Source organism: Dromiciops gliroides, chromosome 1 (assembly GCF_019393635.1).
Source record: "Dromiciops gliroides isolate mDroGli1 chromosome 1, mDroGli1.pri, whole genome shotgun sequence".
Taxonomy (NCBI): domain Eukaryota; kingdom Metazoa; phylum Chordata; class Mammalia; order Microbiotheria; family Microbiotheriidae; genus Dromiciops; species Dromiciops gliroides.
The window spans coordinates 222,590,117-222,662,205 of record NC_057861.1 but is presented as its reverse complement, the minus strand read 5'-3'; positions in this window follow the sequence as shown (position 1 = coordinate 222,662,205).

Genomic DNA, 72,089 nt, shown 5'->3' with positions numbered 1-72,089 from the left:
CAGAGATGGCCAACTACTGGGCCTTTATGTACATCTGCCATTCTATGACAAAGTCTGTGCTCTAATCAGTAGCCTCAGTGGGTATACCCTCAACACACCCTGGTCCCTGGTATACTAAGCCTCCTGCATCATAGACCAAGAGGAGGGAGGCAATTCCTGAGATAACATAAAGGACAGGGGTCTGAAATACAAGATTCTAAACCTGTTAAATCTAAAATATGAGAGTCACAGAATTAAAAGAGCCCCAAGAAGTCATCTATCCATATCTACCATAGTTGTTGAGTCTTTGCTTAAAAATCTCTAGTTTTTGGAGAACTCACTTCCTATAGAAGCAGTTCATTCCCATTTGGGGAAGCTCCAATTATTGGGAATGGTTTCCTTATATCTGAAGAATTCTGCCCTTTTGTAATAACAGACTCCTTGTTCTACCCTGCACTCAAGAAAAAAAAATAATATGCCTTCCACTTAGCCTTTCTGGATTCTTGAAGGTAACTAGCCTTCATTTAGTGCATTAACTTTAAGACTTTATGCTGACTGTCAGTCTTCTGTTTATCTTATGTTTCTGGTCCTTCCAGGAGTCCAGCTGCAGGGCTGGGCTGAGTTAAGTCTATACTACACACAATACTCCCTACTGGGACAAGACCTCATGCCACAAAACTGTTGGGGAGGGCAGTGCAAGGGATGTAGAAGACTGAATATTTTCCAAAGATCTTTTATTTGAATATCCTTATTCTTTCCTTAGCTTCCCCCCCCCAATCATGAGGCTACCATGAAGAGTAGACCAAAAATGGAATAGCAATTGCAGAAGGAGGGCTCATGGATTTGTGGTCCTTTGATTCATCAGTGAGAAAAGTCAAGTGTATTTTCAGTGAGTGCCTTTAACTCAGTTGGTTCAAGGTGCTTAACAGAAGCTTTCATAACTACTATTAAAGATAAAATGTTGGCTCTGACTCACTGAAATATGGTGGACTTGAATAGTATGAAGGCCACTAGAGTGTGCTATAGTGGAAAAAGTCCTGGATTTGGATTCAGAATATCAGATCTTCTACATGTAAGGGCTGTGGAAGAATAGGACTGGCCTGTGGGGACCCATTCAGTCCTCAGAGCATGCTCAGGGGCTTTGCCTGCTGTGAATCTAGATGGCATTTGGATGGATCTACATAGATTTGAATGATGTGGCTGCTCAACCAGAACTGAGAACGCATACAAAAGTCCCCAATTACCTCCAGGAAAGAAAGAGGTGTAACTTCTCTTTGCAACCTTTGTGTACACTTTCATCTCTGGTTTAGCAGCCAATTAAAAGCCACCCAGTAAGCAGATAGGAAAGTCATGGAACAGCTGTGCATGCTCTGAATGAGATTAGATCTCCCTGTATTTGACATCCTCCTGTATTTCTAGAAGTAGGTTCACCAGCTCCCTATCTCCTGCACATGGTTTGAGGACTGGTAATCCCCTGGTCAGTGCCCCCAATTATATATGTGCTATTCCCATGACCTTGGACAGATTACTTCCCCTCTTTGGACCCAAATTAAATGAGGATGTTAAACTAAATGCTTTTTTTTTTTTGGTGGGGTAATGAGGGTTAAGTGAGTTGCTGAGGATCACACAGCTAGTGTCAAGTGTCTGAGGTAAAATTTGAACTCAGGTCCTCCAGAATCCAGGGCTGGTGCTTTATCCACTGTGTCACCTAGCTGCCCCCTAAACTAAATGATTTAAAAATCCCTTTCCAGCTTTAAATTCCATGTTAAGGTTTTGAGGTAGATGAGGAAAAGTACATGGTCATTCTGGTTCTTAAACTGAGGTGCTGGGACAGCTAGGTGGATAGAGTGGATTGTAGTGGGTAGAGTGACAGGCCTAGAGTCAGACTCATCTTCAAGAGTTCAGTTATGGTCTCAGACACTTACTAGTTGTGTGACCCTGGGCAAGTCACTTAGCTCTGTTTGCCTCAGTTTCCTCACTGTAAAAATGAGCTGGAGAAGGAAATGGCAAAGTGCTCCAGTATGTTCAGCAAGAAAACCCCAAATGGGGTCATGACTGAAAATGACTAAACAACAACAACAAGACTGAGTTACCAAGCAATGAACCACATGGTATGCATTGAATTCTCCATTGAATCCCTATGTACAGATAGGGAAGATGAAAAGGTGGGGCATGGGTCAGGACTTAAAGAGAGGGCACTAAAGCTGGGCACAGCCATTCCAGAAGAAGCCTCTCCCTTTATTCAGGTGAGAATTGTTTAAAATTAAAATCAAAAGCAACCTTGAAGAGGAAGAAAAGAGAGATCTGTCACAATTGTACAACCTGTAGCTTGAGTACAGAAGAAGGAAGATGTTGTTTTCTCCAGGCAGCCAACTTTTCCTCTCCTTCCTCCCCCCATGCTAATTCTATGTGTGGCATTTAAAATTATATGGGATTGCCCTATTTCTGTCCCAAGTTTTAGGGAAACTTAGCTGGGGGTTTCTGATATATAGCTACTTAGAAATTAGAGGCTACTGTACCAGTTTGGGGCATTAAGCATTTTTAAAACATATTAAATATTAGTAAAGAGATAGAGGGGCAGCTAGATGGCGCAGTGGATAGAGCACCAGCCCTGGAGTCAGGAGTACCTGAGTTCAAATCCGGCCTCAGACACTTAACACTTACTAGCTGTGTGACCCTGGGCAAGTCACTTAACCCCAATTGCCCCGCAAAAAAAAAAAAAAAAAAAAAAAGAGATAGAGCACATGGCTCAGAAAGATCAGAAACCCTATGTACCTAAGATAGAGGGGAGAGAGAGAAAATGGGCCGCTGGCTGCTCCTTCTGTGTCCCAGGACCAAGAGCCAGATCAGTGAGCACAAGCTCCCTGAAGTCAGGCAGAGAGGTTGACCTCCCACACTGCTCAAAGCTAATTGGCTAGCATCATTCAAATCCATTGGTCTACTGATTTGAAGGTGGCTCAGCACAGTACATGCTAATGTCAGTATGGAAGGGGAAAAGCCTTCAGGTAGGTGTGGTTTTAAATGAGGCAACTTCTATTGTCTGTATTCACAGTTCAAGTCCAACTTGACTGACTCTGGGCAGGTCTTAAAAGTTCAGGGAAGGGGGCAGCTAGATGGCACAGTGGATAGAATAGAGCACCAGCCCTGGATTCAGGAGTACCTGAGTTCAAATCTGGCCTCAGACACTTAACACTTACTAGCTGTGTGACCCTGGGCAAGTCACTTAACACTAATTGCCTTACTAAAAAAAAAAAAAAATTCAGGGAAGGCTCTCTGGGTTCAACCCTCAAGCAGGGGCCTCTGGGAGTCCCAAAACCCCATTATTTTCTCAGATATTCTATGAGGGGATCAGATCTTTAAAGCAAGCACACATTTCTCCCATGTCTGTTGTCTCCAGTTTCAGTTGCCTGATCCCCATTCCTCCCAAAACAAAACAAAGCAATTTTCTGATTTTGCAAAGTTGTAAGGATTTATCCAATCTAAAATAGCTCTAATGTCAACTTTACCTATCCCTTGGAAATAAGTTAATATTTCACTTGGCTTTCAAGGTGTCCTAGATATTTTGTGTATTTATTCATTTAAAGTAGAATATAAGCTCCTCGAGGAGAGGTACTCTTCTGTTTGATCTTTGTTTCCATAGTGCCTTGCATACAGCAGGGACTTAATATATGTTTATGGATTGTATTGGACTGGAAAAATTCTATCATTCACAAGTTTCTAAGGGTATTTATGTACACACATATGTATAGGAATATGCACACATTTGTGTGAGGTGTGTGTGTGTGTGTGTGTGTACTGATAAATATTTAACAACTGACCCTCCCCACAAAAAGTATGCTAGACACACTTTTAAGTTTAATCTGCAGCATTGCCATTTCCCCCATCATTTTCTTAAGTTTAGGCAGTCAATAAATCAAGCTCTGATTTGTAGAATTTGCTGGTTTCTGAGATGTAAATATTCAGACTGAAAATTTAACACTCATCCAATTCAGCTGATTCTAGTACACTTTGTATGTATACGTGTATTTGCATGTATATATAGTGTGTATACATATATAAATATACATGTATGTATATGTGCATGTGTGCATATACATTATTACTGTTATTAGCCAGCTTAAGACATAAACTGTGATGAACCAGTAATAACAGATTGAGTACTTTAGGGAATGAAAGGTCCTAAATTTTATTCTAGAATCCGAGACAAATTCCAGAAAATTGACCCTCACATTCCAAGAAAGCCCTAGCATGTTTGAGCTGGACAATGGGATCCGGCTATTCTCTTCAGTGTGAGTCAGTTGACTGCCTGGTGTGGAATGGCTTTCATCTGAAAAACTGGAAATCTCAGAGGGGTAAAGTGCTAGTTGATTTACGCACTCAGGATGTCTACAGTGTTGGTCTAACCTGGCTTTCCTGAATACAGCAGTGCTAGTGAGCTGGCTTCTTCCATTGGACTATCCCCAATCTCTCTGTCACCTAGGAGGGTTTGACAACTGGAATCTAAATAAGGACCATTGATCATAATGTCAGTCAGGAGATTCACAGATCTTGTTCTAATTCATACAGCAAGCCTTGGTCTATAGGATGGATTGACCCTGAGGAACTCTTCAATTCCTTCTGTACTCCCAAATATCACTTTGCAAATACCACCCTCCATGTGGAAAACATCTTTAGACAGTGTTTAGAGATGCTGTAAAAGATTTATTTATTTTTTTAAAGGGTTCTTAGCTCGCCGTGTAATCCCAGGATTTTGAAAAGCCTCACTTTAGGCCTCCACTGCTGCTTATTTGCCTTAATTTAAAGCCCCCGGAAAAACTGGAGATTATACTATTAAAAAGGCCATGCTGTAGGCCATCAATCATAAGGGTTACCATTCTCCTTCTCTGTGTCCCAGAGCTCTGCTTCAAGTCCTAAAAGCATGAGAATAGACCCAGATGTGGTCAGACTCAGCCTGGCTTCATACCCACCTCATGGTCTGGGACAGGGGTGGGGGTGGGAGGTCAGGGGTGGGGGCTGCCAGAAAGCAGTGCTGACCTTGAACTTCTCCTTGTTTGAATTCCTTTTACTGTTGGCAAACGTCAGCTTCCTGGCTCGTGGGAGAAAAACAGCTTGTAAAGAGGTACAGAGAAGGCTCCGTGGGCTTCTGATATTTCTCTTCTAATAATACACTACTGACTGACTTAAGACACATGTGGATCAGGGACACATGGATAAAGTGTTCCTTGAAAAGTAGACCTGTGAGTTAAAACAAAGTGGGGAAAGGTGTCTGACTCTATGCATGCTATGCTCTCCTAAGCTAGGGGTGAATTACAAGTAAATGGTTTTAAGGCATGTTTCTGAGTCCCCCCCCCCATTTGTTGCCAGCTTTGCCTGATTAGTCTGAGAAAGGCAAGAGCCAACAGTGTTGCCCTTGTCATAGGAGAATGCACATCTTGCTTCATTTAAATACAGAGCTTCTCAGCCTACTCAGAATCACCATGCTGGAGTCTTCTCCAGTGCAATTTTTATGGAAATTCTCTCAGAGAGTTAGGGGACAGATAAAAATCAGCTGTATAATTCTAGAAACCATTTCCTTATTGTTAGAGCCATTAGGATTTTCCCATTAAGATTCGGGAATTTTTGAGTTGGTAAGCAGATCTGATGGGCTTTCTTGTCAGTTCACATTGGCATTATATTATTTTTGGAGGCTGGCTGATGGAGGGGGAGGGTGAAGAGGAAGAGGGCACCTGCCTCTGGGGACCATCTTACTTCCCCATTATTCCTATTATCCCTAACTGGTCCTGCCAGGGTTCTAAATTCAAAGTCCGGGTTGAAACACAGTCTCAAATAGTACAGGGTTAATAGAAGTCATTTATTCTGGTTTTCAAAGCAATAAGCATACACACATATACAATATATGTATACACATATGTATACATACATATATGTGTATACACATCTATGTGTGTGTACATGAACATACATATATGCACATGCACACATATAAATATATATAAAATTTGATCCTCACAATAATCTTGAGAAGTAGGCACTATAGATCTTATTGTCTTCATTTTATATTTGAGGAAACTGAGGCTTGGTGAGATTAAGTTATTTGCCCATGATCACATAGCAAGTTTTAGAGGTAGTGTTTGAACTGAAGGGCTTTTTGGGACAAATTCCAGATTCTTACTTCTATCTCACTATATCACACAGACGCAGACTATAGGTTAACAACCCCAATGTTCCCAACATGCACTGAATCATACCCCACTGCTGTATTGACTTAGATCTCTACTATTTGTACATACCCATCATTAATTAATTGCTTCCTTTGCCTATAGATACTCAAACTCTACTCACCACAACTCTAGAACAAACACACACGAATCAGTTTTCACAAGATCTAGTCTACCAATGACCAACGTCAAGAGAATGTCCTGACAATCTCTTATAGCTAATAAAGTGATGACAATCAATAACTACTATGTGCAGTTATGAGCACTCTTTACCATAGCAGCTTCCACTGTTTGACAGAAAGTCTCCATTAAAATTAATATGTGACCTGGAAGAAATGCAGTAAGCCATTATTAGTCATTTTAAATGAATTGGTCAGATTAGCTAGCATTCACCTATTAGAGCTTCAAGGGAAGAAGATAAAGGGTATGTAAGTTTGTTTTAATGAAGGGATGAAAGCCAGAACAGGTCTGGAGCCCAGGTGAAACTTGGGGAAAGGCAGGCTGAATGGGAATCCTTAACCAAGCAACAACATAAAGACTCCAGATATCTGTGAGCTTGACAACTACTCAAGGAGGGTAGGGGAGAACTCATTAAGAAGAATACAAAGGGGGCAGGTAGGTGGTGCAGTGGATAAAGCACCAGCCCTGGATTCAGGAGGACCTGAGTTCAAATCTAGCCTCGGACACTTGATACTAGCTGTGTTACCCTGGGCAAGTCACTTAACCCTCATTGCCCCACAAAAAATTAAAAAAAAAGACAAAGTAACCCAGTGGGAACACTTGGTCAAGAATACAAAGTCCAGAGAATTGACTTCATTTCTAAGACCAGATATATGGAGAGGACCCTGGGCCTGGTTAGAATTTGCTATCCTGTTCATCAACCTTCCTTTCTTTTTCTTAGATCTCAGGAAGCTTTAGGGGGCACTAAGAAAAAAAATGAGTACAAAGTCCTTTAATTTTTTCTCTCCTCTTTCTCTTTCTTTATGTAGCAGCTGGCTTCATTAATCAGATAAACCACTTTGACAGGGCTTCATCTAATGGTAGGCCATATGGTAGTCATCAAGGCATCCCAACCCCTTGATTGGGTTCCTTATCAAAAGCATAAGCCCATTAGAATGTAAGCTCTTTGAGAGATACATTGGTCTATGTATCTCTTGTTTAGCATGGTGCTTGGGACATAGTGTTTAATAAATGCTTGTTGACTAACTGGATAATCATCCATATGAATGGCAAAGCAGAAACAATCTTCACAACCAAAGAGCTTGCTGTAGATGGCACCCTGTGAATCCAGTAGAATTTATCACCACATCCCCCTTGCTTCCCAAGCCCCAACCCCCGCCCCCTCCCCTGCATTCCCCATCTTTCCTTAAAGCTGGCCTTGACACTGAGCCCTTTATAACAATTCCTGAGACATGTCCCATTTCGGGAGGTAATCTATTTGGTTACTGGAGTGGAATGATAGACAGAGCACACCTGTGATCAAAGGAGGGAGGAGGTAGAAAAGTCATCTCTGCAGTTCATGGGCAGGGGTCCGTCCCGCTGACTCAGCTACTCAAGAGTTTCGGCGCTTTGGGGTCAGTTATTAACTTCTCTGCCGTGCTTTGGAGAACAAAGAGGTTACTGAGACCAGTTGGCAGGGTGCCTGGCTCTATTCCCCTTCCCCCTCCACTAACCTTTTCTTTTTTAATTTAAAAAGCCTCAGAGGCTCATCCCAGGGTTGCTGGAGTGAGGAAGAAAAATTAAAAACCTCTTTTAAGACCCTAAGTAGCTAAAGAAGAAGAACATGTCTGTCCATGTGGCCAAAGGGCCTTTCCTACCAGTGTTTACCTTATCCTACTATCCTCAGCTTCCCCCTCAAACCAATTCAGGAATCTCTTGAACACCTGGTTCCAGTTTAATCACCTTTGAAAATGTCTTATCCCTAAAGGTTTCATTTTTATGATTGCAGGGGATCTTGGGATGATAACTGGCTCTTTATGCTTCTTGGTTAAACTTTCACCATCATTTCTAATTTTTTTAAAAAAGTAAATACTCTTGTCAGGGGCATAGAAATGTAGGTGTCAAATAGCCGTCCACTGTGCACAGCTGTGTCCTTCAGATGAAACCACTGTTGATTGAGAGGCCTATTCTTCCTTATGAAAAAATGTTCAGAATAAAAGCTACATGTCTTTCAACAAGGAGTTTGTTTTTGTAATAATAGTCATAACGCTTCTATTAACTAATAATGCCTTCAATTTATGTCATGCCCTTTGTGCTGAGAAACTATAGGAAACCCTGGATTTCTCTGGCTTTAGCACCTCGTACTCTTCATCTCTCTCCTACTATATTTATTGACAACTGCTCAGAGGGTAGGGGGGAGCTCATTAAGAAGAATACAAAGGGGCAGCTAGATGATGCAGTGGATAGAGCACTGGCCCTGGAGTCAGGAGTACCTGAGTTCAAATCTGGCCTCAGACACTTAACACTTACTAGCTGTGTGACCCTGGGCAAGTCACTTAACCCCAATTGCCTCACTAAAAAAAAAAAAAGAAAAGAAAAGAAGAATACAAAGAGGGGCAGCTAGGTGGCACAGTGGATAGAGCACTGGCCCTGGAGTCAGGAGGACCTGAGTTGAAATCTGGCCTTAGACACTTGACACTTACTAGCTGTGTGACCATGGGCAAGTCACTTAACCCCAATTGCCTCACCAGAAGAAGAAGAAGAATACAAAGTACAGAGAATTGACTTCACCTCTAAGTCCAGATATATGGAGAGGACAAAGTACTGAGCCCTACAACCATCAAACCATACCTCTTCTCAAAGAGCATACCTTCTCCTGTGGAATAAAAACAGGAGTGCATTAAAAAAGGGACGGGGTTTGAATCTTTCTCAATTTTGATATGTATTTTTAAATCTCATGGCATGCTACAGGGGACAGATCCCTAGGCTCAGAGTCAAGAGAACAGGGTTCAAATCCCAAGTGAGCATTGAAAGGTTAATTAACTTTCAGCCTCAATTTCTCATCTGACTTACAAAGTACAGTAAAAAAAGCATGTCGAACTTGCAGTCATAGGACCCTATTTTAAATCTAGACTCTGCCACTTACTCAATTCTTAGTTTCCATATCTGTAAAATGAGGAAATTGGACTAAATTGCCCCTATGAAGCTGTGAAGCCAAAATGAAGGTGTTATATTAGATGACTTTGAAGGTTTCCTTCAGCTCCAATGCTTATGAAGATTTTGGGAGGGCAAACGAGAAGCAACTGGGTTAAATTCCAGTTTAGAATTTTCTACTGATTTTCATTTAGTGGACTAGAAAATAAAGTGAGTCAGCAATGTGATAGGGTAGCCAAAATACTAATGTGATATTCAACTGCATTAAGAGAGGAATATCTTCAAGGAATGAGGACATGACAGTCCTTGTGTACTCTGCCATAGTAAGGACACATCAGGTGTGGTAAAAAGTTTTAACAGTCAGTTAGATAATGGAGAGATGCCAGTTTTTCTTAGGACCACCCTTTTGGGGAGGAGACCAACAGCATGAGCTACGCTCACCAGTCCGCCTGCGACGCACGCCAGATTGCCTGCTAAGCACTCGACTTCTGGGGTGCGAGCTTAAAAGGCAAGGAGAGAATGGAAGTGGGGCCTTTTTCCTGCTCCGCTGGTCTCCTGGCTGCGCTACACAGACAGACAAGGACTGGAGTTTGACTCGGCCCGGCTCTCGGTTAACAGCACACGCTTGACTCGGTCTCTCTCCCCAAAGGTGGCCTTGGGTTTTGGTGAGTTTTATACAGAACATAGACTAAGCCTAGACTTAAGACGATTTGTATTGTATTTCTACTTTCCTATCCTTCTAATCAACATCACCTTGTGACTACCATACAATAAAAGGTCTATCTAGAAAACCAGAAGCTTCTTCCATTTACTAGTCTGGGAGATAAATTAAGGGAAAGGTTAAGCAGGGTAGATTTATGATCTAATATCCAATTTTAATCTCACACAGGAGTGGTGCTTTCACTGTTGGGCAAGCATTTTGGTAAGGGATATTAATTAACTGGAGAGCATTCTGAGGAGAGCAGGGTCTTGAGTCCATGTCATGTGCACATTGGCTGTTAAAACTGTGAATGTTGACCTGAAAAAGAGAAAACTTGGGGAGAACACGATCACAGCCATCCAAGTATATGAAGGGCCTTCATGTGAGAGAGGGATTAGGCTTGGTTATAGAAGACAGAACCAGGAGCAGGGAGGAGATGCAGAGAAATACATCGAAAGGAGCAGCTAGGTGGCACAGTGGATAAAGCATTGGCCGTGGATTTAGTAGGACGTGAGTTCAAATCCAGCCTCAGACACTTGACACTTACTAGCTGTGTGACCCTGGGCAAGTCACTTAACCCTCATTGCCCAGCCCCCCCCCCCAAAAAAAGAAAAGAAATACATTTAACCTTGGTACCAGGAAAAGCTTCCTAAGAATTAGAGCTGAACAAACATAAGATCATGCTGCCTTAAGGGGTTATGGGTCCCCCCACCTCGTTAGAGGGCTTCGGAGAGAGACTAGATGATCCATTTAGTGAAGCTTTCTTTGGGGTGTGGGTTAGCTCCCCATTCTCATATTCTATGGTTCTATGGCAGAATAAAATGGGAGTGGGGGGAAGCGGAAAAATAATTAAAGATCAAGTGAGGCAATTTGTTGAACTCTGGAAGCTAAGCAGGATACAAGGGAGCCAGAAGGTCAAGGGGATTAGATGGGTCTTCAAACTCAGGGAAGCTTAGAAATTCATAATTAAAGAAGCCTTGGTCCAAGGGTCAGGGGCCCTGGATCAGTCTTAAGGAAGAACTTAAGTATTAGCAAGCTGGCTTGGGAAGCAAGGCCTATGAACAGAGTGGATTTTACCAAATAGGCAATGCCCAGGAAACTGGATTCTGGGACAATACAGAAATGAGAGAAGAGAGAAGAAGCGGAGGGACAGAATATATTCTTGTTGGGTCAATGGAGTAGGATGGGAGGGAAAATAACAAATTCCTCAAAATGAAATTTTAATAAGAATAAGCATTCGGGGCAGCTAGATAGCACAGTGCATAAAGTACCAGCCCTGGATTCAGGAGTACCTGAGTTCAAATCTGGCCTCAGACACTTGACACTAACTGTGTGACCCCGGGCAAGTCACTTAACCCCCATTGCCCCACCAAAAAAAACAAACAAAAAAAAAAACAAACCAACAAACAAATAAGAATAAGCATTCACTAAGAAAAGGGATAAATATATTGTAAGCTCCCATTGATCATAAGCCAGTATTTTTTCCTTGCTACTTATATTGTGTTCAGAACAGCCATGAAGATAATCAGTGTGGATTATCAGGTCAGAAGAATAAAAATGGAAAGGAGTTGTAGTACAATGAAGGTTAATTAGTTTTGAAACTGAAGATAAACCATGGATTTGGGAAAGGACAATGACTTCAGAAATCAGAATTTTAGAGCTGGAGGAGAACAACTTAGACACAATGTTGTAGATGTTCAATGCCACATGTCTTTGAGTATTGCTGAGTAAAATTGAGAGGGCTTCAGGGGTCTATGAATTCAAAAGAGCTTTGGTTGAAGTCCTCACTATTGGGGAGATACATCAATCAACACATATTTGCTAAATATTGAGTGTTTTCCAGTCACTATGCAAGGCATTGGTGGCTTTGCAAAGATGAATCGTGATATAGAAATAATAACTGATGATATAGTACTAGGCAGCTCCAAACTGCTTTATATAGGATGTCTCATTTCATTCTCATAACCATTCAGTGAAGTAGATAGTGCAAATTACATTATTCCCATTTTGCAGCTGTGAAAATCAAGATTTGTAAGTGGCTTGCTCAGAGTTTCACAGCAAGAAAATGCCAAAGACAAGACTCAAGTACAATGCTATTTCTACTATATTATACTGTTTCTGCATAAGACAGGACCCCTTCATACACCTTATTGTCTAGAGCAGGAATTCTCAAACTTGGGTCATCCAGCCTCTGATTGAAGACCCTCCTCCCCATCCTCTACCCCCTCAAGACGGTGAATCCATCACCTCTTGAGGCAATCCAACACACTTTGTGGAACTTTATTGTTAGAAGTTGTTCCTTCCACATCCCATATCAAATCCATGGACTTAAGGGGGTTGGTGAACTTTTTAAAAAACATTTTGATAACTATATTTTAATATAATTTCTTTCCTTTGCAAACCTATGTATTTTATTTTGTGCCTCTAAAAAACATCATTCTTAGGAATCCATAAGCTTCACCAGACTACCAAAGGGTCTGCAACACTATACACACACACACACACACACACACACACACACACAACACACACAACACACACACACACACATACACACACACACCCTTGGTATAGAGTGAGTTGGTATACAGTGGAATAATCATTTTACACCAAGGAGAAGAGTCTGATGCAAATGAACTTAAGCCTTCAGTTACTATAGCAAGTGATTAGTGCTAAATAGATTAATGCTAAATTAATGTTTACTAAATGAATGAACAGTATTAGGTGCTGAGGCAAGTACAGAGGAATCTCTGTTAGGAGATAAAGTAAGGAATCTCTGAATTTATAGGACTTGTAGTTTGCCAGGAGTGGGAAAGTGGGGAGAGGGTAAACACATAAAGATAATACATAATTATTCACAATAAGAGCACTAGGGAAATACAAAACAAAGTATTACATCTAGCTGGCCCCAGAGCAGACAGATCATGCTTCAAATCTCATCTAGCTCTCCACTCTGATCATTTTGCCATCAGCCATCCTGTTTTGGACACTTTCTGTAAATCTTTGTCCTATGTTGGGCACAGAGGTACAGGAATACTTATTTATTATCCCTTGTGGTTTCTGAGAGTGAGGACGAAACTCCAACTTCACATGGAAAACAAGGAGTACCTGATAATAGAGAGCAGAAAAGAGACTTTCATGGAATTTTCCACTCTTAAAAATATTAGAATATTTAAAAGAACAACCAATTCATTAAAAGAATTGTTTCTAAATGAGATGTTTTTCCAAGTGTTCTCTCAAATGGTAATCTGGAGTCTGAATTTGAAGTTTGAACCCATTGAAGTGGTGTTTGAAGCAAGGGAGTGATTGAGTCTTTTGGGGGGTGGAGGGTGGGCAGGGAGAAAGCTGGTAAGAATTAATGCCACTTTTATTTTTAAGAGATGGAAACATCTGCCTGAAAGGATGGAAGGAAATGAGAGGTGGGAGTGGGGGTTTGGGGGGTGTGTTGTGTTGCTTATTTGCTAGGCAGCCGACTTGCATGTCAGGAGATGGGAACACTGAAATTCTGGAAAGCATGTTCTCTCCATGTGTAGTAGGATGACCTCTTTCTCCCATAGCCCCACCATGTGACTTCTCCTTCTGTTCCCCCAGCCCTGAATTGCCCAGATCAACCAGATTCCCCTGAGGGTGGACTATGCTATTATTCCTTTCTCTAGATTCTACCAGTTCCGTGGAAGAAGAATGTCAGAGCTGTTCTCTCCTGGTAATTCAAAGCACATTCCAGCATACATCAAACAGATAATTAGGAGAGCTGAACTGGAAATCAGGAGATCAGGGTTTTTCCCCTGGCCCTGCTACTAACTGGCATCTTGAGCATTTAATGTCTTCCTTTGTAAAAAGAGAGGATCGCGAAGATCCCTTCTAGCTTGAAACTTGTTTGACTTTCTGAATTCATACATAAGAAAAAATGCATGCAAAAGAGGGGTTTCTTCATAGACAAGAAGTGAAATGGTCGATTGATTGATGTCAGTATGAATTAGTTCCTATGAGAAAATCAGAATCAAAGATTTTGAGAGTTGGAAAGTATCTCAGCATCCACCACTTTGGCCAACCCATCCCCAAATGGGATCTCCAATTACATACTTGACAAATAGTTATCCAGACTCTATTTGAAGACCTCCTAGGAGGGGTAACCTACCACCTCTTGAAACAGTCTATTCTAATTTTGTGCAGCTCTTATTATTGTGAAACTTTTCCTGACATTGAGTTTCAATTTGTTTCTTCCTTTCCTGAAACATAAAACTTTGATTCTCAGAGTACCAATATTATAGTTTTTTGGGCAAGAGCCATCCTGACTGGAAACTTTAAGGAGAAGGAAAAGATGATGGAGATTGCACATAAAAACCCAATGGACAGTGGATAGAGCACCGGCCCTGGATTCAGGCGTACCTGAGTTCAAATCTGACCTCAGTCACTTAACACTTACTAGCTGTGTGACCCTGGGCAAGTCACTTAACCCCAATTGCCTCACCAAAAACAAACAAACAAACAAACAAACAAACAAAAACCCAATGGAAAGTTGGTCAGACAGACAGAAGCCCAAGAACTGGGGTCAACTCTGATCCAAACTGTGAAGTCAGTGAAGTTTGTTTTCAATATCCCATCCTCTCCTTTCTAAATCATACACACACACATACACATGCACATATACATATATGTATGTATTTGTTATATATGTATGAATACATAAATACATATTGTATACATATACACATATAATTTATATATTATATAATCGTATATATATATATATACGATTATATAATATATAATATATATATATATATATATGTAATTTCTATATCCTACAGGCAGAACCTCCCTCCTCATTCAAATACCTAGCACCTTCCCAACCTCTCCTCTGACTCCCTCCATCAGAGCCTGATTCTAAAAAGTAATTTAAGGGGCAGCTAGGTGGCACAGTGGATAGAACATCAGCTGTGGAGTCAGGAGTACCTGAGTTCAAATCCAGCCTTAGACACTTAACACTTACTAGCTGTGTGACCCTGGGCAAGTCACTTAACCCCAGTTACCTCACTTTAAAAAAAGTAATTTAAAAACAATAGCTGGCATTTATATATCTATATCTATCTATCTATCTATCTATCTATCTATCTATCTATCTATCTATCACAATATCTACCTACCTACCTATCTATCTAGTCTGTTGTTGTTGTTGTTGTTTGTCCTTCATTTTCCAAGACCCATGACACCATGGAATGAAGTCTTAACTTGCACATGAATTGGATTTAAGTGAGGCAGAGCAATCTGTCTACTTTCACAAAGTTGTCAGCCTTACTCTCTCTTCCTGAGTCATTGAAGTCTAGTGGCAAGACTAAAGTCGACAACTGTCGATGGCCTGGGGTACAGTGTTTGACTTTGGCATTTTCCAAGCTTAGACTAAGCTTAGACCAAGCTTTAAGTGCTTCACAGCACCTGCTTCAGATATGTTCTTGGCTGTTAGAAAAAATTAAGCAGGGGCAGCTAGGTGGAGCAGTGGATAAAGCACTGGCCCTGGATTCAGGAGTACCTGAGTTCAAATCTGGCCTCAGACACTTAACACTTACTAGCTGTGTGACCCTGGCCAAGTCACTTAACCCTCAGTGCCCTGCAAAAAAAAAAATTAACCAACATTTGATGGTAAGGAGTAAATCCTGCAGGCCTAAGCTTGGAATACCTGACCCACTTTTAAGGGATAATAGTCAAAAAATTTTGAAGCTATTGTGCTCCTAAATCATCAGTATTTAGGGGCGTAGACAGATAAAATTCTAGTCTGGTACATCTTCGGACATTGGAGGAAAGAACACTCAGCTTGGTATTTCTCAAGAGGCTTCCTTGTTCCTCCCTCCTCTATATCTCCCCCCAAGCCTCAAGATCAGCTAGCTATCTTTCAGGTCCTCAGATCATATCTATTATGCCTTCCACGAGCAGTTGTTAGCTCATGTGAAAATAGAAATCTTACATGGGCATAAACATAATATATAGTAAAGGGATTGGAAGTGTATTTTGTTAGGTGAGGTCCCAGGTGAGATGCAAATTTTAACCTTGATTCTAACTAAAACTAATGATTCAGATTCTAGGATGTGGAAGATTAGCACATTGGAGATGGAATGGAAAGATTGGAAAGACTAAATTGTGGCTGGTGGTCTCAGAAGACTAGGGAGGAAAGGAGAGCTAATCAGCACAACATGGCAGATGTAAGGCACAAAAATTTATTTCTTAAACTTTCCAAATCCACCTTAAAGGTAGATTCTTGTATCTATTGTATGTATTGCCCTCTAATTTGTAACTGAGAATAACTTTTTCAGTTTAATTCCAGAGCAGCCCTTCTCTTCCTGGGAGGGAATTTACCAGCATTGGGAAAGTCCATATGAATTGTTAATAAATGTTTGCTTAACTAGATTGAATTGTCTTTTTCCATAAAAAAAGTTGATCAGGCCTAAGATCTCTGGAGCTTTAAGTAGGCAGTGTGGTGGTGTAAAGAGCTTTTATATTCAAATTTAGAAGACCTGTGTTTGAATCCAAGCTCTGCTTCTAACTATTTGTGTAACCTTGGGTAAATTAATCTCTCAGACCCTTAGTTTCCTCATTGGTAAAATGTGGAGATTGGACTAGATGACTTCTAAGGCCCCTTCTAATTCTAATTCCTATGTTTTCTACTGGTTAAAGCCAAACAGAGAGATTCCCACAAGGCAAGGAAGGGCTACATCTCTGATTTTGAAGTCAGAAAAGAGGTCTGAGGACTATTATGTTAGAAGGTGATTAGGATTCATTTTTATTTTTGTCTTGTGACATTGACAAAATTGCTCCTCAAACTGGATTCCTGGGCAACTTTTGATAGTTGTTCAGTCATTTCAATGATGTCTGATTCTTCCTGACCCCTTCTGGGGTCTTCTTGCCAAAGATATTGGAATGGTTTGCCATTTCCTTTTCCACATCATTTTACAGATGAGAAAACTGAGGCAAACAGGATTAAATGACTTGTTCAGGGTCACACAGCTAGTGTCTGAAGCTGAATGTGAACTCAGATCTTCCTGACTCTAAGCCCAGTGCTCTATCCACTGTGTAACTTTTGATTAGAGAGCTGCTTTTCCAACTCAACACTACCCAGTGAATTGTTTGAGCATAAAATTTTGGTTCGGGCAGACATACTGCATAAGCAACATCTGACTGTACATTTATTAACTTTTTTGTAAACACAATCAGTTGTTACCATGATTCATCTATTGCCTAGGGATTTGGCAGAGCATAGGAGAAAAAGCCCTGGACAGAATGAATGAAAATTTGGTGTTCTTTCCTGACTTTGATACAGACTAGCTACATGACCTTGGTCAAATCACTTAAAGTCTCTAAATCTCATTTTTCTCATCGAAAAAAATTATAATACCTTTGAGGGTAGAGGATATGGAGTTTTTGGATGTGATTACTTCATCCACCAGCATAGACTACAACTTCTCTATGCTAGCAAAAATGGTCTTCATGAGGGACTATGACTACAAAGAAAAAAAGAATATCTCATCCATGGTGTTATAAGGAAACAGATATTAGGATATATAGGTAGTAGTAGTGGTGGTGGTGGTGGTGGTGGTAGTCGTTGTCGTCAAAAATGATTGCCTCTTTCATTTATCTTAACATTTTCTTTAAAATTTATAACCATCATCCCAAACTATCAAATAAACATACAAATATGTTCACTCCCATACCCACCCAGCACCAGTGATAGTATTTGCTATTCGTGGCACAATGCAGTCTACCACCAGATTCCAGGCATTTTCACATCCGGTGCCCATTTTTGGAATTCTCTTTTCATTTCCACCTCCTGACTCCCTTGGCCGTCTTCAAGTCCCAGTCAAAATCTCTGTTTAAGGAATGCCTTTCCCAATGCCCCTTCATTCTTGTGCCTCCCCTCTGTTAATTGTCTTTAAAGTATCCTGTGATATCTTGTTTGTACATGTTGGTTTTTGTATTTATTCCCCCATTATAATGTGAGATCCCTGAGAAGAGGTACTGTCTTTTCTCTTTCTTTGTGTCTTCCACTACTTAGCATGGTTCCTGGACCATTGTAGACACTTAAAAAATGAATTGACCGACTGCCAAAATGTTATCCCAAATCTTTAAACTTTAACAATAAAATGAATGAACAAACAAACAACATTGATTTATAAAGTAATTCAAGGTTTATGAGTTGACATGAAAAGTTTTGATATGAAAAAGGGGCCAGAGAACAGATTTACATCCTGGCTCTGCCGCCGAGAAAAGCTATAAGCTCCAGAGGTGGATGATGAGATAAGGGAGGCTCAGAGATATTAACTGACTGATTCACCCAAGGTGATTCAGGTAGGGAGCAGCTGGGATATGATCTCAGCTCCTGACTCCAAGCCCAGGGCTCTGGATTTCCACTCTATTATGCTGCCTCGGTAAAGAAATTTATGAAATAATTAATTAGTACAAAAAGTCCATCTCTAGATAACAGCTCTCTGTACACAATCAACCAGTGCAATGTGCTTTCTTCACACTCCAGAGCAGGGGTCGCCAACCAGGAGACTGTAAGGATCCACAACTGTAAGGATCCAGATCTGCAGCAGGACAGACTGCCCAGCTACCCCATGAGTTGCCCTGTGGCACTGGAAATCAAGGCCCCATGCCAACGTGCAGCTAACAGTTCATCTTCAAGTCCATCTGTTTTTCCAGAGTGGCATTCCAGCTGTTCTCCAGTACCCCCTGTTGTGGAAGAAGCCAAACACATGTGTCCCTGAATCAACATTTCCTGGACACATCTGAGTAGTTTTTGGAGGAAAAAAAAAAGCTCCCCTTTGAAGATTTTACCTCTAATCTTTACTGCCCTTTCCACTTGCAAATAGGAAATGCCCTTAGCCTCTTGAACTTTCTATCCTCGTATTGTCTTGTTTAAAGGGAAAGGAGGGAATAAGCATTTATTAAGTGCCTAATATAAACTAAAACAGTGCTTTACAAATATTATCTCATTTGATCCTCACAATAACCCTGGGAGGTAGGTGCTATTGCTACTATCCAAATTTTACAGCTGAAGAAATTGAGGTAGACAGCAGTGACTTGCCCAGGGTCACACAGCTAGGAAGTAACTGAGTCTAGATTTGAAATTGTCTTCCTGATTCCAAGACCACCGCTCTCTCTATTGCATTGCCAAGATCCCTATTAAAAAAAGGGGGAGGTAGCAGCATCAGTTACAGAAGGATGACTAACCTGCCACAAGTTAGATTTTCAGTTGCCTTCATTTTGTTATGCCTGTGGGGAAATGGGACCTGAATTTCAAAAATGTTGGCAGATAGAGGTGGGTGTCTGCTCCTCATGGGGAAGGGGAAAGGCAGAGGGCAAGGCAACAGACTGGATGTGCTGGTATAAGACACAATGCCAGACCTCCTGCTACTTTGCTGCTTGACCTTGGTTGAGTCACTTAGTTAGTAAACATATTATAGCCTTGCAGTACAGCTAACTAATTGTACATCCATAGCTCTGAATGTATATGTATGGATATATGTAATAACATAATGAATATATAATATACAATGGATATATATAACCTATAACAATACAAAATGAATATATACATATAAATGGACATACACATATATGTGTGTATATATATGTGAGTGTGTGTGTGTGTGTGTGTGTGTGTATTACCTTTCTCTCCTTCTCTTTACCAAACTACCACTCTCATCATTCATCAATCATTGTTTTGTCCCTCATCAATACTCACTTGATTATTGCAAGAGTCTCTTAATTGGTATCTCTACCTTAAGTCTCTTCCCTTCTAATCTATCTTCCAAAGTGTTGCTGGGCCTAGTTTCAACTCCATGCAATGAGATACCCCCACCTTTTCTTGTCTCATTCTGTGTGTTGTCTCCCCCCCATTAGATTTTAAGCTCTTTGAAGGCAGGGACTTTCTTTTTGTTAATTGTAACTTCAGTGCTTAGAACGGTGCCTGGCACATAGTAGGTGCTTGATCAATGTAGTTTGGATTGGATTTGATTGGAAAGTGATTTTCCTGAAGTGAAGATCCATGCCCCTGCTCTGCACCAACTACAATGGGCCCCTATTGCTTTTAGGGTTAACTATAAGGTCTTCTGTTTAGCTTTTAAAGACCTTTATTACTTGACCCCAACTTGCCTTTCCAACCTTATTAAATATTACTCCCTTCTTGCCTTCTACTCTCCTTTCTGCCAAACTGACCTTCTGCTAGACTTTACACAGGACTATTGTGGACAAGGAATTGAGAAAACATGAACTGGTTGGCCCTCCCTCTTCCCCTTTCCCCCCTTCCCCCACAACCAAGGAAGTCATGGTGTAGACCTGGGAGATTAGGGTTAACATTATCCTCAGATGGATTTATCTGAACCAGAGCTTTGGAACCTTTTGGGCAAGAGTAATATAACAGGTTTCTTTTGTTTGTCAGGGAATGACTGAGACCCAAAGGAACCTCTTTGTTGACTCTTTCGTTCATCTTTTTCTTTTTTTCAGTGAGGCAATTGGGGTTAAGTGACTGGCCCAGGGTCACACAGTTAGTAAGTGTTAAGTGTCTGAGGCTGGATTTGAACTCAGGTACTCCTGACTCCAGGGCCAGTGCTCTATCCACTGCGCCACCTAGTTGCCCCCTTTTGTTCACCATTTTACCAGCAATTAAAAAAAAAATTAGTTTCTATCCTTTAGACTTCTTCAAACTTCTATGAGAAGTGCTTTCCCTTGAGGGTATTAGGATTCAATTTTAGTAAAAGTACTGCTTGTTTAAACCCTCTGTCTCCAAGTGATCCCTTGTACCAAATCCAGAATAGCCTCTTTGGTAAGAACATTCCATCCATCTTCTTCCCTGAGCTTTTTTTGCACTGGCTATCACCTCACATCTGACTCCCAAGTCATTTCTGCCTCTTAGAAGCCTTTGCTTCCTTCAAAACTCCACTCAAGTGGCATCTCCTTAAAATAATAACAATAACAATAACTTGCATTTATACAATGCTTTTTAAGGTTTTCAGAGAATTTTATAAATATTAACTCACTTTATTCTCATAACAACCTTGGGATGCGGTTGCTATTGTTGGTCACATTTTGCAGATGAGGACACAGGCAGATTGTGATTAAGTAAATACAATCCTATATTACTTCATTTGCTATTTTGTGTTTCAGTAAATATTCTCTTCTGTTGGTTCATCCACTCTTACATAATGAGCAGTAGCTTCTCTTCTGTCTACTTGCCCCTTTGTCCTTCAGAATATATTGGCTCATGGGGGCAGCTAGGTGGCACAGTGGATAGAGCACCGGCCCTGGAGTCAGGAGTACCTGAGTTCAAATCCGGCCTCAGACATTTAACACTTACTAGCTGTGTGACCCTGGGCAAGTCACTTAACCCCAATTGCCCCACTAAAAAAAAAAAAAAAAAAGAATATATTGGCTCATGCATTTCTAAAAGTCAGCAGCTTTCAGGAAATACCTACATAAACTTTGTTGTTGTTAAGTTGTTTCAGTCATGTCCAGTTCTTCATAAGCCCATTTGGGGTTTCTTGGCAAAGATACTAGAGTTGTTTTCCATTTCCTTCTCCAGCTCATTTTACAAATGAGGAAACTGAGGCAAACAAGGTTAAGTGACTTTCCCAGGGTCACACAACTACTAATGTCAGGGGCTATATTTGAACTCAAGTCCTCACTATCCACTGTGCTACCTAGCTGCCACCAAATTTAAAATTTTGCAAGCTGCTTCAACTCTCTTGACATCTGTGTTCCCTTCCAACTTTAACCCTATGAGAATATGAGCAACCAGAGTGGTCCAAATCATACCTGGAAATATCCACAAAGGGTTCGATGCAAAACACCTGAATTTTCAGCCCAATGTATCCAATATTTGTTGAATGAATGAAGCCATTGCTGTTTTTCCTTCAAATCTGTGACCTATAATGTCAATTACAAAAAATCATTTTAGTTGTTTTCCATTCATTTTGGGTAGGTTGACTACACTAGCATGTCACTACAATTATTCCTTCAGATTATACATTATAGATGATACTACTTTATTTTGAATATTATTATGCCTTACTATTAATACTTCAATAACGAATTCCCCTTGGACAAGGTTCTAAGGAGATCCACTTTAGGTGGAATTTTGTTCTTTACCAAAGTCTTGTAATAAAATTTCAGTATGTCATTAATATCCTATCAGAAAATTCTGTCTGATGTTTCTTCAGCCTTAACTATCGTTTCATTCATATTTAGAGCCAAAGGAATACATATCCAATACAATAAAAGAAATAGTAAAATAGGATTACATATGTTGACATTCAATTAAAAATTCATTTTATGGGGCAGCTAGGTGGCACAGTGGATAGAGCACTGGCCCTGTAGTCAGGAGTACCTGAGTTCAAATCCGACCTCAGACACTTAACACTTACTAGCTGTGTGACCCTGGGCAAGTCACTTAACCCCAATTGCCTCACTAAAAAAAAAAAAAATCATTTTAGGAACATTGTGCATTAGACAAGATTTTTTTGTAGGTTAAGCTTTAGCAGCAACCAAAACCTAAATTAGTAAAAAAAAAGGTACTACATTTTCTCCCTAATATATTTCTGACTAATCATGACATCCCTTTGTTATAAGGGTGAAAGAGCTATATGTGTGTTTGAGTATATATGTTGTTAGAATATAATTACCAGGTGCCCCCTGCTGAGAGAGCATGGGTTGCCCTTTCTAAGGTTCACTGTCCCAAAGTTACCTCACATCAACATGAGACCACTCTCAACCAATCAAATTGAAGCAGTGTGGAAGGCTGTTCGTTTTGTCAGTTGGTGGTTGGAACCTCGTGAGCCTGGAGCTCTGATCGCTCCTGGAGCATAGTTAGGTTTTCAGAGACACTTGTTCTCTCTTTGTTAACCTCTAATATATTTTAATAAATGTTTAATACCTAAACTGTTAAACTGTTGTCCTAGTTAGCTTTCCCCACACTGGGGACAGGTGACCACACACATTTAGTTATACCCATCACAATGTGTATGTGTAAGGAAGTATAGAGGCAGATATTATTATTATGTGTTCATTTTGATGCAATGATATTCTTGTAAAGATTAGTCACTTACTACTAAGCCACCAAAGACTCATAACAGGATTTATACTATTAGATATTGGGTTTTCGGTCAGCCAGTCAGTTAATAAATATTTATTAAGCTCTTACTATGTGTTAAGCAGGGCAGCTAGGTGGTCTGGTGGATAGAGCACTGGGCTTGGAATGAGGAAGACATCTTCATGAGTTCAAATACACCTTCACTTACTAGTTGAGTGACTCTGGTTAACGAAATCACTTAACCTTATTTACCTCAGTTGACCCATCTGTAAAATGAACTGGAGAAAAAAATGGCAAACCACTCCAGTATCTTTGCCAAAAAAACCTCAAAAGGGGTCATGAAGAGTCAAACACAACTGAAACAACTGAATAACAACAAATGTGCTAGGTACTGTGTTAAATGCTAGGGATACACAAAAGAGCAATAGACAATTCTTGCCATCAGGAAGCTTACATTGTAATGTAAACTGTTAAAATACCTGAATATATAGCAACAATTATACTGCAGAAGAGACAAATAGTTTAGTTTTTTTTTTTAATTTGAGTTTCCAATTTAGAGGAGTCTTTATGTGGAGGAAAAAATGATTAATTATTGCATTGTTTGAATCAAGCCTCATGTGGCAAGAAACCAGACTCAGACTGCTTAGAGAACAGACTAGTCCAGTGCTTAACTCAGGACATGCTGACCCCAGAAACTCACAGGGGACCAGGAAACTGATGCACAGAATTTCCAGTTTCCTAAGATATACATTTTAATTCATCTATGTACCTTATTTGAAAAATCCTTATATGCTAGCCACCTAATTCAACAACATTTCCTTACTCCTTTGTTAGAATCCCATATAATGTGCAACTCATAGTGGTTTGGGGAGTGTGCCACCAATTTTGGCTCTCTCCTCTGCCAGATGAATTAATGAACTTTTTTCTAAGAAAATTTCAGTTCTGGGTTTTTTTCTCAACTGAGAAATGTAAATAAAGTCAACCTTGGTGACTCACTTGCAGCTGAGCTTTGAGGCCCATGACCCTAGTTCTGAAATATAAATCAGAGTTGTATTTATGGTTTTTCAGTTCCATGGCTAGGATTCTAAATAATAAGGAACTGGGTTCATGGGTGCATCCTAATGACATTTCTCCTAAAACGTGGCCACCTACCCCAAAACCTGGAACACATCCTGAGCATAAAGGTCACTTGATGGATGTACTTCTGCCCCTAACAATCTCTTTAAGCAGGGAAGAGAAGGATGTTTTTGCCCTCAGTTAACAGATACCAGATGCAAGTGATACCAGGATGCAAATCATTAGTGAGTGGGCTGTGCAAGACTAGTACATATGACTTAATTTTTCCTCTTTACTAATTTGAGAAATTCCGTTAATCTTATTGTCTGTTTTTTCTTAAAGCAGAACAATTCATTGGAAATAACATGGGGCAGAGGTTGAGAAAATATTTGTATGGGGTCTAGCCCTGGATTTGTCCTGGCTGATGATGAGACTTGGGAGAAGTCAGAACTGAAGCACCTCCTCTTGTCCTCTTCACATAAGGGGAAATCATACTTGCCCTGCTCATTTGATAACAAATCCAATTTTTTATTACTTCTATGCTTCAGCTTGGGAGTGTGATATTTGGAGGAAACCACCACAGATTGCAGATGATGGCAGTAGAGAGGATTATGCTCTCCTGCTTAGGTCAGTCCAGCAGCTATACCACAGGTAGTCTTCGGTGTCCTCTACTGAGAGACTTCTGGTGAGAAGAGAAAGGCATGGCCACAGAGAGCCACAGTACCTGAGAAATGTAGGCTAATGTTCTCTCTGCATAGAGTGCTTGGTGACAGAACAGGAGAATGATGAATGATCAAGGGCAAGATCACCAGGCTTGCCCTAAACATGGTGATGAAGTTAGCACTGAGTTAGGGAAACAGATTTCAGGGAGGCAAGAACAAAGAATAGGACTATTATATCTGTAGTTAGGGACATTAGAGAAAGTCAGATTATTAGAGGTACCTTAGAGTCCCTGGGGTACTTGATCTTTTTTTTTTTTTTTTTTTGTATCATGGGCCACTTTGACAGTCTTGTAAGGAATATAGATCCTCTTTTCAGAATAATATTCTGTAAATAACTGAATGGAATGCTAAATTCCAGTTAAAGGTAAGTAAACATTTATTTTCCCTCATCCAAGTTCATGGACCTTTTGAAGTCTTTGCCACTGTTGCCACTGACCACCTTGGACATCACAAAGGCTTGCTAAACTCTCATCCTCCAACTTCTAGGAAGCCCTTGTCACCAATACTATCATTATCATGGTAGCTAACATTTATATAGTGCTTACTATGTGCCAGGAAGTATGCTAAGCATTTTGCAACAATTATCTCATTTGATCCTCACAACAACACCAGGAGGTAAATGATATTATTAGCTACATTTTATACATGAGGAAATTGAAGCAAACAGAGGTTAAGTGTCCAGGGTCACACAGCTAATAGGTATCTGAGACCATATTTGAACTCAGATCCTTTGCTTCTTTTTGTATCCATAGTACTTAGCACAGTGCCTGACACATAGTAGATGTTTAATACATGTTTATTGACTGACCACCTACCTCACAGGGTGGTTGTGAGGACTAAATGAGATAGTCTGTAGCAATAATAATAGCATTTTACAGTTTGCTTTACAAATTATATTGCCTCATTTTATTCTTAAAACTAACCAGGGATGTAGGTGGTATTATTATCCCCATTTTACAATTGAGGAAACTGAGGTTAAGTGACTTGCCTAGGGTCTAAGGGAGGATTTGAATTCAAGTCTTCCTGACTCCAGGTTCAATGCTGTATCCACTGGGCCACCCAGTTGCCTCTGTAAAGTGCTTTCCAAATATAAAGTACTATGTAAATGTTAACTGTTATTTTGTCCCATCTGATGCTATCTCTTCTATACATCACCACAGGGAACAGCCTTTCTTTCCAAGGCTTTTCTCTAATTATCATGCTAACAAAAAGGTAATTTCTCTTTGTCACTGTGATAGTCTGAAAACATTTCTGATTTCTTCTTTAAGCAGCTGCCACAGTGTTGGCCCTATCCCTCCTCCTGCCTCTACCCCTTCTCTTCCTTTTCTAGAAGCCTCCATCACCTGTGCTCCATGCCACTGCATCAAGCCTCCATGCTTTTCACCTGTCTCCAGTGAGCTGCCCAGGTGTGGAGGAAAGGGACTGTCTTTCATATCAACTATATAGAGTGACATGGTGATGGTGAATGCCAAGGCCAGCCTCTTGGCAGAACCATCTCTGATTTCCCTTCCTTTTCATATGGGGGTCCTAAGGCCATAGCTCATGAGCTCTGACAATGCCTCTGGTTGTATTCTTTTCTTGCTCTTCCAGATTCCCAAACTCCAGCCCAGAATGTCTCATTTGAGGCCTTGGACCTTTCCTAATGTGAGTTAAAGCACATAACAATAAAAGCTCATTGCTTCAAGCATGACTGACCTGTTTAATTCTTTTATGAAAACCTACTTTAAGTCCCCAGATTTCTGGAGTGGACTGGGATGGCCTCCAAGGAACTGCTGTGGATTCCTTACATTTGCAAAAGAAATAGCTAGGAACCACATTGTCAACAATTCTGGTGGAATCTGGGCTGGACCTCTAATCTTATCCTTGTGTGAGAGCTTGGGAGAAAAATTAAGGAAATCTAGTTGTGGTTCTCTCTGACTGAAAAGGTATGATTCTACCTTTGTCAGCCCCAGTTCCAAATGCAAATCTGCTCTATGGCAGATATCAAAAGAAAGAGGAAAAGGACCCATATGTACAAAAATATTTGTAGCAGATCTTTGCAGTGGTAAAGAATTGGAAATTGAGGGGATACCCATGAATTGGGGAATGGCTAAGCAAATTGTGGTATATGATTGTGATGGAATGCTATTGTGATAAGAAATGATGAGAAGAATGGTTTCCAAAAAAGCCTGGGAAGACTTATATGACCTGATGCAAAGTGAAGGGTGAAGAACTTGGAGAATGTTGCACACAGTAACAGGACTACTGTAACTATGATCAACCGTGGAAGACAAAACAATGATCCACAACAATTCCAAAACTCATGATCAAAAATGCTATCCACATCTAGAGAAAGAACTGATGAATTCTGAGTACAGATTGAATTACAATTTTCCCACTTTATCTTTCTTGTTCTTTTTTTTCACAACAAGGCTAATGTGGAAATATATTTTGCATGATTTCACATGTATAATTGATAACATATTGCTTGCTTTCTCAATGGGTGGGAGAGGGGCTGGAGGGAAGGAGAGATTTTTTTTTTTGGTCAGGCAATGAGGGTTAAGTGACTTGCCCAGGGTCACGCAGCTAGTAATTGTTAAGTGTCTGAGGCTGGATTTGAACTCAGGTCCTCCTAAATCCAGGGCCAGTGCTTTATCCACTGCGCCACCTAGCTGTCCCAAAGGAGAGAATTTGAAACTCACAATTAAGAAAAAAAGGGAATGGTAAATTTAAATAAATATTTAAAAAAAATTAACAACCAGTTTTCACTTCAAGCCCATTTCTATTTTCTTATAGTTTTGAAAAGCTTATACGATTGCCTGTAAAAGGATATTGCTTCCTTGGAACTCAAGTTTCTTCTCTGCTCTAAGAGAAGAGAAAGAGGAATTACTGGAGGAAAAAAAAATAAAGCTTTTCTCTTCATTCCTTTTTGAATACTCTAAATTCCTGAATTCTTTTCTCCCTGAAGCTGGGATAGTTTTGCACTTTTGTAATTGATCCATAGTATCCCACAAAATGACACTTTTTCTCTTACATGACCTCATCAACTCTCCTGGATTCAATTATCATCTCTATGGAGATGACTCTCAGATCATATATCCAGCCCTATCCTTTCTCCTGAGCTCCTGAACCACTTCATCAATGGTCTATTAGGTATTTCAGACTGGATATTAGATAGATACCTCAAACTCAGCATGTTCAAAAGAGCTTATTATCTCTCCCCCCCCCCAAACCACTCCATTTCTCAACTTCCCTGTTTCTGTCAAAAAAGCTTTCCTCCTTCTAGTTACACAGTCACCCTCCACTTTTCACTCTACTTTAGTCCATACATCCAATTAAGTATGGTCAAATCTACCTCCACAACATCTCTCAGATCTACTCTCTCTTTTCCAGTCACATGGCTGCTACTCTAGGTCATAATCTAGAAATCTCTTGTCTAGATTATTGCCATACCTGCCTAATTGATCTCCCTGGTTTCAGTTTCTCCCTTCCCCAATCCATCCTCCACACAACTGCCACAGTGATATTCCTATAGCACAGGTCTGACCTTGTCATTTGCCCCCTCAAATATTTCCAATGGTTTCCTGTTACTTCTAGAATCAAGTGTAAACTCCTCTCTTTGGCATTTAAAACCCTTCACAATCTGGCCTCCAAACTATTTTAGGTCTTATTTATATGCTGCTCCTTTTCATGCATTCTTCAGTCCAGCCAAGTTGGCCTTCCTGCTATTCCTCACCATACCACATTCCATCTTGCATCTCCCTGCCTTCGCATGGAATGCTCCCCATTCTTGAAATGCACTCCTTCCTGAACTCTCCCTCTTAGAATCTCTAGATTATTCTAAATCTCAGTTTAAATACCATCTCCTACATGAGACTTTTCCTTATTTCCCCATTTGTTTGTATGCTTCTCTCCCTAAATTCTCTTAGTATCATAGGACTATAGATTTAGAGTTGGAAGGAATCTTAGAGGCCATTGAGTTTGACCCTCTCATTTTACAAATGAAGAAACCTAAACCAAGAGTGATACCCCCAAGGTATACAATGACTAAGTGTCTGAGTCATGATTCCTACTCAAATATTCTTGACTCTAAGCCCAGCACTCTTTCTTTTACTTATTTTGTACGTACTGATGTGTTTACATGTTTTCTCCTCCTATAGAATGTGAACTCCTTGAAAGTAGATCTTTGTAAGTGCAACATCTAGCACAACTTCTGGAGTAGGCAGTAGGTGCTCAATAAATACTTGTTGAGGGGCTGATTGAATATGGTTTGAGGGCTTGGATAATGTTATATTTATCAAGGAGTGGTCAAGAGAATCAAGAAGCAGGGAAGTGATAGTGATAGAACTTCAATTTCTATGAATAACTCACGATTAGACTAACCAACCATTGGCCCAGGTCATATAAATGTATGGCTCAAAGGTGTTGGAACTCACATGTGCCCAAGGTGGACTTAGGACAAACCTGTGCTCCTAGAATGCCTTTGCAGAGCTTCCATCTAAAGTTGCCAGAAGGGAATAGTTGAATAAAGATGAAATCTATTTTGTAACCACTAAGAGAAGAAAAACCCCAAGCAAAGGATCAGAGGAACAGTCACTCCTAATACTCCATCAGCATATGCCTCAAATTCAGAAGAGATTAGGACCAACTCCTCCCCAAAGAAAGAAAACTGTTTCCAATGCAACAACAAATGTGGGCCTGTCCTTCCTTGACCTAATTCAATGCTTGGGCTCGGGAGGGAAACAGTGTCTTTAAAGCCTAAGGGGCCATTGGCTATTGAAGAAAGAACATTATTTAAGCCCTTGGCCAGTCCTTCTTTTGTCCCATTTAAGTAAGAAGAATCCAGTGGTTTTTAAAATACTTAACCAAAACAAAATGGCCTTTAAGTGGCAATGCTTTGGAGTATCAACACTAACGCAGGCCACCTCCATCTTACTTAAACAATGATTCAGTTCCCTTTCACAAGACTGGGCATGCCTCCCTCCTGAAACATCTGCATATCTACTTGGTGCCCCATCCCACTTCGCACTGCAACTTTCCCCCACCTTTACCCTCAACACTAAAAGCACTGGAATGAGCATTATAGTATGCCCCATTGCCACTTCTAGAAAAGGGCTAAGCCAGAGGAGATTCTCCCTTTGCCCCTTTGACAGAATTCTGCTGCTGCAACTAGGTATTTTGCCCAAAACAGAGTATTTGGCTGGGTCTTATCCATATCATGATACTGAATTATTCTTTTCAGCCACCACCTGCACACCCTTTGCAATTGCATCACCTTTGCATATGAAGAACACTCAGGGCTGGCTAAGGGCCACATGTCTCCCAGGCTAAGTTTCTTTACTTATTAACTGAAGGCTTCAGCCTTAATCAGACCAGTTAGAACATGAATTTGCTGAACCTGGATCTCTTGTGTGAAATACAAAGCCTATGAAATCTAAACACACTTCTGTTTACAAATATGTTGTCCTATAAACAAGACAGAAATCTTTAATTAATCATACAAAAATCTTGGGAAGAGGAGAGGCAGAAAGAATATTCACCCATTATTTTTCCCTCATTATATACATTATTAACATATGATTTATCTTAGCTAGGCTATAAGAACAAAGGACCATGGGGTCATAGATTTAGTACCTGTAAGGGATTTCAGAGGTAATTTATTTCAACTACCCTATTTTACAAATGAGAAAACTCCGACGCACGGAGATAATATGATTTGCCCAAATTCACAGATACTAAATGGCAGAACTGGTATCTGAATCCAGGTCATTAGACTCTAACTCTTGGCCTCTTTATGTATATAAATGCTACAGTCTCTTTTCATGATCAGAAATGGTACTTGCTTTCAACCTCTCCCTCTCCACTGGCTCCTACCCATCTGCCTACAAAAGGGCTCTGGCCTTTGCATTTCCAGAAAAATTTCCTTCAACCCTATTGTCCCATCCAGTTACCTTCCTGTCTTTTTTCCTTCCCCCAGTCCACTGAACATCAAACTTCTTGGAAAAGTCATCTTCACCTGCTACTTCCATTTCACCAACAATCACTCTTTCCTTAGCTCCTCACAGATTACAACTGGCTTCTAATCCACCTGGACTCTGAAATCACTCTTTCATAATTACCCCAGTCAATGACTTTGTTGGGATCCTTGCGATCCTCGACCTTACTGCAGCATTTGAAATCATTGATCACTCTTGGCTTCAGATATATCACATCTCTAAACCGTCACCTGCCTCCTTTGTTGACTCTGTTTTCTTCCTGACTCCTTAAGGGGGATGTTTCTTCTCTTCTGCCCATGGCTATCCTCTCATATTCCTCTATACTCTTCCTTCCTCATCTCATCCACTTCCATGCTTTCCATGCTGTGCAAATGTCTCTTAAATCTCTGGCTCCATTCCTGATCTTCCTCCCCAACTGCAGAGTTGTATCACCAACTGCCTGTATATAAGCTGTTTCCATTTGGCACCTCAGACCCCAGATGTCAGGTTTGTACATCAGAGAGGTTACTTCTTCAAGGTTCTTACATTCTAATTGGGTAAGACAACACAAAAATAGGAACTAGAAAATTGGGAAGGGAAGAGGAAAAGAAGAAGTTTAGAAAGTGAGTAGGGGAGCCAAAACTGAAGTGAGCATGCCTGGCCTGGGTGCTTTGTGAAATAATGGTCCACAACAAAGATCTATCAATCAGAAGAGCCACAGGTAAGAGTCATCTCCAAAGGGAGAATGGAAGAACCAGGATTTGAATTCAGATTCCTTGATTTCAAAGTCAGTCTTTTATTCATTGTGTAATACCTAGCAGTTTTTCTGCACTGTTTCGTGTTTATAATATTCCACATGTCTGGGATGTATTCCATCATCTCCCTTTATCTCCTTTGCCTGTCAAATTCCACACAATTCTAGAAAGTCCAACTCAATTCTTCCTCCTCCCAGAAGATTTCCCCCCTGGTGCCAGGCTTCATATAACACACTGTTTGTATTCTTTTACACCCTTATTAGATATTATCTCATATTTTAATTATTTATAGATGTGTCATAAATCCTATGAGATTTGAATCTTAAAACAGAAGAGACCTTGTGCCATCTAAACTTTCCCCCTTCTTTATACCTAACTGAGGGACTTGCACAAGTAGGTATTTAATTATGTCTGTTGAATTTCAGATTTATCATTATTTCATTTAGTGAGTTATTTATTCATTTATCAAACATGAAATGCCTACTATATGATAAATAAGACATTATACCCGTTCTCATAGATTTTATAATCTAGAAGAGGAGGTAATCAGTAAGTGGACAATCATTTATTAAGTACTTACTAAAATACTGTGCTAAGCACTAGGGATACAAAAAAAAATAAAGCAAAAACATGGAACCTTATTCGAGAAGTTCACATTATAATGGGGGAGGACAAGATGCAAATAACTAGGCACATATAAGATGTATATAGGGTAGATGGAAGGTAATCTGAGGGAGGAAGGCATTAGCAGTGGGATAGGGGTATAAGACAATAAAATATTATCTGACACAAAATAAATATGGCGTGCATCAGAGAGTTACATAGCATTGTATGAGAATTCATAGAAGGGAGAAATTACTTTCTTTTGTGGCAATCAAGGAAGGTTTCCTGGTAGAGAAAACATTTGGGCATGTTCTTGAAATCTGGGTGGAATATCAGGAGGAAGAAATAAGAAGGCATTCTAGGCAGAAAGAACAGGGGCAAACAGGTCATGAAGGTCATTGATATCAAACTCAGAAAGAAATGGGGTCACTAATACATACACAATGATACTTGCAGGCTGCATATGGACTTTGTTTTAAATATAGTATTACCTATATTTTATCAAATTTGTATTTGTTTTGCTAAATATTTCCCAATTACATTGTAATCTGGTTCTGTGGCTGAACAAGTTGTAGTATATGATTGTAATGGAATATAATTGTGATATAAGAAATGATAAGCAGGGTGATTTCAGAAAAACCTGGAAAGACTTACATCAACTCATACAAAAGGAAGTGATCAGAACCAGGGGAACACTGTACATAGTAACAGCTATATTGTATGATGATCAGCTGTGAATGACAGATCTTCTCAGCAATACAATGATCTAAGACAATTCCAAAGGACCCCGATGAAAAATGCTATCCACATCCAGAGGAAGAACTAATGAAGTTTGAATGCAGTTCAAAGCATACTATTTTTCACTTTATTTTTGTGGGTTTTTTAAAATAAAATTTTGGCTTCTGTTTTTTTTCACAACATGACCAATATTAAAACATGTTTGCACATATATAACCTATAAAAAATTGCTTACTTGGGGCAGCTAGGTGTCGCAGTGGATAAAGCCCCGGCCCTGCATTTAGGAGGACCTGAGTTCAAATCCAGCTTCAGACATTTGACACTAGCTGTGTGACCCTGGGGAGGTCACTTAACCCTCATTGCCCTGCAAAATAAATGAATGAATGAATGAATGAATAAATAAATAATTAAATAAATAAATAAATAAAAATGCTTACTGTCTCAAGCAGAGGTGAGGGAAAGAAGTAGAGGATGGAACTCAAAATTTTTAAAACATGAATGTTTAAAATTTATTTTTACTTATAATTGGGAAAATAAACTATTATTATGTGGGAAAGTTTTCCATGAATACTCATGCATAACTTGTTTTGAAATGCTTGAGTTCTAGTGGGTGGGGGGTGGGAATGGAGGAGGAAGAGAAGTTGGAACACAATTTTTTTTTTAAAAATTGATGTTAAAGTTTGTTTTTACATATATTTTGGAAAATAAAATTCTATTCAATAAAAAAAAAAACTATAATGAAAAAACAACAACAAAAAAAAAACAATAGAGGGCAGCTAGGTGGCGTAGTGGATAAAGCACTGGCCCTGGATTCAGAAGGACCTGAGTTCAAATTCAGCCTCAGTTGATACTTACTAGCTGTGTGACCTTGGGCAAGTCACTTAACCCTCATTGCCCTGCAAAAAAAATATAGTATAGAGGGGTGGCATAAAACTACATATATGATTTTGTGAGCAGAGGCAGTGTTGCCTACTGGATAAAGAGCCAGCTTAAGAATATGGAAAACCTAGGTTTAAATACCTTCTGGGTTCAGTCATCCATACTGTCTGTGTGACCCCAGAGAAGACACTCAACCTCTCTGTGTCCCAAGAAGCTCACTAATACTATAAATCAAAGAGCAGGTGCTGATCTGCCTTGACAGACAGAGGTAGTTTCCTCATCTTGATTTATATAAATCAATGAAATAACAGTTCAGACTAAAAACAATGTTAATTTTTAAAATAAATTGTAATTTTGTACATACATATACCCCCCCCTCTCCTCCTCCCCTTCAGTATAGTTCTGTTTGTTTCATTACTATAAAAATGCTTTCCTTCCTCTGATACTCTGATAGATGGTAAGGGAGTTCTATGAAGATCTCCCATGACCCTTCAGGGCTTCTGATGTCACATGTGCAACTCTAGCTACCTGACACCTGCTGACTCTACCTGTGGCCAACTCAAAGAAAGCAGAGTGGGAGGCAGTGCTGAATGAATTGTGGAAAATGGGGGGGGCAGTTAAGTAGGGCCATACTTCTCTCTCCCTCCTTCTTTTGGCACTTGAAGTGTAGTTGGGAATCCCCCTTGCAGGTATCAGGCCTCCAGAAAGAACATGCATAGCCAATTATTCTGGCCATACCTGAGAAATACACACACATACACACACACACACACACACGCATACACACACATACTATGCCACACTCGTTCCCTTCTTCCATCCTCACAAATGATGCAGAAATGCATCCCTCTCACCCTCCACCCCATTCTCAATTCTCCTTCATCTATGCTTAGGGTGAAACACAGCCTGACCTCCTTATTAGAGTTCACGTGCTAGATATCTTACAATCTAGGATTTAAATTCTTCCCCGGGTTTCACTCCTGTTGGCTTCCTTGCCATCACCCATCTGGTGAATGTTTCCACTTGGCATTTCTCACAGGAGGTTGTTTGTGCAGGCAGAATGATTCAGCTTTGACAATGAGTCCATCACAGAGTCATAGAGGGTGAGAATGAAAAAGAAATTTAAAGATCACCTAGACTGGTTCCCACATCTTAAAAAACAGAGGCTAAGTCAAGTCAAAAGACTTCTCCAAAGTCTTTAAGGAAAGTTGTCCTTCTGCCAATAGGGCTGGGCTAAGGCAAAATTGTGAAGGAAGTGAAATGTGTCTAAGGATCCCCTAATCTCCCTTTGGTTCTACTCAAGGATAACTCCAGGTAGCCCAGGACCTTTCATCTCTTTTCCTCCTCCCTCCTATCACACTCCATTTCAGGAAAGATTCTAATACCTTAGTAAGTCAATCAATGACCTCTCCTTGTAGTATTTGCATTTCAAGACTTGTCTCTGGACTAGAAAAGCTTTGTCCCTTGCCAAGGGGATTTCAGGTCTCAATGATCTAGTGACTGGATCAGAGAGGGGGGCTTTCCGCCACTGCCACTGAAATCACTTCACATGAGTGGCTTCCAGTTGTGTGGGGACTCTTGGCAAAAGAGAGAATTTCCTCTTGATCTGTTGCTAGGCTCACTCCCAACCCAGCACATTTTCCATTATGTCTCCCTTGCCCCTACAGTTTTTGTCTTTTGCTAGTTAAAATCTTGTTAAAACCTAGTGGATCTGGGGCAGCTAGGTGGCACAGCGGATAAAGCACTGGCCTTGGAGTCAGGAGGACCTGAGTTCAAATCCGACCTTAGACACTTGACATTTATTAGCTGTGTGACCCTGGGCAAGTCACTTAACCAAAATTGCCTCACAAAAACAAAACAAAACAAAAGCAAAAACCAAAACAAACAACCAAAAAAAACCCTAGTGGATCTTAGAAGGTAGCTAGATGGGAGGCAGTGTGGGCTTGCATAAGAGTCCAGGAACACCTGGTTCTTGTTGGCTCCAAACCAGCTTCTATGGCCTTGTGTTGGTTACATGGCCCCTCTGGGCCTCAGTTTTTCTCTTTAGTAAAACAAAGGGTTTGGACTAACTGATCTTGAAAGTCTTTTCCAGGTTGGACATTTTAAGTAAGATAAGATGTTGAAGCCATGTTGTGCACTATCCCACCACGAGGCTGTGAGGTGTAAAATTGAGCAAAACTTCCTAACTTTGCTTATCTGCCCCACTCTTCAACTGGGAGGCTCAATGGACAGAGTACTAGACTTAGAGTCCTAGTGTTTGTTACTGTTGTGCAGTCATTTAGGTCATTCTTCATAACCCCATTTCGGGTTTATCTTGGAAAAGAAACTGGAGTGTGTTTGGGCATTTCCTTCTTTAGCTCATTTTACACATGAGGAAACTGAGGCAAACAGGGTTAAGTGACTTGCCCAAGGCCACACAGCTAGTATCTGAGGCCAGATTTGAACTCAAAAAAATGAGACTGCCTGATTCCAGGTTTAGCACTCTATCTTCTGCACCACCTAGTTGTCTCTAAGTAAGGAAGATCTAAGTTCAAATATAACCCAAGATACTTACTAACAAGTCACTTAGCCTCTGTCTACAGCAGTTTCCTCTGCTACAAAATGAAGATAATAATAGCACCAAGTTGTGAGGATCAAAGTAAATTATCTGTAAAGCACTTAGCACAGTGCCTGGTACATAGTAGGCATTTAATAAATGCTTGTTTCCTTCCTTCTTCACCCATGACTCTCCCCTATCAAAAGCAAATCTTTTACTCTGGGTTTTGTTTTTAACAATACAATCCACATTCAAAGGCAACCCATTCTGCTTTCCTTGTTTTCATGTTCAGTGAAAGCTTTGGAAAACTATTTCATGGGAGTCAGCAAAGTGCTTTCCTTCATGTTCTCTGTCCCCCCAACTATTCTATATGTCCTTCAACCTCTAATCTCTCTCTTTATAAGTGCAAGAGCCAAAGTCATTTGATTGCATCAGTGAAGCTTGAATTTAAAGTAGTTTTGTTTTATCCTGTATTTTTTCTTTTAAAAAAAGAAAAAAAATATTTATAGGGTTTAAATGTTGAAGTCCCTAAACCTGACCACTTGCAGCCTTTTCTCTCCTTTTTCTTCTTCCATCTGCATTAACTGGTGGCAGACTAAGAAAAAGCCAGGTGTGTATTCTCCCTGGCTATTGGAGTGAATATATACAATGAAATGACAGCCCTGTATGGGATTCAAAGCTTCCTCCAAATCCTTGACTTCTTGGCAAAGAATTTGAGATTATCCACATAAGAAAAGTTGAAGAGGCACATATGATCTGTCTCATCTGCTTTAAAAAAAAAAAAAAGATCATCAGTCAAATTAACTGCATCTAGTATTTATATTGTGGATTTATTTGGATTTTTTTTTCTTTTAGTGGGTGGGGTGGGAGGAAAGGGAAAAGATTTCTAAGTCATAGATTTAGAAGTAGAAAAGCACTTGAATGATCCTGAAACAGTGCAGATGTGCAATCTATCACCTGCCACATTGCACACTTTAATACCTCCAAACTTGTTTGGATTTTCCAGGTTTGCTTTGAAGATTTCCTAGTTTTTTCATGACTTCCTGAATACTAAATAGAGGTATAAAATACATCAGTTGTGCAGTGTGGGACTGTAGAAAGAGGTCTAGATTCAGAGTCGGAAGACCTAGAGTAGAGTCCCAGTATTTACTAACTGTATTACCTTAGGTAAGTCATTTACTTTTTCTGAGCCTCAGTTTCCTCATCTTAATGCTTATACTACATACATCATAGCATTATCAAAGGAGATAGTGGATATAAAGTGCTTTGTAACCATAGAACTAAATTGTAAGATCCATGAGGACAGAGACTATATCCTAATAGACTTGGCATATGGTATAATGCTTTACATATAGTAGACACTTAAAAATGTTTTTGGAGGAATGAATATAAATATTCATTGTTGTTGTTGTTATTGTCATCATTGCTGTTGTTATTACTCTTTTCCTCTTTGCCAACTACTCTTCCACTCCACTCCTACATGACCAAGGATGTTGGAAGCCATGGACTTATGCAGACCTCATAATGCTTTTATCTTCTTAATCTGGGTAAAATTAGGTTACTTTGACCCTCAAGCTCGGCAGATTTACACTCCCATTAAATTGTCTGAAATTTGTGGTTTAGTTGAGATAGCAAAGGCAAAACTTTGATAGGGGACACATCACATCAATTCAAGTATGAAAATGAATCCCTCCCCACTTTAATCTCCCTCCCCAAAGCTCTTCTCAGGATAGTCTATTCCTTCTTCAGCTGCTGCATTAGAATTATCAAAGTACAAGGTAGGCTTTCCAAACTTTCCCTTTCATAGGAGTGTACATTTAGATGGGAGTTTACTGGCATTGGGATGGCAGAAAGAAAGGAAGAACTACCTACCACTCATACTGTTGAATCCATAGTGGCAGCCATGTTGGTTAGTGTATGATGTGAAACTCCCCCAAATCTTGGCCAAGAATGACAACACAAGGGAGTCAATGAGATGGTGCCTTCTACAAAGTTCCTAATGGTCTTGTCTTTGAAACCTATTTGTAGCTCTCTTGCCACCCCTTCCCTCCAACTCTCCATTTTTAGGACTTGTTTTTGAGTCTGAGAGTTTGTAGCAATATAATGGAGAGAGCTCTGAACTCAAAATCATTAATCCTTGTGGGCAGCTAGGTAGCACAGAGCACTGGCCCTGGAGTCAGGAGGACCTGAGTTCAAATCCAGCCTCACACACTTTATACTAGCTGTCTGACCCTGAGCAAGTCACTTAACCCCAATTGCCTCACCAAAAAAAATCACTAGTACCAGGGCCTATATTTATACATATATGTGTGTGTGTGTGTGTGTGTGTGTACACACACACATATACCTATATACACATATACATACACACACTCATATATATAGCGCCTACTATGTGTCAGGCACTACTATAGTGTACTAAGTACTTTTTACAATATTAGTTCATTTAAGTCTCACAAAAAATAAATGCTCTTATTATTATTACTACTTTACAGCCCAGGAAGCAGAAGGAGATGAAGGCGATAGATTAATTGCCTTTCCACTATCACACAACCAGTAAGTGTCAGAGGCTGGATTTGAAATCAGGTTTTCCTGACTCCAGGCCTAGAACTCTATCCATCAGCTACCTTTGACCTTGAGTCCTGTCATTTACTCTTTATCCTTTCCATCTCACAAGGAAGTTATGAAGCTAAAATGAGATTTTGAAAAAGTTAATTAAATTTTGTAAAATTTTAATTTAATTAAATTTTGTAAAAGTTAATTAAAATCTTAGGAATGGTAGGTGTTGTTTTTATTCAGGAAGTCCTCAGATATACATATTTCTTTGGGAAGCAGATATGTAAACTACCTCTTCAATGCATCAGTTGTACTAGGTTATTTAATGCTTGCAGTATTTTACCGGTGGGTTTTTATAAGCTGCTTCTGCAGATAGCTTGAGATCTCAAGAAGAAACTCCACAAAGGAGATACTGTTACCTAGGAAGCTAGTTAGTAATTATTCATTTACTTATTCACTCAATCAAGGATTTATTAAGCATCTCCTGTGTGCCAGCCACTGCACTAGGTTGAGGGAATATGCATGGACAAATTAGACAGATAATGCCCTCAGTGTGCTTACATTTTTTTTGGGTTTTTTTTTTGTTTGTTTGTTTTATTTGTTTTTAAGTAAGGTAATTGGGATTAAGTGACTTGCTCAGGGTCACACAGCTAGTAAGTGTTAAGTGTCTGAGGCTGGATTTGAACTCGGGTACTCCTAACTTCAGAACCGGTGCTCTATCCACTGCGCCACCTAGCTGCCCCCACATTTTAATATTAATAAAACTAATAATGGTATTAAAAACAACTGACATTTGAATAACATTTATTTTGTGCGAAATTCATTACGATTAGTATGTCATTTAATCCTCACAACAACCCTGAGAGGTAGGTGCTATTACTACTTTTATTTTAAAGATAAGGAAACTGAGACAAACAGAAGTTAAGTGACTTGCCCAGGGTCACCCAACTAGTAAGTTTCTGAAATAAGATTTGAACTTAGGTCTTCCTGACTCTAGGTGAGGCACTCTATCCATTGCACCACCTAGCTGCCAATCCTCTTCCTCCTCCTCCTCTGACTTTATTATTATTATTATTATTATTACTATTATTTCTATAACCCTTTAAGATTCACAATGCATTTTTGTCTAAGGTAGGAAGTACAAGTTACAGATGAGAAAATTGAGGCCTAGGGTCACACAGCTTATTAGTGTTGGGCTGAGCCTCAAAATCTAATTTTTTTAGCTCTAGAGACCAGTGCTCCAAAAATAGGATGAGTGGTGGAAGCCTGACTTTTATCTATAAATCATCCAGTAATACAGATTGACTGAATTAAACCAATCCTGAACAGTCTGAATATCAGACTGGGAACTAATTAGTTGCCATAGTTGTGGAATCTCATTCCTAAGAATGCCAGACATGTGGAACTTGGGAACCAGACAACCAAGTGACCCCCTTCCCCATTTCTCTCACATAAAGACCTAAACTCCAATGATTCTGTTTCTCTCACAATGGTCAACAAAAGGCTATCTCAGGGGTCAGGACACTCACTTTATTCCCACAAGCTCCTGCTAAACTGCTTTTACTTTGAATGGTTGAAATTGGCTTTGCATACAAGCTAACAGGAAAAATCAACTCCATGGACAAAATGGAGGACATAGAGAGGCTCTTGTAGATAATGAGTCCTCACCTGCAAAGTGAGGAAGTTAGAACAAGTCGCCTCAAAGGTCTCTTCCAGTTCTAATCTTCTAGAATTCTGTGATTTTGAATCAGCTATTACTGGGGTCCCATATTAATACCATTTAGTTCATGTCATACGAGGATCCAATCAGTTGAAGAGACTAGAGACTTTCAGCATGGAAAAGAGAAGACTTAAGGGGGATGTGGTAGTAATATCTGGCATTAGGTATTTAAAGGACTCATCCATGGTTGGAAGGGTTAGAATTTTTCATTTCAGCCCCAGAGAACTGAATCAGATGTAATGGGTAGAAACTGTAAAGAAGCCAATTTAGACTCATTGTCAGAAAAACAAAGAAACCAACAAAAACTTCCTAATAATTAAGATCGTCCCAAAGAGGAACAGGTTGTCTTAAGAGGTAGTGGTTTCGGGGGCAGCTAGGTGGCGCAGTGGATAAAGCACTGGCCTTGGATTCAGGAGGACCTGAGTTCAAATCCAGCCTCAGACACTTGACACTTACTAGCTGTGTGACCCTGGGCAAGTCACTTGACCCTTATTGCCCCGCAAAAAAAAAAAAAAAAAAAAAAGAGTCAGTGGTTTCTCCCTTATTAGAGGGCCTCAAGCAGAGACTGAATGATGGTTGTCAAGTACGTTATAGTTGGCATTTCTTCCATGTGTGGATTGGATGTAACAGCTGCTGGACTTCCTTCCAACTTTCAAATACTGTGATTCTCTGAACTGAATAACATATGGTTTAAGAAGGCAACCTCCTAGGGACCAAGATTTCTCAGCTTACTTACTCCACATGACCTATTCCTCCACCCTACCTCAGCTTCAAAGAGATATGGCACATACCCTTAATCTTTCAATCACCTAGAAATGCACCACTTCCATGTCCATGAACTCAGGAATTCCCTTATCTTATCAAAATCTGTTGTTCCACCTCTACCTCTTCCTTGCAACCCTAAATCCTGTTCTTCATCCTCAGCATGATCTCTAACCCCTCCAAACCTCAGTTCTTTCCTAAGCCATCACCTTTACCCATCCTGACCCATTGGTGAATCAGTTCAACGCCACCTTGTTCTCTTTGATTGAGTTTCTTGTCCCTTTATTCTATTACTGATCTTGTACAGCCAAGTCCCAATCTTGTATTACTCCTACTGTATTCTGCCTTTGTTCCTACTCATATGCTACTGAACCAAGTGAAGGGAAAATTATGAAACTGTGTTAACTGGGTCCACTAAAATTTTGTGTTATTGAAGCTCTATGAGGCACTCACTGTGACAAGGTAATCCTTTGATACTTTATTAGTTGATTCACTGTCTCAATCACCACAGTGGCTTTTCCAAATTTTTTCTTCCCCTCAAAACCTCCCAGACATTCTCCTCCTACTCCTCCTCTTCCTCTTCTTTCTCCTTCTCCTCCACTCTCTCAGATAAGAACCTTGCATCATATTTTACTAAAAAAAACCCCAAAACTTGAAGCCATTTGCCAAAATCTCTTTCTTCTTCCCTCTTCCTTATCTTTCATCATTCAGATGCCTTCTGCCATTCTCTCCTGCCTCATTCCTATCTTACATAAAGAGGTGGCTTTTCTCTTTCCAAGACAAACCCTTCTAGGGGCACAAATAATCCCATTCCATTCTGTTTTCTGTATTTTCCAGCAGATTGCCTTTAGGCAGCTAGATGGTCCAGTGGATCATGTTGGGCCTTGAAGTCAGGAATCCCTGAGTTCAAATCTGGCCTCATAATTACTACTTGTATGACGTTGGAGAAAGGGTAACAACCACTGTTTGCCTCAGTTTCCTCAACTGCAAAATTGAGATAATAGTAGCATCTACTTATCAGGGTTGTTGTAAGAATTAAATGAGATAATATCTGTAAAGCACCTAGCATAGTGCCAGTGGTATATAAATTATTATTCCCTTCCTAGTCGCAAACAATGGGTACAATGGAATTTCATATTCTTTACATTTCCCAGTCAGTTGTTTGACCACAAACATGTGGTCTGTTACAGAATGTTCACAGAGTCCAGCCTGTTCCCTCCTTACACCTTCATCAAAGATTCCTTTGATGTTTTGTTGTTACACAGTCTTTCAGTCTTGTCCAATTCTTTGTGACCTCATGGACTTGTCCATGAGCTCTCTTGGCAAGATACTAGAGTGGTTTTCCATTTCTTTCTCCAGTGTGTCCCCATTTTTACAGACTGAGGAAAATAGGGCTTGAATGATTTGTCCAAGGTCAGATTTGAACTCAGAGCTTCCTAACTCTAAGCCCAGTGCTCTATCCACTGCAACTTTGATGTACGTGTAGGTTATTCTTATACAAATTTTGTATAATTGGTAAAGTAGAAACATAGGGTGATTGTTATTGATAGTTTCCCAGTTGTCCATTTTTGACAACAATAAAGTCAAGATTTTTTTTTACATTCCTTCTGTGTTTTTCCCTATTTCAATGCTATGAGAATTTATCCCTTAATACTTTTACATTACCTTACTCAGTTATGAAAAAAGTGTTTTGTAAGCTTTAAGCCAATATATAAAAGTGAGGCTATTTCCTTAGGACTTTGTGCATTGCTGCCACAGGATTCAGGCTTATTCTATTTTCTTTGGCCTTGGATGGAAGTGATTTTTCAGTTGATAAGCAAGGCTAGGTGCCCTCCTTTTAGACCATACATTTTATTCTTCTATCTAGGACATGCTGGTAAAGGCAGAATTCTGCAGCTCCATAGACTCTGTAGGCTTCCTTGTATTCAAGGTGGTTAGGGAGACAATCCAAACCACAAGCTAGTGGGACCAGGGCACCATTTTCCATTCCTCCCTCATCCTCAGCACATACTTCCTGATGAGAATGACCACAACGAATGTCAGAGCTCTAGGAAACCAAGCTGTGAGATGGCCCTCTAATAAATGTTCTGACCCAGCAGTGCCAACAGGATCAGGTATCAGAAAGTGGCCTGTTTTTCGCCAGCCTGTGTAATAAATAATGATGGATGGCTCCCCAAAGGGTTATGAGTTCATTTCGCTCGCAGACAGTAATACTCTGTACTAACACAGGACCGACTCTTTAGGGGAACTCAACATGCTACGTTGTACTTCCCAGTGCCCTAAGAAGAAGGGGTGCTGCTGTTTGGAGCTTTTATACTGTCTACTGGAAACTTTAAAGTGCTATAAAATGTTTAGCCATTATTATTATTTCATTACTAAATCCCTCCACCAATAGTTTATTGTGGCATGGAGGTGATCTTGGGCTCTCAAAGGCTATGTAAGTCAGTCAGTCAATAAATGTTGTGTCTGCTATGTGACAGGCGCTGTGCTAAGTGCTGGGATACAATAAAAAGTAAAAGCTGCCCTCGAGAAGGTCATAATCTAATGGAGGAGACAAAATGTGGAAGAAAAAACCCCCAAACCAAAAACTATGTACAAACAGCTACATGTAGGATAAATGGACAATAATCCACAGAGGGAAGGAACTAGAATTAAGGAAGATCAGTAAAGGCTTCCTGTAGAAGGCAGGTTTTTAGCTGTGACTTTAAGGAGGCCACAGAAGTTAAGAGGTGGAGGTATGTGCATGGGGAACAGTCAGTGAAAACAGACAGTCACGAGATGGAGTGCCTTGTTCAAGGAATAGCAAAGAAAAAAAGTGTTCCTGGATCACAGAGTACATGAAGAGGGAGTTAGAGGTAACATGACTAGCAACTTAAGGGGGAGGGGAGAGAAAGGCAGGTTTGGCTTTGATTGCCAAAGTGAGGATTTTTTATTTGGTAGTGATAGGTGATGGGGAGCCACAGGAATTTACTGAGTAAGAAGGTGATGTGGTTAGACCTGAGCTTTAGGAAAATCACTTTGGCTAGGTGGAGGATGGCTGGGGGAAAGACTTGTGCCAGGCAGACCAACCACTATGTAAATGAAGAAAAAGCTCTTTTAGGTCCTACCAAACTGGTGAGGCTTTAAGTAGGGACCCAGTGAGGGACTACATAGCATGGAAGGACCAGTCTAGCAAAATCTGGAGGGTTTCATCACCAGGATGGTCTCAGGGTGATTAAATTTTTAGCCTCAGCAATTATATGATAGAATTTTTTTCTGAGTATTTTTATTTTTGTCATGATCCCAGCAAACATAAACATGTGCAAACTTTTTAATATAAAAATATGAGACTAACAAAACTTCCCTTCATGTCTCTGTACCACACTGATCTTCTGTTCTCTTCTGTGTATTTTTAAATATTTCATTAAAGCTCTTTTTCAGTTTTTCTTTTTTGGGGGAACATTATTCTATAATAACCTTACAATTCCTCCTTCCAGAAGTTTTCCCTTTTGTCTTTTATTAATCTATCCCTCCCAGTACCCTTTCACCATCATTAGCAAGTGGTTTATATTTTTTTATTATGAAAAATAAATCCCTCAGTACACAGTTGTATAATCTGAAAACAAATCCCCACATTGGTCATGTCTGAAAACATGTATCCCCTGAATTTTACATTTATCACCTCTCTGGCAGGAGGTGAGTGCCATATTTTGTCTTCATTCTTTTGGATTCATGGTATATTATTGTACTGATCAAAGTTCTAAAGTTTTTCATAGTTATTTTTCTTCATATAATTGTTACAATTTGTTCTCATGAAGGGGTTCCCAAGTTCCCCTGAAAGTGTCCATTTCATGATTTCTAATGGCACAGTAATATTTTATTATTCATATACCACAATTTGTTTAGTTATTTCTCAATATGAGGACAGTCCCTTAGTTTAAAATTTTTGGCTACCATGAAAAGAGCTGTTATAATTTAAAAAATTTTATTTTCAGTTCCAAATTGTCTCCTTCCCTTCCTCCCTCCCTCACTCAACAAGAAGGCAAGAAACAGAATACCTCTTATACATATGAAGTCATGCAAAACACATTTCTACATTAGCCACATTGCAGAAGGAAAAAAAAACAAGAAAAATAAAGAAAATGGGCTTCAATCGTCATTTGGAGTTCATAAGTTCTCTCTCTGGAGGTGGATATGAGTCCTTTGAAATTGTTGTGGATCATTATATTTATCAGAGTATCTAAGTCTTTTGTCATTATAATATTGCCATTACTGTATTGTATTCTCCTAATTCTTCTCATTTCATCCTGCATCAGATCATCCACTTCATCATTTCTTATAGCACAGTAGTATTCCATCATAATCATAACCCATAACCTGTTTAGCCATTTCCCAATTGATGGGCATCCTCCCAGTTTCCATTTTTTTGCCATCACAAAATTGCTATAAATAGCTTTGTATATTCAAAGCCTTTCTCATTTTCTTTGATTGCTTTGGAGATGTTGGCCTTCTAGTGATTTGGCTATACCAAAAAGCGAGCACAGTTTAATAACTTTGGGGCATATTTCCAAATTAGTCATAGCCACTATATTCTAGATCAGTTATGCCCTGCATTAGGGGAGATAAAACCTTTATTGGCAAAAGCACACAAATATTTGGATTATTGAAATATTGCTTTTGTTACAGTATTAAAGCTTGAGGAAGACCTCTGGCATAATTATTACCTGAATCATATTGTAGTGAAGTTATGAAAGGACATGAGTAAAAATTGAACAGGATAGGCAGAATGGAAATTGTGTAACCTGTATCATTGAAAGGAATGTTCATATTAATGAGATCCTTGTTAAACCATTCTATGCCCTGTGAGAGACAGTTGATGTTGTAGGAAAATTGTGGAAATTGAAGAAATTGCAGGAAAACTGTAGGAAAATCCTGTAATTGTGGTTGTGGTTGGAAGACTTGATTTTAGATCCGGCTCTGCCACTCATTTGCTGTGTAACTTTGGGCAAGTGACTTTAATGTCTAAGACTTAGTTTCCTCATTTGTAAAATGGAAATAGCAATATTCATGCCATACATTGTTCAGAATTATTGGAAGGACAGTTTTTTGGAATGCCATGCAAATGTAAGCTATTCTCATAGTGAAAATCATTGAGGTTGCTTAAACTGGAAAGAGATATATGGGGGACATGATTTGTTGTTCAGTGGGGTCCAACTCCATGCATACATGGACCATACTGTCCATAGGTTGTTCTCAGCAAGGATATTTGGAGTGTTTTGCCATTTCTTTTTCCAGCTGATTAAGGCAAACATGGTCAAGTGACTTGCTCAAGTTTACATAGCTAGTAAGTATCTGAGGCCAGATTTGAACTCAGGTCTTCCTGACACCAGGCCCAGTGTTCTATCCAATGAACCTGATAGCTTCCTAAAGACCTACAGAAGGCAGATGGAGGGACATTTCTAGGGGGCAAACTTCCCACCAAGCTCAGCCATCTAACAGCCACACAGGGTGTTTCCAAAAAGTATGGTACTCCTTGTAATTAGAAGTGTGGAAAACAAGACTTGATCAACTATCAAGAATGTTGAAGAAGACTTTCAGGGGAGAGGTCCTTTCCAATTCCAAAAATCTATGATTCCATGACTGGAGCTGCTGTTGGGTGGGAATGGATGAGGAATCAAGAAAGACTGAAGTGGGAATATGGGCCTTTTTACACTATTCCAAATAAGTCCCTTACAAACATAGGATGTTCTATTTTCTTCTACTATAAACTTAACTCTACTAATTAAAATGTAGGTCTTTTTTTTTTTGTCAAATTCAGACACAGACTCAACATTCACCTCCCTGGGCAGATTTGAACCATGAACCCCAGCACATGAGATAACCTATCATTGTAACCCTTCTTGTTACTGTGTGTGAAAGACAGATAAGTAATGAAAAAAATATCCCCAGGCCTATTTTCAATTATAAGCAGATTTAGGAGGCTTGGTTGGAAGGGGGAGAGGGAATGTGCAGATTCTTTGCTGCCTTACCCCCTCCTGTATTTGATTCTTTTATCTTCTTTAGGATGCCCCACATCCCATCATGCCACACCGCACTGGCTAAATAAACCCCTTAAATCTACCTTTTGTGTGACTCTAATCCTTTTATTTCCTAAATCTTATTTAATCCAAAGAGCTTCCTTTCATCTCTTTAACTGTCCATTGGGTCACTCCTACATCCTATCAACAGCCCCTGAAAATCCTGGATGGAGTTAAAAAGCTTTTCAGGGTTTCCCTCATTCTCATTAGATTCTCCTCTAACTAGGTAACACCTGCTGAATGCCATATTGAAGCCATCCTCCGTGAAAGCAGCTTAAATCCCACCACAGCTTTGGTGCTGCACAGTGCTGTCTATGGCTAAGGGGAAAACCCCCTTCCTGTCCTTTCCTTCCCCATCAACTCAGAGATCCCCAAGCAAAGGACTAGCCCCAGGCTTCGCCCACCCAGTATACAGTGTTAAAGGGAAAGGAAAGATCCTTTTTTTTTTCTGAGACACAGCAAAAAGTTTTTGCCTTAAACAACAGGTTATGGCAAAATCTAAGTCTAATTTAATCCAAGGCAGCAGGATGATGTCCAGCTAACTTTTTTGTCTTCTTCAATGGAAATAATGGGATGATCTTGGTGCCCAGGGGAAGAAAGAGCTAATAAAAATTAATTCAGTGGCTAAAAGAAGCGAATGAATGAACCTAACTATTTCAATTCAGTTCAATTCAGTTCAGTTCCAATCAAATCAATTCACAGAAACTACAGGGCTTAAAGGAATATCAGAGGTCATCTAGGGCAACCCATATCCAAAAAAAAATTTTTTTTGAAAAGATCCTTTCTCAATATCCCTGGCAAGTGGCCATCCAAGCTCCACTTGAAACCTCTAGTGAGAGGCAATATCCTGAGGCAGCCCTTCTACTTATAGGCAGCTCTGACTGTTCAGTTTAATTCAGTTAAAAATCACAGAATCTCAAATGAAAAGAACCTAAGAGACTATGGAGCCCAGAAAGGACTCCTTTGGTAATCTGATGAAGCATATTGGACCCCTTTGCAGAAGATTAAATGCTTAACATAAAAACATGGGTTCTTTTCTTTCTTTTTTTCTTTTCCTTCCTTCCTTTCTCCCTTTCTTCCTTCTTTCTTCCTTCCTTTTCCCTCTCTCTCCCTCCCTCCTACTCTTTCTTTTTCCTTTCCTTTCCTTTCCTTCCCTTCCCTTTCCTTCCCTTCCCTTCCCTTCCCTTCCCTTCCCTTCCCTTCCCTTCCCTTCCCTTCCCTTCCCTTCCCTTCCCTTCCCTTCCCTTCCCTTCCCTTCCCTTCCCTTCCCTTCCCTTCCCTTCCCTTCCCTTCCCTTCCCTTCCCTTCCCTTCCCTTCCCTTCCCTTCCCCTTTCCTTCCCTTCCTTTCCTTTCCTTTCCTTTCCTTTCCTTTCCTTTCCTTTCCTTTCCTTTCCTTTCCTTTCCTTTCCTTTCCTTTCCTTTCCTTTCCTTTCCTTTCCTTTCCTTTCCTTTCCTTTCCTTTCCTTTCCTTTCCTTTCCTTTCCTTTCCTTTCCTTTCCTTTCCTTTCCTTTCCTTTCCTTTCCTTTCCTTTCCTTCCTTCTCTCTCTTCCTTTTTTCTTCCTTCTTCCTTCTTTCTTTTTCTTTTTCTTTCTTTTCCTTCCTTCCTTCCTTCCTTCCTTCCTTCCTTCCTTCCTTCCTTCCTTCCTTCCTTCCTTCCTTCCTTCCTTCCTTCCTTCCTTCCTTCCTTCCTTTTTGTGAGTTTGAGAAAAGGAATGCTTGATTATTTAGAAAAATAAATATTTGAAAATTAATTTTTGAAAGTTAATGAATTTATTGAGCACTTCTTATGTGCTAGGGACTATGCTACAGGCCAGAGATAAAAGTACAAAAAAAACAAGAAAATTCCTTTCTCAAGGACTTACTTTTTTTTTTTTTAGTGAGGCAATTGGGTCACACAGGGTCACACAGCTAGTAAGTGTTAAGTGTCTGAGGCCGGATTGTGAACTCAGGTACTCCTGAACTCCAGGGCGGGTGTTCTATCCACTGCACCACCTAGCTGCCACCTAGCTGCCCCCTAGGACTTACTTCTAAGGGGAGAAAGTTATACATAAAAAAGGAGCTAGATGGAGAGGTTAGGGGAGATGTGGCAACATGGTTTGGGAATGGCAACTGAGAAGCAGCATCGAGTACTGGTTATAGGTATTGGCAGGTGAAGGCTTGCCTAATGGAATCCAGGGAAGTTCTAGAGGCAAAGGCAAAGTCTTGAGGTGAGGCATGAAGAGGTTGAGGATTATAATTAGAATGCTGGTCAATTGGTCTGGAAATGATTGTCTCTGTTGTTGTTGTTGTTTTAAAAATCCTCTGTGTCTGAGCCTCTAGGCCCATAGTGATCCTTCTTTGCCCAATATTCTACCTACTTGGCCAGGCAGGGAAGCACTTTTGCTCAGGTATCCACTTTCTGATTGCTTCCATAATGACCACTCAGACTCCAGTTTTCCCTTGTCAAGACCTTGACATTCAAAGCCTTTTTTACTCACTGCCTTGATGCTGTAAGAGATTGATGAGAAGTTTAGTTTATATGAAGCCATGTCCTTATCCTGCAAATTCCACAGAACTTTTGGACTTTCTGAGAGATGAGAGGATGTAAAGTCAGTGAAGAGTTTTCATAATGAATCACAAGCCTTCATTTCCCTTTAGCCACATCCAATCTACCCTTCACAAATCTCACCTTTCAGGGGGTTTTATAGAGTAGTGGTGTAAAATTCCAAAAGAAAGGAGAGCCACAAACCACACCTAAGGATCTCCAAAGGCTCATATTGACTTAGAAAATCACATATTAACATTTTCTATGCTTTTTATTACAATTTCATTTATTATTAAGTATTTTCCTATTACATTTTAATCTGGTTCTGGATGCATTAAGGAGTATTGTGGGGTCATACACACCCTAAGGCATGTTTGACCCCCCTTTTTTTTTGCGGGGCAATGGGGGTTAAGTGACTTGCCCAGGGTCACACAGCTAGTATGTGTCAAGTGTCCGAGGCCAGATTTGAACTCAGGCACTCCTAAATCCAGGGCCGGTGCTTTCTCCACTGCGCCACCCAGCTGCCCCCGTTTGACCCCTTTCTAAGAGGTTATTAATGCTTCTTCCCACTTTGAATATTTATGGTTGGTTCTAAGTCCGGGTCAGATACTACTACTTTCTTAAATCCTCACTCCTCCCCCCTCCCCTTAGCCTGAAGTGATCTCTCACTCATTTGAACTCTTATTAGAATATCCTATATACTTCTCTTACCTCCCTGGATTACTGCCTTGTTATGGGGAAGGGGCTTGTATAGATCAACAAAACTATGAGCTATGCTATACAGGGTTACATAGGATGGATAGGTTCTGACAATAGGTGATCCACTGGAGAAGGAAATGGTAAACAACTCCAGTATCTTTGCCAAGGAAACCCCAAGGACAGTATTAAAATGATAAAAAATATGACACTGGAAGATGACCCCTCAGGTCAAAAGATGTCCAACATGCTACTGGGGAAGAGTAGATGATAACTACAAGTAGCTCCAGTGCTGTTGAAGAGGCTGAGTCAAAGCTGAGCAATACTGGAGTATAATCTTAAATGATACCTGTTTTAATCCAAGGCAAACCATTTAACATGATACTAATACAAGTCTATCCTCCAACCACAGATACCAAAGAAGCCAAAGTTGTTCAGTTCTATAAAGACATATAACATCTTCTAGCAATAACAACAAGAAAGATGTCTCATTCACCACAGAGGATTAGAATGCTAAAGTAGCAAATCAAAAGCTAATTAGAATAAGAGGCAAGTTTGGCCTTGGAGTACAAAATGAAGCAGGACAGAGACTAATAGAGTTTTACCAAGATAACTGGCTGGTTACAGCAAACACTTTTCCAACAAACCAAAAGGTGATTCTACACATGGACATCACCAGCTAGTCAATATAGAAATCAGGTTGATTATATTCTTTGCAGGCAAAGGTGGAAAAGCTATAAACAGTCAGTTAATACAAGACCTGGAACTGATTATGGATCAGATCATGAGCTTCTTATTGCAAATTTTAGTAGGGAAAAACCATCAGACCATATACGTATGGCCTAAATAATATCCCTTATGAAAATGAAGTGGAAATGATGAATAGATTTAAGGAATTAGATCTGGTAGATAGAGTGCCTGAAGAGCTATGAATAGGGATTTACAATATTGTACAGGAGGAAGCAGTAACAACATAAAAATTCCAAAGAAAAAGAAGGGCAAGAAAGCAAAATGGCTATCTGAAGAAGCTGAACAAATAGCCTAGGAAAAAAAGGAAAGAGAAAGGGAAAGGAAAAATGAAAAGATAAACCCAAATGTATGCAGAAATCCAGAAAATGGCAAGGAGAGAAAAGGTTTTCTTAAAGGAGTAATGCAAAGAAATAGAAGAAAACAATACAACAGGAAAGACAAGAGATCTCCAAGAAAATTAAAGATATCAAGGGACTGTTTCATACAAAAATAGGCATAGTAAAAGACAAAAATTGTAGGGACTTAACGGAAGCAGAAGGGATTAAGAAGAGGTGGCAAGAATACACAAAAGAGCTACACAAGATAGATCTTAACATCACCATAACTGCAATGGTATGGTTACTGATCTAGAGACAGACATCCTCAGAGAATAAAGTTAAGTGGGCCTCAGGAAGCATCGATAATAAGAAGGCTAGTGGAGGTGACAGAATTCCAGTTGAGCTATTTAAAAACCTAAAAGATGATTCTGTTAAAGTGCACTCAATATGCCAGCAAATGTGGAAAACTCAATAATGGCCATTGAATTAGAAAAGATCAGTATGCATCACAATCCTAAAGAAAGGCACAGCTAAAGAATGTTAAAATTATTGAACAATTGTGATCATGTCACATACCAGCAAGGTGGTGCTTCAGATTCTGGAAGCTAGGCTTCAGAAATATGTGAACTGAGAATTACCAGAAGAGCAGGATAGTTTTTGAACAGGCAGAGGAATCAGAGACCAAATTGCCAACATTCACTGGATTATGGAGAAAGCAAAGGAGTTCTAGAAAAACATCTATTTCTTCTTCATTAACTACACTAAAACCTTTGACTGTGTGGATCACAACAAAATGGGGTGAGTCCTCAAAGAGATAGAAATACCAGATCATATTACTTATCTCCTGTTGAACCTGTATTAAGACCAAGAAGCAACAGTTAGAATCAAATATGGAACAATTGATTGATTTAAGACAGGAAAAGGAGTACAACAAGGCTGTATGTTGTCACTTTATTTATGTAACATATTCAGAATACATCAAGTGAAATGCTAGGCTGGATGAATCAAAAGCTGGAATTAACGTCGTTGGGAAAAACATCAACAAACTCAGATATGCCTATGATACCACTCATGGCAGAAAGTGAAGAAGAATTAAGAAACCTCTTGATGAGGATGAAAGAGGAGAGTGTAAAAGCTGGCTTGAAGCTTAACATCAAAACCAAAACCAAAAAACTAAGATCATGGCAACTGGTCCTATCACTTCCTGGCAAATAGATAAGAAGAAATGGAAGCAGTGTCAGATTTTATATTTTGGAGCTCAAACATAACTGTAAGTGGTGACTGCAGCCATAAAATGAAAAGACACTCTTTAGAAGGAAAGTTATGGCAAAGCTGAACAGTACTAAAAAGCAGAGATGTCACCTTGCTAACAAAGGTCTGTATAGTCAAAACTTTGATTTTTCTGGTGGTTATTGTCCTTTGTGCTTGAAGAAGACTAAAATGACATCATTGTGGTGGGATCAAGATACAATGTGTCCAACTGTGGCTGATCAGACCAAGATGAACTCAGAAGACTCTGCCACAGGTCATCTACAAATAGATCATATGAACATTTGGAATGGAGACGTCTAAATTTGCACATCTCATGTTTCTTTTGAGTTACTGCAATTCTGCTCAGTGCCTTCTTTGACTCAAGTATGCCAGAGTGGGTCCTGTGCCAGTGTCTCCCATATCTCACAACTGATTCCAAAGTTCTTCAAAGAGATCTTGAGAGTGTCCTTGTATTGCTTCTTTTGACCTTTGTATAAGTACTTGCCCTTTGAGAGTTTTCTGTAAAAGAATCTTTTAGGTAATTGTATGTTTGGCAGTTTAATATGGGTGGCCCTTCAGAGTTGCACTTTGAATGCTTATCCGTTCAGTTTGAGAAAGGACCTCATGTCTAGTACCTAATCTTGCCAGGTGATCTTCAGAATCTTCCTAAGACAATTCAAATAGAAGAAATTCAGTTTCCTGGCATGGTGCTGGTAAACTGTCCAGGTTTCACAGGCACATGACAATGAGGTCACCCCAATGACTCTATAGACTTTCAGTTTGGTAGGCAGTCTAATACCTTGCCTCTTCCACACTTTCCTTCAGAGCCTCCCAAACACTAAGCTAGCTCTGGAAGTGGTGTGTGTGGGCTTTATCATCTCTGTGTACACCCTTGGAAAGTATACTGCCAAGGTAAGTTGAGGTTAAGTATATAATGATGCTGCTTTCTTAAATCCTCACTCAGTTAAAAATTTCTCCATTTGCTGTAACTGATGGTTCCACGTATGGACTGTGTGGTGCTGGTGGTGGAGAACCTCTGTTTTCTTAGTGTTAATTGTCAGGCCAAAAGTAGCATGGGTGGCAGAAAATCAATGTATATTCTGTTGTTTTGTGGGTTTTTTTTTTTTTTACCACAGTAGCAATGTAGCAATCGTTTAGTTCAGTTTTTTTTTTTTCAGTAGCAATGTATGACTGTGAGAATAGGACTATAAGAAAAGCTGAGCGTGGCAGAAACAATGCTTTCAAATTGTGGTGCTGGACATGACTTTTGAAAGTTCCTTGGCCAGCAAGGAGACCAAAGCAGTCAATACTTAAAGAAACTAATTCAGATTATTTACAGAAAGGTCAAATACTGAAGCTGAAGCTTAAATACTTTGACCACATAATGAGAACACAGGACTCATGGGAAAAGATCCTGATGTTGGAAAATACGAAAGGCAAAAGGAAAAGGGGATGGCAGAGGATGAGATGCATAGATAGTGTTATGGAAGCAATGAATACAATTTTGGACAGACTTTGGGAGATAGCAGAGGATAAAAAGGCCTGGTGTGGCCATAGTCCACGGGGTCATGAAGAATCAGACACAACTAAGTGATTACTGAACAACAATAACATTTTTCTCATCTTACTCTTACTTATTTACAGATCTATGATTTCATCAGGGTTAGGTGCTTCTAGAGATCTACTGATTCAGGTTAGCACCTCCCATGCAATTTATACTTTCAGAAAGTTACCTGGATCATTGAGAGGTTGTTACCTATTTGGGGTTTACTGATAGGCACACACATAGCTGATTGACTTTTACATATGCATGACAGAAACACTAATTACACTTCTCAATGCATATAATCAAATTGTATTAGTCACTACCTGTGAAAAATACAAACCATTGCCTCCTCTGAGAACAAACTACTGAACTGAATCTTAGAGGTTCCTATGATCTTCTTCCATACCAGAGTCATGACAAAATTCCCACTCTGCCTAGCCAGAGGCTATGTGTCTGCTTCAGAGACAGGCATCTGACATGTCCCTGTCAATTAGTCAATGAACACTGGCCTTGAGCAAAGACTGCTCAGGTCTCAAGTTCAGAGAACTCAGGAATCTGAGTTGCAGCTAATGGCTAGGGCCTAAGATGGGTTCCTTATAGCTCTAGCTAAGGGTGTTCCTAAGTTGTTCATCACATAATTTGATTGGTAGTTTATGATATAAACTTGATAAAGTTGTTTATATTTTTTTCATTGGTAGGGTCTGCTTATCTGTTTAAGTACACATACATGTTATTTACTATGTCATACCACATAAGTTCTTATCTTACAAAACAGCAACTGACTCAAAGCCACTGGCTTAAAACAAAATGGCATCAGTTATGACAAGTTGATAAATGTGTTCCTGCTATCTTATTATGTATGGTAAGGAAATTTAACCTCGCTGCCAAGGGTTACACAAACACTATGTGTCAGAGGCAAGACTTGAAACTAGGTCATTCTGATTATTAGGACAATTCTCTATATATTATACCACACTGTCTCTTATCCTCATGTATCTTCCTTGAGTATATTCTGATTATCACTTCTTGATTATAAATGCCCGAAGAAAGGGCATTTATTTTTTGATAATTCTACCCTTCCCTATAACCTCAAAGAGGGTGTTATACATATATTTCAATATAAGAGAAAAGGAATGTTCCTCTTTCTGACTTTGTCATTTTTATCAGCTGCATTATTATATACTTAACCTCATTTGTTATCAACCTTAGAGTTTGTGTGCTCTTCCTTCTACCTTCTCTCAGTCTTTTCTGCTCTCTCTCTACAGTCTCTCTAATATCTACCTCCTTTCTCTTCCCACTGTGAACACCTGGTTTATCACTACCTACCTGAACTAGTGTAAAACCCTCTGAATAGGTATCTTCTCTCCTATTCAGTATGCCTTCACGGAATCACACCTTCATAATCACAATCACAATCACACCTTCAGCAGATTAATCATTCCCATTCCTAGATCTGGTCTCTGCTCCCAGATCCTCAGTACTCCCTAATTTCCTGCAGAATGAAGTCCACACTCCTTTCACAAGTATTTAAGGTAAGAATCAGAAGAGGCCAAAGACAAACTTCTTTCCCCTTCATAGCTTTGTCTACACTTCACCGCTCTGGGTCTTGGTTTCCTCATTTATAAAATGGATGTGTGTGTGTGTGTGTGTGTGTGTGTGTGTGTGTGTGTGTGTGTGTGTGTGTCAAGGTTGGGTATTTTAGGTGATTGCTAACATCTCTTCTAGATACCAATCCCATGATTTTATTTGTGGCCCAGTGGACATGAAAGAAGGAAAGATGGTTGGGTCAAAGGGTGGTGGTATGCTCTGTACTCTGCAGAATGAATGTATGTGCATGTAAATGTGTGTTTTCTGGGGGTTTACCAGGTGGTTTTAAGAACCACAAGTCATAGTCTTCTCCCACTGCCAGCCAGTCAAATTGTTCAGAGCCTGAGGGAGTGGAAATTGACATTGTTTGATGCCCCTACCTCACACTCAGGAAGGGCCTCAGTACCCTGTCACACCAGGGATTATTGACCCCAAGAGCTTTAACCTGGACTCCATCACCCAGGAAACCATGAAAACAAGCCAAGATGTGAACTTGAACTGGGAAAAGGTAATATCTTTCCCACCCTCCCCCCTTCTTTCCTCCTCTATCCTCCCTCCCCCTTCATGTTCTTCATAGAATAGTTTCACCTAACACCAAGGCAACTTCAAAGGTTTCCCATACCCCAGGCCCTTAGGGCCTCCATCTGGAAGCTGGTAATTTTCAGGAAAGGCATAGTTGTCCAAAGCCTCATAAATCTCATCAGTTCCTGGGTGAGTTTTAATTTTCATCCAAATCAAAAACACAAGTTTATAGACGCTCATCTGAAAGAGGCTAATAAGAAAACTGTTCATTGATCTGTAGTGGCTTTTTTATCTTCATCAGTCTACGCAGTTTCCTCAGAATTGGGCTAGGTAAAACATGATGAGGAAGTATGTAAGAAAAGCTTATTGGAAACTAGAAGCAGAACCTTCAACAAAAACTTACATTTGTTTGGCTCACAGATAGGTGGTTCAGTGGATAGAGTGCTGGGCCTGGAGTCAGGAAGACTGGAGTTCAAACCCAGCCTCAGACACTTACTAGCTGTATGACCCTGGGCAAGTTCCTTAACTCTCATTGCCTCGCCGCCCCCCCCCCTCCAAAAAAGAAGTCATTGTCTGAACCTATAATTTCAGTATTACAGGGAACTCCCATATGAGGAAACTCTCTAACAATGTTGATCTGAATTGTTCTGTGTTTTGGAATCTTTGTTCTCTGGGGTCATATGTTAGTATGTAACAGGGGGTGGGATTTGAACTAAGATTTTCTTCACTCTGAAACTGGCTTTTTATCTCCCACACATTATTGTCTGTTGATGTTTCCAAATTTGGAGCTTAATAATATTTAATTCAATTGAGGTTGGGTTGGATTAGCTGACTCCTGGGGTCCATTTCAAATGTGAGGTCCTAAAAGTTCTAGGCACTATATGAATATGAGTTATGCATTAAGCACTGAAAAAACTTTATTAAACTGAATTTCTACTTATTTATCCTAGCACTGTCTACAGAACATATGTTTGGAGTTACTATGTCTCAAAGGATCCCATCCAACCACCTCAGCAATATGATGTGCCCAGTCCAATAAGAGCAGCACTGCTGAAGAAAAGTAAAACACTAGGGGCATCTAGGTGGTGCAGTGGATAAAGCACTGACCTTGGATTCAGGAGGACCTGAGTTCAAATCCAGCCTCAGACACTTGACACTAGCTGTGTGACCCTGGGCAACTCATTTAACCCTCATTGTCCCACAAAAAAAAAAAGATAATCAGGGAAAAGTAAAACACTTATAGCAAGGAAGTATGTATTTTCTGTGCTAAATAAAACACTTTTAATGTCCTCCCCCAGATTTCTATTCATACCCCCAAACAGCACTAGGTAGCCCTGCTACAAGTACAAGCCATACCAAAATGCTGACTGAGCATCAGATCATGGATGGCAGAGTACCATGGACTCTCATACAGGTGAGATCCTTTTCTATGTAACATCCTGTGATAAAGTCCCAGGCCCAGGGAACAGAAAAGAAAACTGAGTCAAAAACAAGACAACAAGCATTTAAGTACTTACCATGTGCCAAGCACTGTGTTAAGTTCTGGGGATACAAAGTTTTTTTAGAAGTCTCTGCCCTCAAGGAACTTACATTCTAATGGGGGGAAGCCAACACATAGAAGGGAGCTGGAGGATGGGTAGGAAGCAACTCATGGTGGGAGAACATGATGAAGTCTGGAGACTCAGAAGCAGAATTAGAAGAGAAAAGAAGAAAGGAAGTGCTGGGAGGAAATCATCAATGAGAGTAAGGGCTCCAGGTGCAGAGGGATGTACCAGGGTGAGAAGGCATCAGGAACGAGGAAACTTCCAGAGTGAGAAGCCAGTATTGAAATCAGAAGTAGATCTAGGGAGTGTGAATGAGAGATTTTTTTTCTCAAAGGGTGCCTGTCCCCTAATCAGAATTATTGAGACTACTCCTGAGAGCAACAGGCCCACGAGATCCCTTTTGAAACTTCAGAGAGGAGAGCAGAGCAGCTGTACATGACCCACAGTCCTTGGCAACTGCCTAATATTTTTATAGAAACCAACCCACTCACCCAGCTGGCTTTGCAGAGGGAATTGTGAATCCTGTGCCCGGCCCTCTAGATGGAAAGGAAAAAAAGGAAGAAACAACAGGGAAAACGTCAAGTATATAAGACCCCTCATGCCAGAAGAGCGTGGGGCATCTGCACTATTCCAGAGGACACAAGAAAATGGTTCCAGTTATTTGGAGACCTTAATCAATGTCTAAGCTGATAGTGCATGAGCAGCCCATGTATTCTCTCATAGAAGATATGCCATTGAAAGAGGGCAGGGATGCCTTGATGTCCCCAGTCAGTTTTTCTCCCTGATGAAAATGGGATTTCCCATCTGTCTCTCTTGATTATTTGGAGCAAAGAGAGGTAGGTTGGGGTAGAGGAGTTAGAGCAAAGGAAAAAGGATTCAAGACAAACAGTAGGAAGCTGCTGGGGCAGACTGAGCATTATTTGAAGGGTATGACACATACCCTTCATCTGAGAGAAGCTGGATTGATCTGAAGCTTGTCCCACCTTCTTCCAGATTAGGATTTATCTCCTACCCCTATGCCACACCTGTTTTTTCTCCTCTAAGCATATTACAGAAGGTGTCATTTTACATAATACACACATTATTAGCAAAACATATAGAGTGTCAGAAATCTCTCATACATCCCCAAGTGTTGATGTGGTTGTAGTCTAATGTGCTGTCCAGGCTACAGCCTGGACAAGTTGTAGCACAATCCAGGAAACATGCAGACCGAACTACACAGGGCCGAGGGGAAATGACAAAGGTTTTACCATGGGTATTGGAATGACTTATAAAGAGTAGGTGTTTAATACATATCTGGGGAATCAAATTCGTTGTCATTGCTGTTGTTTGTCCTTCGTTCTCAAAGAGGATCAATGACATCAGGAAGGTGATGTCTTGACTTGCAAGTGGATTGGATTTAAGTGAGGTAGGGCTGTACAAAGTCGCCAACCTCACTCTCTCCTCTGGAGCCATGTGGATCCAGTGGCGAGACATAGATCAGGATGACTGGATACAGCCCCTGATGCAGTGGGAGACCTTGGCCTTTTTAAGCTAAGGTCTTTCCCAGGTCTCAGTTTTCTGAGGCAACACCATGAGCAAGCCTCGGAGCACCAGTTTTCCTCATCTGTAAAAGGAGATAGGGACTGGAACTTTGATGCCGTTAGAACAGAGAAGGGCTTCTTAAACTTCTTCCACTCGCGACCCCTTTTCCCTCAAGAAATTTTTATGCAACCCCATGGTGGCATGCGCAGTGGAAAGTATGCATTTTGTGTTTTCATAGTCATAGTTCATAGCTAAGGCTGGAGTGACCCCCCACATTCAGTTATGGGACCCCATGTGGGGTCTCATCCACTCACAAGTTTGCTTTTTTTTATTAAGTAAAAGAGGCCACTTTGCCTACTGAGTGATAGGCTTTTCCTGGCTTAGTGGTATCTTCTTATAGTCATCATGGAGGAGGACCAAGGGACCACTTCAAGTTGCTATATCATCCCCAAATGGCCAGAACCTTTCATGCAAAGCCAAAACACACATGAGCTACCACAACTGGCTCAGGAAACTATGTGTTTCCCTCTATTAGACATATATTAATTTAGCTTCAAAACAACCCTGTGAGGTAAGGATTGCAGACATTATATCTCTTGTTTTATAGAGAGACAGTGTGACATAATGGGTAGACGGACATAGCCAAGAAAACTTAGGTAAAATCCTGCCTCAGATTCTGCAATCACAAGTCCAGAGCCTGGGGCCTATGGAGAAAAGGGGGGCAAGTGCACTTGTCCTTCTGGGCCCAGTTATGTTTCTGTGTTGTTATACATGTGGAGGACTTTGCAAATGTTCTTTATATCATTCAAATGACATAAACATCAGCTATTATTATTATTATTTCCAGTCTGTCATCAACTCCCTTTGATTTCTCCTTTAAATTGTTTCTCTGATTGGTCCCTTTCTCCCCATTCACACTGTCACCACCTTAGACTGGGGTCTTCTCACTTCAAGTTTTCCTTCAAACTGTGTCGAATACAACTGCCAGGCTGAGGTGAGCCTTAAACCTTTTAGGGTAAGCATTCTCTTCCCTAGGTTTCTTATTTTAAAATAAACATACCCTCCGAGGGGTGAATTAAGCTAAGCATGCTAGACTTTCAACAGGTCATTCCTGGTCAAGAACCGTATCACCTCACTTAAAATCTAAACTCTCCAGCTCAGTATTCAAAGTCCTCCTAGAATACCAGTTCACTTTGCTTATCTAACCCAGTTCCCCCCTACATCCCAAAACAAAGTCTTTCTTCCATTTAGGTGGATTCTGAGAAGGGCAAAGGAGAGATTCAAATGAAATAGTCAAGGAAAATCTGAAGACGGGAACATTTTTATTTGTAGTTCCTGTAATACTTTGAAAATTAGTTTTGTAGGTAATCAATAAGCATATGCTTATTTATCGATTAGGGTAGAAAGTCATTCACTGCTAAGTGAATACTTGTTACTGCTTGGGGTCATTTAAAGTATTTTCTCAGGGTTTTAATTGGAATCTTTGCATAGTACAATTTGTGTTTGACTGGTTGACCTGTTTCAACAATTTTCACCATTTTTAATGGTGTAAAGAAACCAAACACTACCCAACCACTTCAAAATGCTAGAGGTAGAATTCCTCTGCTACCAATTGGTTTCATCAAAACATTATTCTCTGTAAATATACAGACGGTATTAGAAGTGGACTTAGAGCAGCTAGGTGGCACAGTGGATAAAGCACCAGCCCTGGATTCAGGAGGACCTGAGTTCAAATTCAGTCTCAGACACTTGACAATTACTAGCTGTGTTACCCTGGGCAAGTCACTTAACCCTCATTGCCCCCCCTCCCAAAAAGAAGTAGACTCAGATATCATTAATCCAATCTTTTCATTTTACAGATGACAACACTGAAGTCCATGATGGTGAAACAGCAGAGCTGGAATTTGAACCCAGGTCTTTTGGGGGTTTTTGTTTGTTTTTGTTCTTAGTTTGTGTCTACAATTCATTCCTTCATTAGCAACCTACTATGTAGCAGGATTTGTGCTAGATGCTGGAAATAAAAATATGAAAATAAAGCAGTTCCTGCCTTCAAGGAGTTTGCATTCTAGGGGAAAACAATAAACATACATGTGTGTATGTATGTGTATATATATATATATATATATATACATATATGTGCAAAATAAACACAAAGTCATTTCAGAGAAAGAGAGATCACTAAAAGGGATCAGGAACAACTCTACAGAAAGTGGTGCTTGGGTTTAGCTATGAGAGTATAGGGATTTACTTCCCCCAAATTTAGCTGTCCAGTCAAATTTAAGTTATTATACTTTAGTCAATTTCCCAAATCCAAAATCAACTAACATTTGGATTTTCCCACTAAAATCTACATTACAACGTTTACCTCAACAAAAAGTACAATAAAACATAAACTGAGAAACTTGGCTACTATAATCTAGAAAGGAAGAATGTAAAGTTTTTCATTTTGATCAATTGACTTCCCAAGAAACAGGCACTTTTCAAAGTCAACTATTTTTACAGAAGGTAATTATGTGGTTATTTCTCCCAAGCCAAGGCTGATCTTTATAAGAAATGCACGACTAAATGCAAAAGGCATCCATTTAAAATGAAAAGCAAAAAGGTAAAAAAAAACCTCACTGTGTAAATATGTTAGGACATTTTCATTCCAAGTTTGACAGCACATTCACTCAGTATAAAGTGCACTCAGAGTTCAGCTCCAAGCTTGACTTGCCTACCTGTGATTACTGACAAAGGAATTTGAAATCTTAGGTTGTCTTCAGTTTAAAGTGGGTCCCTTGATCTCATGGAAGCTAAGGAAGATTCACTTTGTACATGGTGGTATGTGAAAACTAAAGGGAGGCAGGGACCCTAATGTTCCATATTTACCAGGAAAGCTACCTTGTCAAAATAAAAAAGAAGATGCTTCCATCCAAAGCTTTCATGCACTGCAAGCCAATCTGCTCTGTTTTTTAAAGCATGAAGGCACCCATTCAGAACCACTTGTTCCTGGATAATTTTAGAAAACTGAATGTACCTGGATGAATCTAGCAAAAAACATACAAGACAGCCATCTAAAGAAATGGAAGTCTTAAATAGAGCTGAAGGGAAGTGAAATATGATCTTGTGAAGAGGCTGGCCCTTGCCTCCAACAGGGGATGGGAATGGCATCTGTGTGATGGTAGAGACCACCTGTCAAATTGGGAATAGGGAAAAATTTCTCTTTGTCCTCAGAGCCTTTTCTAGACTAGTGAATGCAGGACTACTGCCAGGGAGTAGCTCAGTGGACCCTGCTTTGGAGAGGAGAGTTGAATAGCTGCTAGGGTGGGCATAGATATGGGGGAAGGGAGAGGCACAACAATTTTCTGAGATAATTTGTAGAGGTTCAGATCTGAGGTGATACAGGATTAAAGGTTTAAAAGATAAGATTGTGAAATAAGAGGAGAAAGCAGATAAAATTTAATCTAACCTCTAATCTAAAGTTTTTTTTGGTGGGGGTGGTACATGGGGGTGGAAGGGCAAGGTGCAAATGATGAATGCTGTATGCCCCAAGAACAGTTCATTTAAGTAAAATACTTTTTTTTTTTTTTTTTTTTTGCAGGGCAATGAGGGTTAAGTGACTTGCCCAGGGTCGCACAGCTAGTAAGTGTCAAGTGTCTGAGGATGGATTTGAACTCAGGTCCTCCTGAATCCAGAGCCGGTGCTTTATCCACTGTGCCACCTAGCTGCCCCTATATTAAAATACTTTAAAATATAACACCAATGTGAGTATGCTGGATGATTTAACCACATACATTATACATTCAAGTGATAATGCCACATAATACTAGATCAGTGATTTTCTCAAAATGTATGTCATAAAATTTATCATGTTATACTATTGCAAATAAAAGAAAATGAATACACAATATACATTTATTATTTTATATTACATTACATAAAATGCATTTGTTTGACATATGTAGCATGGTAAATATAGTATGTATATGATAAATAAAAGTTGTTTTGTATATACATACATGTACACATGCACATACATACATACACTAACCCCAAAATATGTCAGACCTTGAACTTGTAGAAAATTCATGAAAAATGTCTGCTCTGATTGAAGAGAAATGGAACATGTTCAAGGCTCCCAACAACAATAAAACTTCATTGGGTTGTGAGAATCAAGTGAGATAACATGTGAAAGTGTTAAAGTCTATTTAAATGTTAGTCATTTTTATTTCAATGTATTTGTATTAGCATTCCAGTGATTGCCACTTTCACTCACCAGGCCCTAGATATATCTGATAAGAGAAGAGTGCTCTTAACATTACATGCAAAGTGATTAGAGGAAGACTGACTCATTGAAGGCCTGATAAGGGTGATTCCTGGGGTTGCCAGTGGAGAAAAGAAACACACACACACACACACACACACACACACACACACAGGAAGAAGGTTAGGGAAGGGGAGACAATCAGATTTAGCTGAGGGAGGATGAGATTCTCCCCTGTCCAACTCATTACCAATTGAATGTGTTTGCCCCACTTTATGCACTCTAGGCCATTCTGATGCTAGGGGCAACGGCATGATTCAGGCGCTTGTCTGGGCAGCTTGGCAATGGGCTACAAAATTTCCCTGGGAGCGCAAAGACTCTGCCAGTTCACACAGTGAGCTCTGCAGAGCCTCAATCACGGCACTGTCTGCTTTGATGGAGGTTTTCTGTATGCATGTAGAGGAGCCTCATACAAGAGGACCTTAGAAGAGAAGTTGGCCATTAGCCCTGCTTGGCTAAAATTATTTGAAAGAGGTGGTGAAGGGCAGGAAGGCAGAAGAGGAGAGACAGAGATGGAGACACAGAGCTAGAGACAGAGACACAGAGACAGGGAGATTCACACAGAGATACACAGAGAGAGACAGAGAGGGACAGAGACAGAGAGCCAGAGCCAGAGACTGAGAGAGACAAAGAGGGACAAAGACAGAGACAGAAATAGCTGAGACAGAGACAGAGACAGTTACAGAGACAGAGATACACAGAGAGAGAAACAGAGACAGAGACAGACACACACACAGAGACACAGAGACAGACAGAGACTGAGAGAAAAAGAGGGGCAGAGACAGAGAGACAGAGACAGATGAGACAGAGAGACAGAATTACAGAGACACAGAGAGATTCATGCAGTGATATACATAGAGAGAAAGAAACAGAGATGGAAACAGACACAGAGGCACACACAGAAACAGGGAGACAAAGAGACAAAGAGGGACAGAGACAGAGAAACTGAGACAGAGACAGAAAGACAGAGAAAGAAAGGAAATATATTGTTTTTTTAAAGTTAATATGTGGATAGAGCAACAGCCCTGAAATCAGGAGGACCTGAGTTCAAATATGACTTCAGACACTCACTAGCTGTGCGACCCTGGGCAGGTGATTTAACCCTGATTTCCTCAAAAAAAAAAAAAAGTTAACATAAAGGTAAATTGTTGTGCTTCCTTTCTTTCCTCCCTATCTTCTTTTACACAATGCCTGGCACATAGTAGGTACTTAGTAAATGCTAGTTGATTGACTTCTCTACCTCCTTCCTTTCCTCCCTTCCTTTCTCCCTTATCAAAGACAGAGTCTTTTAATTCCAAATTTCAAGGGAAGGTTGTTTGCAAATTATCTTCAAGGTGAAAGAGAAGGCCTGGGTTGCCCCTGCTTGCCTGGGGTCTGAGAAGATGCATACCTTTCATGAAAAACACCCAGAAACCCACACAGCGGTCTTTTTAAAAGCAGAATAAAAATGTCTTAAAGAGCCATTCAAGATGAAATGGACGGAGCCTGGACCTTCAAGTTAGAATACATGAGCTCAAAACCTTTCAGGAAAGCCAGTTTCCTCATCTGTAAAATGGAGATGATATTTGTAATGCAGGGATTCTTAACCTTGGGATCCTTACATTTCTCTTTTTAAATATATATTTTCATTACTATATTTCAAAATAATTTGTTTCTTTTTTAGTCTTATGCCTTTTATTTTATGCATTTAAAAACATTTCTTCTGAGAAGAATCCATGGGTTTCACAGACTGCCCAAGAGATCCAAGATACAACAAAGATTAAGAACTGGAGGCGGCTAGGTGGTACAGTGGATAGAGTCAGGAGGACCTGAATTCAAATCCAGTCTCAGAGTCTTATTAGCTGTGTGATACTGGGTAAGTCACTTAGTCCAATTACCTCCACAATAAAAAAAGTTAAGATCTTTGCTTTAGTGTCTGCCCTGGCGAATCTCACAGTATGATATATAAAATGCTTTGTTCATCTTCAAGCAATATGTGAACATCAGTTAGACACATACTAGCTATGCATCCACAGGCAAATCACTTAACATCTCAGTGCTCCAAGCAGTTACCAAAGACAACAAATAAGCTGTTATCAGCATTGGTGGAGAGGATTTCTGTACTAGGAGTTCCCTATGTCAATGAAATCACAGAGCCTGGCAAAAATAACTTAATAGATAAAGAAGCTAAGAATTTAAGAGGTCAAGTGACTTGCTAGTTAAGACACATAGCTAGTGGGTGTCAGAGCTGGGATTCAGACCAGGATCTTCTGACTTTAGCTTCATGTTCAGTCAAAAGCTCCTTTTGGGATTTTCTTGGCAAAGATACTGGAGTGGTTTGCCATTTCCTTTCCAGATCACTTTAGAGATGAAGAAACTGAGGCAAACAGGGTCAAGTGACTTGCCCAGGGTCACAGAGCTAGTATGTATCTGGGACCAGATTTGAACTCAGGTCTTCCTGACTCCAGGCATGGTGTTCTATCCATTGGGCCACCTAGTTGTCCCCATGGTGGGAATAATACTTGAGTGAATTTATGATCTTAGTGATTCCACAGTTCCCTGTAAGGATCTCTGGCCTGATCTCACTGAGGCCAACCCTAAACCCACTACAGAAGACAGACACTTCCTCTATTCATTAATAATAATAATAATATTGACATAGTGCTTTAAGTTTTGTAAAGCACTTTACAAATATTTACTTATTTGATCCTTGAAATAACCCTGAGAGGTAGATATGATTATTGCCATTTTACAAAGGAGAAAACTGAGGCAGATAGAGGTAAAGCAACTTGCCAAGGGCCACACAGCTAGTAAGTGTCACGTTGAATTTGAACTCATGTCTTCTTGACTGGAGGTCCAGTGTTTTATCCACTGTGCCACTTAACTGCCTTATTTTCCTCAGAAGAGTCATAATAATTTACATTTATATGACACCTTAAGGCTTACAAAGCCCTTTCCATACAGAAACCTTGTTATATAGGCAGTGCAAATATTAATGTCCATCTAATACAAATGAGGAAATTAAGGCACAGACAGGAGGACTGATTTATCCATTGTCCAAAAAGTAGTAAATGTTGGAGGTGTGACTGGAATTCAAGTGTCTTGGCCTAAGGGTGGTCCTTTTTTTCACTGTAACACTGAGCTCCAACTAATATTTCTTTTTTTTTTTTCTTTTCTTTATTTTTAGTAAGGCAATTGGGATTAAGTGACTTGCCCAGGGTCACACAGCTAGTAAGTATTAAGTGTCTGAGCTGAGGCCGGATTTGAACTCAGGTACTCCTGACTCCAGGGCTGGTGCTCTATCCACTGCGCCACCTAGCTGCCCTCCAGCTAATATTTCTAACAACCAGGCTTTGTTTTGTTCATATATACTTTCTCCTCCTATTTTAAATCATATGAATCCCTTGGATTTATAGAGTATCCGTTGAAGATTTTGAAATTCTTTGGATAGGCAACATTTTGTAGCCCTTTTTCTCTTCACTTGATGCTCCTGGATGACCCAAGAATAGAAGGAATGTAGATGATAGAGAAGAAGGTAGGAATATAGGGAGAGGGTGCTGATGGGAAAGTAGTGCATGATTTGAACCCCAGGAAGGGAGGGGACTTACCAGGAAGCTTCTAGTCAGGCTTTTCTCTTTGAAGCTCACTTGTATTTCAAATGTTATACAGGGAATATGGGGAAAGGGATCACTAGAAGCTGTCATATCATGATCCGAAATCATCAAGTCAATCCTGATTAACTGGTTTAGGGCATCTACTCTAATAAATTCCATAGCACGTTTGACATGAGGAACAAAAAACGCAAAATGGTTCCTAGAACTGCAGATTCAGCAATCCAATGAGAGTCAACTATAAATGCATGAATTATTTTCCAAAGAAAACAGAAGGCTGCTCCAGTGTCTGAGTGATGAGGGTCTATTGAGTCTCAGACCTGAGCTATGGAGGAGAGTGACAGTGGAATTGAGCATCCATATTGGCCAGCAGGCTTCAGTACTGACCTCAGGGCTTTCCCACCAGGGAGGGGTGAGGACAAGGTTGGTTCCCTGGCCCATGCAGCTCTCCCATTCTCAGTAAGAGCTGCCAATCAGGGTGTCAATTAGCAACAGCTGTGGCAGGGAGGATTGCATTGAGGATGCTGTCTTGGGGCATGCATCGGGAACCTGGCTAAACCCAATTTCATTTCCTACATATGAACATTCTCAGCAGCCAGCACCTTCTCATAATGGCTTTGGATTAAGATTAACCCAGACCAGGCTTGAACTGGTGACCCTGAGGTGAAAGACACTGGACCCTTTTGAATTCTCTAGGCCTTATTATTTTTTGGATTTCACAGAACTTTGGAGATTGAGATTTAGACTCTGCCTTAAAGCTTTTTCTTTTTAAAAAGCAATTATTTTCTTTTGACTGCACATGCTCAAAGAATACATTTAAATTATAATGCTAGTTTAAAAAACTAGAGAATTAACATTCTTTTCTGAATTATTTTCCTCACTCTAAATAAAGATTCTTTTAAAAATAACTTTTACCTAGGTATGGCAACCATGTTTTTGGGAAAGTCTATATCAACATTTTTATTTAGCAGATAACATGTCTTATCCAACATAACTCTTAAAATCAGAGGATTTAGAGGCAGAAGTGACCTTTGAGATAATATAGTTCAACTAATTTAATTTAATTTCATTGATATTTATTAAATACCTACTGTGCTCAGAATCAGTCAAGTGGGAAACAACTGGGAAATATTTCTACCCAACACAAAGCAATGGACCAATCAGTTCTTTCTTTGACAGGGACAGCAGATATCCTCCTCCCCAAGACCTGTACACTGATAGAGGGCATTAGAGATTACAGAATGCTTTCCTCACAACAATGCTGTGAGGTCAGGATTATCAATATTTTACCGAATAGAAATCTAGTCTCAGAGAGGTGGAGTAGCCACCTGTGGGACCAGGGTCACATAGCTAATAAGTGTCAGAGCTGAGACCTAAAAACAGTTCTTTTAACTCCAAGACCCATGTATTTGTTACTATACCATCTAGACTCCAATCATAATTTCTATGATTCTTTAAAATAGAATTAAAAGGACTTTAAATTGAAAAAGAAATGGAAGGGAGAAAATTGCCTATATATACCCATGATTACCACATAGGAGTAGTAATAAAAACAACTTGCATTGATATAGGACTTTGAAGTTTGGAATGCACTTTATATATATTAAACATATACTTTACATATTATGTAAATATATTATATGTTCATATAAAAATGTAAACATATATAAATGTTATATAAAATGTAACATATTTTATATAGTATTATCTGAGATTCAATATATGATCTTATTTAATATAGCATATACATATAATGATATGATATACTTTGATATATGTGTACAATATAAGTATCACATAGCATTTGTATATATATATGTTGGTATTAATATATTACTATGTATTAGCATATAGTATCATATACAGTAGTATAAATATATTATATAAAGTATTTATATATGTTTTGAGCCTCTCAACAATCCTGTGAGGTAAATATAATAGGTATTATTATGGCAGTTAGGATATTGTTCCCACTACACCACCTCATTAATTGTCATTGCCTCTTTATGACCTTCAACTTCACTAAAGTACAAAAAGGGCACAACTTTACCTTAGACTTTTTAATTTTTTCTGAGAAAAATAACATGTATTAGTGGAGCATGGTACCTGTCAATAAGTGGATCAATGGCTTTCCTTGAAAAAAAACTTGCTAGTGCAACCAATTGTTGTAATAATCATGTTAAAGATCTTATAGCATAATATCATAATAAGTGATCTATTATATATACACATACATATATACATACACACATATATATGATCTATGGAGGAATTGAGATTAAAATGTATCATTTATGTATTGATCCTATTTACATTAGGTTTTGTAATAGAGAAGACATGGCAAGCCATATTTAGTCTGCTATTCAAACAAGATCTCAACAGCTCAAATTTCAAAAGGTTCCTAGGAAGCATCCCATGATATAAAATTCCACTAGGGAAGTCATCCCAGGAGAAATGAAAAGAAGAGCCTCAAGTAGGATAGGGTAGCTGGGAGGCACCAACATCATGGTGGGAGTGACACCCTTCCCACCCTAGTAGGGCATTGCTTTCTCTATGCTGTGTATCAGTGCCTGACATTCCTAATTCTAGTTCTGTGTAATCATCTACCAGTAGAAACCATTATGCACAGAAGAAGAGGAAAATACTTTGAAGGTCTTGAGGTATGGTCATTGGCTACAGTGTTCAGAAGATGAGAGGGAAGGGATCAGTCATTACCTTTCCTCCCACAATGCACTTTCTCCCCTCAACTATTTGCTTTCTTCCCTCTCCCCTGCCTCTGAGACCACTTTCTTCTACTACATTTCTCCACACTAACCCCTATGCATCTTCTAAATCCATAACCTCACCTACATATTTGACCTCTCCTCTATTGTTAGTAAAATCTTCATCTCAGATTTCTTGCTCTTACATTTCTCCCATCTATTGGTGTTTATGGAAATAAATGCTAGATTCTGGGGATAGGAATATAAAAGCAAAGACAATCTCTGTCTTCAAGGAGTTTATATTCAGAGGTGATAATCTTTTTGTACGTTACCCTTATCAAATCATAACTGGTGTATTGTATTCAGTTCTAGGCACTTACATAAAAGGAACAATTCTTATAAACTGCAGAAAATCCAGAGAAGGGCAATCATTATAGCTAAGAACCTGGAGGCAGGAGTATGCTCATTCATGTTTAACAACTGACTCTCTAAACGTATATATGTGTGTGTGTGTGTGTGTGTGTGTGTGTGTGTGTGTGATATAAGCACTTTTAAATTTAATCTGCATTGTTAACAGTTTCTGTTCATAAGTCTATACAATCAACAAAAGAATAAATCAAGACCTATTTTGTAGCATCTGCTGATTTCTGAGGTGTAAATACTTACATGGACATTTAACAATCCTGTCTCACCAGCTGTGTTGAGCTGGCTCCAACACACCCTTACTTGAAGGTCATGTCACATGAAAGAACTGGGGGTGTTTATCCTGGAGAAGAAAAGACTTGGGGGAAGGGAAAATAATAGGACCACTATTTTCAAGTATTTGAAATGCTTTGATGTGAAAGAAAAATAAGTTATTTTATTTGGTCCCAAAGGGAAGAGCTAGCAACAAAGAACAGAAGTGGCAAAGAAACAAATTTAGGGTTCATGTCAGGAAAAATCTTCCCAATAATTGGAGCTATGTTATCTCATACTGAAATGGGATGCCTTAGGAAGCGAGGTTCCCCTCATCTATGTTCTTTCACTTTTTACAATAATAAATCCCAAAGAAAAAAGCAATATAAAATAGAACACCATGCAAGTTAGGGGGAAATGTAAACCTTTATATCTTCCCCAACTGTGGCTAAGGGATAAATAGTATCTATTACAAAGGACAAAGTAGAAAAGTAGGAAAGATTGAGTCTATATAACAAAAAGCTTTTATACAAACAAAATCGATAGGATAAGAACAAAAAAGAGAAGAGAGAGATTGAGGAAAACTTTGGCCTTAAATATTGCTGAGAAAAGTCCAACTTCTAGCCTCTAAAGGGACACAGATCTGTACAACATGATACTACGTCCTGATATCTGAGCAGATAGAAAAAGGAGAAATACAAACTAATAACCATCTGAAAAATTATTCAAAATTACTACTAATAAAAAATGAAAAGGACTCAGTACAGCTCTGAGGTATTTCTTCACATCCACAGAATCAGCAAAGGTGGTAAAAGAAGTGGACAGATTGGATGTTGGAGGGGCTTCAGGACAATAGGATGCTAACTCATGACAGGACCTGTGGCAAATGATAAGACCTGCCCAAATGATGAGACATCATAGCTATATTGATGTAGATAAAGATTCTAAGATTCAAACTCAAGTCAAACACACTGACTGATGTTCATATCAGGTTGTTACATGTACTTTTTAAAAATAAATTATAAAAGTTTATAAACTACTGGTTGTAATAACTCTTTTAATTGGTTTGGCTGAACTTATTTTCAAGGAAATGTATTTTGTGGGAGTTTCATATGTTTGTTTGGATGTCTTTTTCATGTCAAAATGTATCA